Source organism: Aegilops tauschii, chromosome 3, assembly GCF_002575655.3.
Source record: "Aegilops tauschii subsp. strangulata cultivar AL8/78 chromosome 3, Aet v6.0, whole genome shotgun sequence".
NCBI lineage: Eukaryota > Viridiplantae > Streptophyta > Magnoliopsida > Poales > Poaceae > Aegilops > Aegilops tauschii.
Window position 1 is genome coordinate 43,294,963 of NC_053037.3, and position 70,243 is coordinate 43,365,205.

General features: G+C 47.7%; 5 protein-coding genes and 1 long non-coding RNA gene across 24 annotated transcripts; 3 read left to right on the forward strand and 3 right to left on the reverse strand.

Annotated features, from left to right (window-relative positions):
- The first annotated feature begins 8,148 nt into the window (after positions 1-8,148).
- On the forward strand, positions 8,149-12,273 carry LOC109777892 (disease resistance protein Pik-2). The gene is made up of 3 exons (XM_020336444.4): positions 8,149-9,112; positions 9,860-11,793; positions 11,930-12,273. The coding sequence occupies exons 1-2, from the start codon at positions 8,277-8,279 to the stop codon at positions 11,790-11,792; spliced, it is 2,769 nt and encodes a 922-aa protein (XP_020192033.1). The 5' UTR covers positions 8,149-8,276; the 3' UTR covers position 11,793; positions 11,930-12,273.
- Positions 12,274-13,389: 1,116 nt separating this feature from the next.
- Positions 13,390-18,619, reverse strand: LOC109777890 (DNA excision repair protein CSB). 2 transcript variants are annotated; one of them, XM_073509955.1, is made up of 7 exons: positions 18,311-18,619; positions 18,011-18,149; positions 17,284-17,874; positions 16,794-17,190; positions 15,177-16,651; positions 14,460-14,888; positions 13,390-14,371 (listed from the first exon to the last, which is right to left on the reverse strand). In XM_073509955.1, the coding sequence occupies exons 2-7, from the start codon at positions 18,101-18,103 to the stop codon at positions 13,691-13,693; spliced, it is 3,666 nt and encodes a 1,221-aa protein (XP_073366056.1). In that variant the 5' UTR covers positions 18,104-18,149; positions 18,311-18,619; the 3' UTR covers positions 13,390-13,690. The 2 variants fall into 2 exon arrangements, with proteins under 2 accessions (XP_073366056.1, XP_073366057.1); XM_073509956.1 differs by having other exon boundaries at positions 18,011-18,198; positions 18,311-18,598.
- Positions 18,620-26,258: 7,639 nt separating this feature from the next.
- On the forward strand, positions 26,259-27,777 carry LOC109777891 (tricetin 3',4',5'-O-trimethyltransferase-like). Its single transcript, XM_020336442.4, has 2 exons — positions 26,259-26,718; positions 26,882-27,777. The coding sequence occupies exons 1-2, from the start codon at positions 26,342-26,344 to the stop codon at positions 27,552-27,554; spliced, it is 1,050 nt and encodes a 349-aa protein (XP_020192031.1). The 5' UTR covers positions 26,259-26,341; the 3' UTR covers positions 27,555-27,777.
- A 3,682-nt stretch (positions 27,778-31,459) lies between these two features.
- Positions 31,460-38,548, reverse strand: LOC109777888 (uncharacterized). 18 transcript variants are annotated; one of them, XR_012204147.1, is made up of 17 exons: positions 37,940-38,548; positions 37,635-37,864; positions 37,486-37,562; positions 36,896-36,992; positions 36,660-36,821; positions 36,489-36,566; positions 36,364-36,408; positions 36,016-36,164; positions 34,455-34,808; positions 34,024-34,094; positions 33,598-33,811; positions 33,345-33,465; positions 33,114-33,187; positions 32,618-32,716; positions 32,180-32,337; positions 31,970-32,052; positions 31,460-31,814 (listed from the first exon to the last, which is right to left on the reverse strand). It is a non-coding gene; the product is annotated as an uncharacterized lncRNA (long non-coding RNA). The 18 variants fall into 18 exon arrangements; XR_012204146.1 differs by having other exon boundaries at positions 32,180-32,297; positions 33,598-33,823; XR_012204141.1 differs by having other exon boundaries at positions 33,598-33,823.
- Positions 38,549-59,946: 21,398 nt separating this feature from the next.
- On the forward strand, positions 59,947-60,966 carry LOC120975325 (uncharacterized). Its single transcript, XM_040401936.1, has one exon. It carries the CDS (start codon positions 60,096-60,098, stop codon positions 60,879-60,881), a length of 786 nt encoding a protein of 261 aa, XP_040257870.1. The 5' UTR covers positions 59,947-60,095; the 3' UTR covers positions 60,882-60,966.
- Positions 60,967-61,481: 515 nt separating this feature from the next.
- LOC109777493 (uncharacterized) lies at positions 61,482-63,761 on the reverse strand. Its single transcript, XM_020336119.4, has 6 exons — positions 63,473-63,761; positions 62,499-62,597; positions 62,290-62,398; positions 62,093-62,164; positions 61,963-61,968; positions 61,482-61,877 (listed from the first exon to the last, which is right to left on the reverse strand). The coding sequence occupies exons 1-6, from the start codon at positions 63,646-63,648 to the stop codon at positions 61,758-61,760; spliced, it is 582 nt and encodes a 193-aa protein (XP_020191708.1). The 5' UTR covers positions 63,649-63,761; the 3' UTR covers positions 61,482-61,757.
- Between the last annotated feature and the right edge of the window lie 6,482 nt (positions 63,762-70,243).

A 70,243-nucleotide genomic window follows, 5' to 3' on the forward strand; every position in this document is an offset into this window, starting at 1 on the left:
GAGCCGCACCCACGGTCGCACCAAGCAGAACAGGGGAGGTGAGCCAAGGTAAGACCGAAGCCCAAGACAGCCAGAGCAACGACAAGGCCAAGACCACAAAGAGCAGAGGGACGAAGAAGGTTCCCCCGACAAGGCCCTTGCCGGGGCAGCTCGCCCCGCACCAACAGAGCGAGCCACCCTTGAGCCCATGGTCCCCGACACCATCATCCACGTGGGGCTAGGGCTCGGGAAGGCACCTCTGTGGTGGCATACAGATCTTTGTGAAGACATATTCAAGATCAGATGAGGATTAGAAGACGACGATCCTCGGCAAGATCCTTGCCGAGGAAGGCCACCAGACCCCCGGCAAGGTCCTTGCCGGGGACGACAGCACGCCGCGGCAAGACCCTTGCCGGGCCACCCGGCAAGGCCCTCACCAAGGACGCCAGCAGGGCCACCGCCAGGCCTGCGCCAACCATGTTTCCGCCGTCGTTCGCATGTAGCTGCCAGCTCAACCAGCTGAGCAGGCACCTGCGTGGCAACACGCAGCTCCCGGGCCAACTCGTCAAGCGCCTGCGTGGCGGCATGCAGATCTTCGTGAAGGCTCCACCACCGCGCCACCCCAGCTGCCTGCCTGCCTACATGGCACCGCATGCCTCACTGGCTAGGGCGCGTGTCAAAGCGAGAACGAGGGGCGACGGACGGGACGGGCCTCGCCCCCGTCCCCGATAAAGCAAGGGGACACCTAAGCTACGCATAAAATGCATCTTGTCCTGTAATACGAGCGATAAGCTCATAGCGCTGTGCGCCTTTCCACCTCCTGTGTGCCACTGTGGCAACCCCTTTCGACTATAAAAGGAGGCCCATGGCATACTGGAGAGGGAGTCGGCTCTTTCGAACCACGCACTCACCACAGCTAGTTCGAGAGCTCAAGAACTCTCTGAAATACACCCACCAAAGCAAGACTAGGGTTTTACGCATCCTCGCGGCCCGAACCTGGGTAAACGATCCTTGTGCTGGTTACTAATCCTGCTCTTCTCGCAACCCCGTGCCCCGGCAACCGTAGTAGGGATTCTTGTGATCCCATAGGTGTCGTTTCCCCGACATCCTTGGCGCGCCAGGTAGGGGGCGCAATTGTGAGAATCTGGTCTAGTAGTTAGCCTAGCAGTTCTTCGTCGCCATGCCTCCCAAGAAGGAGACGGCCAGGAGAAAAGAGCGCCGCCTGCGAGCGTGAAGGACGCCAGCGCGGCGACAGAAAAGCTAAGTCATTCAGAACCTTGAGTTATTTCCTTTTATACATAAGGTTATCATCCTCGGAGATCTGGCCTGTGTATGGAAAACCTGCACGCGAAGGGGCCTTTCCGCAATTGGCAACGCTCTTGTTCTGTTTCGAGTCCGCTCAATAGCTCAAAGCGGTCGCGTCGAGAGTGGCGGGGTAGCCTTCCGCACCTGGCAACGCTCCCGACTCTGACTCGAGTCAAGCTCGACAGTTTGGGCGGCTGCGCTAAGGGCGGTAAGGTGGTTCGCCCGGCAGCAAGCACACCCGGCAGGCCAATGGGGATCCGTCTCCAAGACGCCGCCCTGGTTTTACGCGCCGGCAAACCTACCCAGTTGACGTAGGGTGGACATACAAAAGGAAAGTCGAACAGGAAAATAACATGCATGATACTAAAAGTGTTCCAGAGTTACATTACATCGAATTGTTGTTGTGGTTCTAACTAGAGATAGCGATTGTCTTGGTTGTGAACCTGCAGCGGCGATAAAAATCGGGGTGCCTAATCCCGGCGTTGGCCCTCCACCCTCTGAATTTCGCCGACTCGGCTGATGATGGGCTTGATGCGCTTCCTGAGCGGCGCGAGGTCAGTACCCTCCGGCAAGCTCTCCAGCGCGGCGTCGAAGTCGAGGTCGGGGTACCAGTGCGCCACCTTGGTGAGAACCTTGGTCATGGCACCCTGGCAAAGCCTCCGGGACTCGTCGGCCAGTGAGGCCGCCCGGTTGGCGTGAAGCCACTCCAGAGCGCCGACGACCTTCTCAAAGAACATGGTTAGGCTGCAATTGGCGCTCACGCTCCGCTCCGGGGCATACCTCATGTCCGGCATCCCCATGGTGGCCAGCTGCGCGGCGGCCTGGTTGGCAACGACGGCAAGGCGATCGAGCCAGCGGTTCTCGCCCTCCACGTGATCCATGAAGTTGAGGGCCTCGTTCTTCCGCAGCAGCTTCTCGTCCTCCAGGTTTTTGGTCAGGGTCTCCTCCCGGGCCCTGGCTCCGACAGCATCTTCTCGAGACCCTCCAGCTTCAGCTTGAGGTCCTGGATGGAGTTGTTAGCCTCAAAAAGCTCCCCGGCCTTGCTGATGACTGCGCCCTGCGCCTCTGTCAGGGCGTTGTTAAGCGTGTCCTTCTCCTGGGACAGCTTCAGGGCCTGCTCCTTCAGCCCGTCGCGCTCCGCCTCCAGCTCCTTCACCTTGCCGGCGTGAACCTGGGCCTGGGCATTGAGTGCCTCTTTGTGCCTCTGCTCCAGCTCACTGGTCCGCTGCAAGACAAGCTTCTCCACCTCTTCATCCTTGTCACGAAGCGTGGCAGCAAGCTTATCCTCAGCACGGCAAGGTCCTCCTCCTGGGAGTTCAACGCGGCCTCGTGCTGGGTCCGGGCGGCTTCGGCGGCCGCGATCAAGTTCCTCGCCGTCTCTTAGGCTTTCTCGAGTCGGCGAGCTTCATGGTGAGCTCCATGTCGCGCTTGGCCAGCTCGCCCTGGGCAGCCTTGAGCTCCCTGTGAGCCTCACGGAACCAGTCCTGCGTCTTGGCAACGCGCTTCTGGAGGTCCGCCCCCACCTTCTCCACCACCGCCGTCCTGGACTTAGCCTTGTCCAGGCGGGCGCGGTGGAGCGCCTGGAGCTTCTGGAAGCTGGCGCCCATGGCGTGGAGGAGCCGCTCTTCCTGCGAGCCGTCGCCACCAACGCTCGGCTCGTCGACGACCACAAGCCCGGCGGCGGCGAGCACTTCGTCGTCAAACACCTCTCCCTTGACGGGCGTCCTGGTGCTCGACGCGCCTGGAAGGTGGACGAACAAGTCGTCACTCACCCTCAGGTACTTGCCGGAGCCAGAAGCAGCGGAGGAGGAAGGCTGGTCATCAGCCACCTCCTCCTCCTCTTCGGCAGCGGCCTTGTCGGCCTCCCCGGCAGGCCCCGTGCCGGCCTCCTCGGCAGTGGCCTTGCCGGCCTCCCCGGCAGGCCCCTTGGCGGCCTCCTCGGTGGCGATCCTCTCGGCGTCCGCCTCGGCGGCCTTGGCAGCGTCCTCGGCAGCGCCCTTGGCGGCCTCCTCGGCGGCAATCTTCTCGGCGTCTCCGCGGCCTTGGCGACGTCCTCGATGACAGCGTCCACGTCCTCTGGGTTCACCGAGGAGGAATCTGGACGCCGAAGAAGGGGGTGAGGCAAGTCCAAGACCAAGGGTCAGCAAGAAAGAAAAAGGAACAGGGACGAACGGCGAACGACTTACCAGTGCCAGGCTGGGAAACGGAAGTCCCCTCCCCGCCAACGTTTGGCGTCGAGGCAAAGCCACCGGCGCCCAAGTTCTCCTCCTCCTCCTCCATGTGCGTGGGCTCAGCGCTTGGCGCCCTTGCCGGGGACGCCCCTCGGGGCGGCGTGGTCGATGGGGCAGTGTGTTGGGAGTAGCCCTCTACGGCTCCTCCTGCTGCAGCTCTCCTCCTGCATACCTGGCAAGGTCAGCACCAAAGTGTCGTGCCCCTGACGCATGTCGACGGGGGAAGAGTGATGAACTTATGCTGGGGGCTATGCCGGGGGCTGCTGTCCGGGCTGCTCAACGCCACCAGTGGCGCCCACGAAGTACCAGCCGGGGGCTGGCCACCCGCCGAGACATTGGCCCTCTTCACTCTCTGGGCCAGCGTCTCCACGTCCCTGCAAAGACGAAGACAAGTCAAGACGAGCGACACAGATTGAGGAGGCAGAGATAACGAAAAGGAACCAGATACATACTCGTCGTCCGCCTCCTCCTCTGCTGTCTTCCTCTTCCTCCTCGGGCTGAGGGATCCATAATCGAAAGTGACCTCCGTGTCAACATCCGCCGGAGGAGGGGAAGGAGGCGGTGTCTGGACACGCTTGGACGAAGAAGGGGCGGCTGTCTTCTTCTTCACCGCGGCCTTCGTCGGCTTCTTCGCCGCTCCGGCCCTCGTGTGGCGCCCGGACCCCTCCAAGGTCAGCTGCGGCCGCGCAGCCCTGCCAGGCCGGACCGGCTCGCCGGAACTAGCCCGTCGCAGGACTCGCCCTCTCCCCATAGCCGGCATCGGGCCTGCAGCCTCGGCCTCCTCCGACGACGACTCGCCGAGACCACATCTTCAACCAAAGGAGCCTCGGTGCCGGCGCTGCTGGCCTCCTCAGCGGCCGCCGCCCATCGGGCGAGCTCCTCCTCCTCTGCGGCCGTCGCGGCCTTGTCCTCCACACCGCCAGTGCTGTCTGCCTCCTCGGCAAGCTGTGCCTCCCTCGCCCTGGTGGCGATGTAGTCCAGTTCCGCCTGGGTGGTGTCCTGGACGAGCAGTCGCTCGGCGTCGGTGTTGACGTACCCCTCTTGCAGAGTATCAAAGAACTGCTGCACCTCGGCGTCCTCCGGCTCCTTCCAGCTCGGGTCAGGGCCATGCGCGTTGCAGTCCGGCATCATGGCGATGATATCGGACCGGCGCGAGTTATTACACAACGGGACCACCCCCGTCGGCAGCTTGAACAAAGGCCCCTTGAGGACCTTGCCGGCCTTCGCGGCAGCCCTCGCGACCTTGTCGGTCCGCTCGACCTTGCTGTCATGGCCCACGTCGAGCTGGAAGAGCCGCATGATATCGGCGGGGTTCGTGAAGAGCCAGGCTGGCCTCCCCTTGTTATGCAGTGGAGCGATCCGGTGGCGGATAAAGTCCGCCCCAATCATCTCAAGGGTGAGCCCGGCCTCGGTGAGCCGGAGGATCCTGGTGGTGGCGACCGTGAGCTTCTCGTCGTCAGCGTCGACGTCACTCCAATCACTTCGGCGGACCGGCGGTGCCCGGCGAACTTCGCAGAATGCCGGCGGGTCCTTCTCCTCAATCCAGCACCACCGGCCCCGCCATTCTTCCCACCTCTCCTTCATGGCGCCCTCCGGATACGCTCCCTTGGACCTTGAGACCCAGGCGATGCAACCGGAGATGGCGCCCCCTGGTTGGATCCGAGGGGAGAAGTAATGGCGAAAGAGCGCCGTGTTGGGGTGCACCCCAGCGAAGCCCTCGCAGAGATGCGCGAAAAGGGCCATGCACGCCACCGCATTCGGGGTAAAATCCAGGAGGCGGAAGCCAAAAGTGTGCATGATGTCGCTGAAGAAATCGGAGAAGGGAGGACAGAGCCCGCAGGAAAAATAATCAACAAAGAAGGGGTACCGATTGGGGGCAGCCTCGGCGCAGTCGGCGGGGATGATGCGCGTGGCTGGATGCCCCGAATTCCCCCCCCCCCCCCCCCCGTCGTCACCCCCACAGGGGCCTGAAGGATTCCCGAAGCTCGAACACGTCAACTGTCGAGGGGAAGAAGGCGGACTGCGTCCGCTGCACCGCCAACGCACTCTCAGGCGGCTCCACCGCTCCGGCGTCCTTGGCCACTCCCTTGCCCTTGGTGGATTTTGGCGCCATGGCGGCTGGGAGAAGGGGGCAAGACAGAGGACGACAGGAACGCAGCAGCGGCGAGCAAAGGCGAGGCTGAGGGAGGAGGAGGAAGACGAGCGGAGGCTTTCGAGATTGGGGTTGCGCGAAGGGTAAACGGAACAGTGCACCCACGGTTATCCTTTTTATGGGGAAAGTGCGGGTCGCGCTGCCCATTTACTGCGATGTGACGCATGCGTGCAGAAACCGCCCCGCACATGCCGCCCACGTCACGCACACCCCTCCATGCCACGCCGCGCCGCGCGCGGGTCATGGGAAGCGCAGCGCGTGAAAAGTTTTACCGCGGTAAAAACCGCCCCGCCTGCCCGCGCACCGTTTTGGGCCTGGCCCAACAACGTGTCGCGCTTATGTGTGGCCCAGGCCCGGGGGCTCCTGCCGGTGTACAAAAGAAGGGGCGCACCTTTGTACCCCTTTACCTGTGCACGGGCAGTCGAAGCCGCGCCCACGGTCGCACCAAGCAGAACAGGGGAGGTGAGCCAAGGTAAGACCGAAGCCCAAGACAGCCAGAGCAACGCCAAGGTCAAGACCACAAAGAGCAGAGGGACGAAGAAGGTTCCCCCGGCAAGGCCCTTGCCGGGGCAGCCTCAGCAGCCCCGGCAAGACCCTTGCCGAGGCAGCTCGCCCCGCACCAACAGAGCGAGCCACCCTTGAGCCCGCGGTCCCCAACACCATCATCCACGTGGGGCCAGGGCTCGGGAAGGCACCTCTGTGGTGGCATGCAGATCTTTGTGAAGACATATTCAAGATCAGATGAGGATTAGAAGACCCCCGGCAAGGTCCTTGCCGGGGATGACAGCGCGCCGCGGCAAGACCCTTGCCGGGCCACCCGGCAAGGCCCTCACCAAGGACGCCAGCAGGGCCACCGCCAGGCCCGCGCCAACCATGTTTCCGCCGTCGTTCGCATGCAGCTGCCAGCTCAACCAGCTGAGCAGGCACCTGCGTGGCAACATGCAGCTCCCGGGCCAACTCGTCAAGCGCTTGCGTGACGGCATGCAGATCTTCGTGAAGGCTCCACCACCGCGCCACCCCAGCTGCCTGCCTGCCTACATGGCACCGCATGCCTCACTGGCCAGGGCGCGTGTCGAAGCGAGAAGGAGCGGCGACGGACGGGACGGGCCTCGCCCCCGTCCCCGATAAAGCAAGGGGACACCTAAGCTACGCATTAAATGCATCTTGTCCTGTAATACGAGCGATAAGCTCATAGCACTGTGCGCCTTTCCACCTCCTGTGTGCCACTATGGCAGCCCCTTTCGACTATAAAAGGAGGCCCATGGCATACTGGAGAGGGATTCGGCTCTTTCGAACCACGCACTCACCACAGCTAGTTCGAGAGCTCAAGAACTCTCTGAAATACACCCACCAAAGCAGGACTAGGGTTTTACGCATCCTCGCGGCCCGAACCTGGGTAAACGATCCTTGTGCTGATTACTAATCCTGCTTTTCTCGCAACCCCGCGCCCCGGCAACCGTAGTAGGGATTCTTGTGATCTCATATGTGTCATTTCCCCGACACAGATTGAGAGGGCATGTAAAGTGGGGTCTAGTATATTGTCCTTGTACACGTATTTGTATACGTATGTAATTGTAATTATGATCATCTATATATTGAGACGTGAGACTGGATGTCAACCACCCACGCAAAACCCTAAACCCTGTGTTTCAACTAATTGTCCGTTCCTCAATAGCCCAACAGTTCATTGTGAGCTTAGCATTTCATGCCGGAGAGAGCAATTTTTACATTGTTTCAGCCGAGTACTTAAACTACGGGCTACTAGGCTGTCTTGTGAACAGTATTTTAGGTTTTCTTGCATCTCGTTCATGTCTGGTTCTTGAGTCTTGACACCACTTTTATCAGTACCAAGGCCAGATCTGAACCCACTCGCCGGCCAGTCAGTCTTTCGAGTAGTACTAATTAGTATTTTGAGCCATTCCACATCAGCTTGTGAGCCGGCCGGCAAGACTTAGGTTATTTTATTTCCCCGACATCGGCCCAGCGGTGCAAAGCAGTCAAGATACAGTCACATATATTTAGAGCATGATTAATAATGTAGCCATTGATGGCTATAAGAAGTCGTCATGTCATCTATAGCCATTATTTATATGCACTCATACAATAATGCAGGCTATAAGGTTGGCTGTTATACTAATACTTTTTCTATCTCTCTCTTTCTCTCTCTTCACATTTATTGCATTTGTCTTGAAATATGTATATAGCTAGGCTCTTGCATGAGAGCCCACCTTCCTTACTTTTTCTCATCTTTCTTTTTCGCATAAGCAAAAAAGCCATGTAAGCAGGCTATAAGCCCACTATTGTATTTGCTCTTATACTACATTCAGTACATAGTCCCAACGGGCAACTTCCATGTGCTGAGTGTCGACCTTTTTGTTGAAGAGTCTGCTAAAACCGCAAATTACGCTAGATCTATCCTCGGGGGTTGCATGGAATATACACTGCCTACCTACTACACAGTACACACAGCTGTTTCCATTAGCACACCCAGTCTATCTATGACTATGAGTACATAGATAGATAGATGCACACCCAGTTTCCATTAGCTCGCACTGGTCATACTCCCAACAAACTACGCACTTCCAGATCCACTCCTCCAACCTCCAGCTATGCAGGTGGTGACGGGGGCCATGGGCGCCCTCATCCCCAAGCTCTTCCAGCTCCTCAACGAGGAGTACAAGCTTCAGAAGGGTGTGAAGCAAGACGTGGAGTTCCTCACCAAAGAGCTTCCGAGCATGCACGAAGCACTCCGCAAGGTGGCGGATGTACCGCGGCACCAGCTTGACAGGCAGGTGAAGATCTGGGCCGACGAGGTCAGGGAGCTGTCATACGTCATGGAGGATGTTGTTGACAGCTTCCTGGCAAGCGTCGAAGGCTCCGAGCCCGCCGCCAACTCGAATAAGCTCAAGGAGCTCCTGAAGAAGATGGGGAACTTGCTCCCCAAGGGCAAGACTCGCCGTAAGATTGCGAAGAAGATTAAAGGCATCAGGCTCCAAGTCAGGGAGGTGGCCGATAGGCGTGACAGGTACGGGGTCAATGATGCGGTTGCTAATCTAGCTGCAGCCCCAACTACCGTTGACCCTCGCCTGGTGGCTCTGTTCAAAAAGGAGACAGAGCTTGTTGGCATCGATGCGGCAAGGGACGAGATAATTAAGAAGCTCATGGATGGGGATGGGGATGTGCCTGAGCAACAATTGAAGATTCTCTCCATTTATGGAATTGGAGGACTTGGCAAAACAACTGTTGCCAAAGTTGTGCATCAGGGACTTCAAGAAAAATTCATGCTCAAGGCTTTTGTTTCGGTGGGTCAGAAACCTGATGTGAAGAAAGTTCTCAGGGACATTTTCCTTGATCTTGACAAGGAAGTATACAAGAAATCCAATGCACAAATGTTGGATGAAAAGCAGCTCATAGTAGAACTCCAAGAATTACTTGAGAATAAGAGGTACGCACCAACCACCTATGACTGGAGTTTATTTTATCTCAGATAATAACTTCAAGTTTGTATGCATTGACATTCAGGAAATATAGCTCAATGCCATCACTAATAACTGTATTGAGCACCCAAAATATGATCAAATTATGGAAATAAGTGATCACGTGTTGACATGGATGTCACCCAAATTAAATACAAAAGAATTGTCATTCATCTTTTTGTTATTAGTGCATATGTATCATCAATTCCGCATACATAGCTTTGTCTTGAGTATATTGAAGACACGAATTAGGAGCAACTGGATTATTGTCTTTGAGTTGTGTCTTGAGTACAATTTGGATAGTAAGTATTGATTCTAATGTATTTTTAGATTACAAAATACCTTCTGTTTTAATCTTTTCATGTCTGTATCATATGGGTCATGAAAATTATGTAGACTAAACATGAGTTTAAACTTAGATTTTGAAACTAAATTTGATATCACAAGAGAAATTATTTATTTTGAAATGAAATTAACCAGAACTAGAGTTCCAACCAGTAAGATAACATTGGTAAACTAACACATGTCAATATATATTTATCTTGCAGTAGTAGCCATATTCCTTTGATTTATTTGCTTATATGTTAATTGTTGTAGAAAGAATAGTACTGCAATTTTTGGATGGCCTTCCATATAGCTACCATATTTTTTAATACATGTATTCTGCACAAGTCCTAATTACTAATTTCATGCCTATGGTGATCTGATGTGGATAGGTACTTTATTGTTATTGATGATATATGGGACGCAGAAGCATGGGAAATAATCAGTTGTGCTTTCAAGGATAGTAACTGTGGAAGTAAAATAATCACAACTACCCGTAGTTTCGAAGTAGCCAGAAAGTCCGGTGAGGCTTACCAGCTAAAGCCACTTTCTCCCGGCAACTCTGAAAAATTATTGTATATGAGATTATATGGTGGTAGAAGCAAATGCCCTTTTGATCATCCGGTTGAGATATCTGAAAAGATTATACAGAGATGCGGTGGTGTACCATTAGCTATCCTTACAATAGCTAGTTTATTAGATGGTAAAGAGAAAGAGGATTGGTCTAAGGTCTATGACTCAATTGGTTTTGGGCACGGAAAAAACCAAGTTGTAGACAATACAAGAAAGATACTGCTATTTAGCTATTATGATCTACCCTATTACCTGAGACCTTGTTTGTTGTATCTAAGCATGTATCCAGAAGACTACACAATCAAAAAAGAAACTTTGATCTGGAAGTGGTCAGCAGAAGGTTTTATCAAGGAGGAACCGGGGATAAGGCAATATGAGCTTGGAGAGAGATACTTCAGTGAGCTGGTGAATAGAAGTATGATACAACCCATCTGGGGCGGTTATGGCTCATGTTTCGTGACTGGTTGTCGTGTCCATGATCTTGTGCTTGATATGATATGTCTATTGTCAAATGAAGAGAATTTTGTTAGGGTATGGGATGTTAATGATCAAAGGATATCTTGCCAAAGTAATGCTCGTAGGTTAGCCATCCAAAAGATAGTCTTGGAGCAGGATGACTCTCTGGCTAACATGTGCACCCCACAATTGAGGTCATTCAGTGCCATCGGATGTGATGTTCATGTGATGCCATCACTTACAAGTTTTGGAGCTTTACGTGTCCTAGATATGGAAGATTGTAGTTCTAGTGGAGATGGCAGTTATCATTTGGACCATCTTGGGAGTTTACTCCATTTGAGGTACCTAGGATTGTGGAGAATAGATAAGGTACCTGAAAAAATAGGGAATCTGAAGTTTTTGCAGACACTGGACTTGGAGGATACTAGGATAAAAGAATTGCCACAAAGTTTTGCTCTGTTAAGGCAACTCAAGCGCTTGCATTTTGTAGTCGCTGAAGGAATAGTTGGGATGCATTTGCTGGGGAACCTAACATCATTGGAAGATCTACAGTTGAGATTTGACACTTGGTCTCCTGAGTTTGTAGTAGAGCTGCGCAAGCTGACGATGCTGAGGAATCTCGACCTTAGCGTTGGGCCTTACAAAGGCTCGGATGATAGCCAGGTGAAAGCTCTGGTGAAGTCTCTTGGCAAACTGAAAGAGATCCAAATTCTGGACATTTACTTTGGGGGTTATGTGAGTATTGGACCCCAAGGGTGGGAAGGTTATGTGCCACCTCGACAGCTCCGTGAATTCAGGCTAAGAACGGAGAAGGACATGTTGCCGGTGTGGATAAACCCGTCACTTGTTCAGAACCTCACCAGTTTATGGTTCAATCTGAAGGAAGTGAAGGCGCGGGATATGGAGATCCTTGGGAGTTTCCCAGAGCTCGTTACTCTACGGTTGACTGATATGTTTCTGGGGTTGAGCGAGTCGCAGGACTTTCTCCCAGACGTCATGGGGGGGTTATTCCCCAAGTTGAGGTACTTCAGTACACCTGCACCGCTGAGGTTTCTGGAGGGAGCGATGCCGAGCCTTGAATCCCTTGATTACTGTTATCTCGAAGTGGATCAGTTGAAGCGTGACAGCAGCTTTGTGTTTGAGTTCGGTAGCTGGGAAAACCTCCATTCACTCCACAAAGTGAAAGCTCACTTCCGTCCAGGTGCACCTCAAGAGAATGAGGACGAAGCTGTGGTTGCGCTGGAGCTCGCAGCCAACCAACATCCCAACCGTCCTAACCTTGAAGTCCTGAGATAGGGTAAGTACATGCATGCTTCTAGCTGAGTTTTACATACATCCTGTCTCTCTCACCAAACAAAACTGGGAGATGTATGTGCCCAATATCTCCAATATATCATTTTTTTTACACTTATATGTATGAGCTCTATTTGCAGGAAGCAGAAGCAAATTAACTAATTGTCGTCAAGACAATTAGTGGAGTACCTACTACACTTCCTTTTCAAGCAACCTCCTCCTCCATCGATCTTCGCTTCAACTATTATCTGTCTGCACCCTGCAGCTGATGAATGGCGGCCACTAAGAGCTTCTACCACTGCTTAATTTGTGCACCTGAATTCTTATCTTTTTTTCCTCCCAAGCTCTGGAATTGTAATAAGCTATTACCTTTCATTCTTTACGCTACGATGCTATCAGGTTTTCGTCCCATGGTTCAGCAAAAACAGATGCGAGCAGTGGGTTTCCTGATAGTGCGCAAAACTCATTAACCCTTTTCCCTTTTGCTGCTTGACACTTTGTTGTTTTTGCAATGGATCTGAGTAGGAAAAATTTACTTGCCATTCCCATGAGTACACTTTGATATTTCTTCCGAGCTGATTTCACCATGCTATATATTTATCCAATACCTGTTGATGCAACTAGAGTACAGCTATTGAAGTTATCACAATGGTGAGAGCGCCACAAATGTTTGAAGTACCTCTTTGCTAATGTGTATACATGTTTCAGGTGCGTTTAGTTCGTTTCCCAGCATTAATTCTACTGCATTTTTAGGATTGTTTTCTTCCCCACACAGCCATCAAATTGTTTTGCTTTTTTTCAAGAAGGGGGTCACCTCGACCTCTGCATCACCGTGATGCAGACCCATAGAATTGTTTGCTTCTGGAATGAAAGTTTCACTCCTCTATTCAATGTTTTGCTTGTGGATGAAACTGAAACAGTCCTAGGATATCAATTAGAGTTCAGCAACTTGCGAAAATGACTTAACAAGTAGCTCTGCCTCTGCACAACCAGAAACTGCAAATTCAGTTTGATCTCAAGATACACCACCTCCACCAACCAGAATTTCAGAGATAGTACACCAGAGTATTACTTTCATCATAAGAACCCTGTAGTTTCAACTCAAAATGCATATCATCTTCCAGAAATCTGAAAAACGAAAATCCTGAAGGCATACTACGAGGGAAATATATATACAGATGAGGGGGAAAAGAGAGCGCGAAAATAATTATTCACAACAATCATTTACCACAACCCAGAATTCAGAGATACGCCAGAGTAATACTTTCATAATAAGAACCAGAACTAGTCTAGTTTCAGCTCAAAATCGACATCGTCTTCTAGAAATCTGGAGAGAAAAAATCCTGAAAGCAATACTACAAGGGAAATATATTAACAGACGACTGGAAAAAGAGAGTGCAAAAATAAATATTCACAACAATTGTTTGCTTGAATAAAGCCCCCGCATAATCGATGCCTAGCAATTGCATCTGGAGTAATGTATGATACATAAAAGTATATTTGAAACCACCATAAATGCAAGAAAAGTGACCACACCGCGCCCAAACAGAAACAGAACGACGCATACAAATATTATAAGAAAAGTAGAAGCACGGAGACAGAAAGCAATATTTGTAAATTCAGATTGCAGTCTGTTTCCCAGTAAACATGTACACCAAAACAGGATAAAAGGCAAGGGCTTCTGAAAACCACTAATTTAACTGGGGAGAAAAAGAACCCGTGACCTAATTAATATTTCTGTGCCATCTCTTCCATGCAAAAGAAAAGTACTGTATCTGTCAGCCAAACGAAGGATTTAAGAGAAAACTATCAATCTCTGTATCAACATCCTATCTAAATGAATTTTATGAGAGAATCTACTCCTAATCAAAAATTTGCGCCCATGAACTACAGCTGCAAATTTACCCGTACTCGGGTTTCAGCACCCACGTCGCGCCGCCTGCGCCCCTTTGCAAGGTTGCTATCTCCTTCAGCAGGTTCTTGAACACCAGCATATCCTTGGGCTGTATGCGGTTCTTGAAATGTTCCGTCAAGCTCGTCGAGCTGGCGGAGCCACCATTCTGTTGTATGAAGGTGCACAACTGGCGGATCAGGACCTCAGGCTGCACAATCATGTTCCTGCTAGAAGAAGAGTTAGATGTGCGTCCGTTCTCTGTCGAGCCTGGTCTCTGGTTGGAAGTGGAGCCCAGGCTGAGTTGATGTTCCAGTGCATCTGAAGCTGCCCCCTCTCGCGTTCCACACATCTTAGCCAAAAGCTCGGCGGAGGACAGTGCTTTGCCATGTAGAGCGCCCACCTGAAGACTTTGAACCCTGCTGCTGCTGCTTGAACCTTCTGATGGCTGCGAAGAACTGACCAGCTGGGTGTTGAGTGTTGACCCAAATTTCCTGCGGACAGAGGTCGGTGCCCCGGCAGCACCAGCTCTTCCTGTCCATGTGGGAACAGCAAAATCATCACGGCTTCTGAGCATCCGTGATTGGCGTAAAGCCTCGGCTGCCCTTTGTGCCACCTGTGAAGCCTCTGCTTCTAGCCGCAGCTTCTGATCGTCGTTAGCACTCATTATGGCATCATGATTTATAGCACTCTGTGCAAGTACAAAATTGAGGGTTATTTACAAAATATTGAACAGAAAAACTAAAGAACAGAGGGCGGGATCAGCACAAATTACTTACATGAACGCCCTGGCCATCAAAAAGACTCTTCAAAATGTTGGATTCTTCATCCGCTTGGTCAGATCTAAGGTCTGATTTCCCATCTCCATCAACAGATGGTTCAGCCTCTGCGCTGGTCGGTAAAGCTGAAGGTCGCTCGCCTCGCTCCTCGCCATCTGGAGCACCGATGTTCACATCTTCAGACAGTTGGCCAAAAATGTTTGATGTTTCAGTTGAACCATTCTTGTCATCATCTTGCAATGTGAATAAATCTTTCATGTCTCTGGCTTTAAAGAACCTCCTTTGCTGAGGGTTTTTCAGTACTTTGTTTGTGAGAAAATGCTTGTATATCTGTCGATGGTAGACTTTCTCCTCTATCGTCCCACGTGTGATCAACCTGTAAACTGTCACATCTCTTTTTTGCCCAATTCGCCATGCTCGTTCCCTGGCCTAGTCCACCGAAAGTTTAATCAGGTTAGCGTGATCACTTGTCCTAGGACATAAAACAACAGGAGAATATCTTTGCTGCTATTTCAACAGAGGACGCCTTAAAATTATTTTATCTACCATGTACTCATCGGCATCCATTTTTGGATGTCAACCATCTCTTCCAAATCCAAAAGGTAAGATAATGAAACCTTAATGTAATTTTATCAAATGACAATGCATCTGCAAAGGTTAAAAGGTGGTAGGTGCAGAATTATATACAGGGCAGGCAAAATTTCACATGGACTATACCTGCATGTCTGTCGAAGGGTTCCAGTCAGGATCGAATATTATAACCCTGTTTGCACCAGTCAAATTCGTACCCAATCCACCAACTTTTGTTGTCAGAATGAAAATGAAAATTTCATCTGTATTATTGAACTCATCAATGAGTGCCATTCTTTGCTTTGGAGGTGTAAGTCCATCCATTCTACGATATTGGTAGTCGCGGGCAGTCAAGAAGTTTTCCAAAATGTCAAGCATCTGTTGGGTCTGAGCAAAAAGAAGAACACGATGGCCTTGATCTTTCCAGACTTTAAGTACTTGCTCAACCACTTTCATCTTCCCACTTCTTTCAATATTCCCATAGTCAGGATTCTGAGCGGCTTGTTCTCTCTCAAGAAGATCAGGATGATTACATATCTTCCTTAGGACATCTATCCCGTAAAGGGAGTTTCTGTTACCATCAAATATTTGCTCCACCTCTGAACTAGCAAGGAATGCACGATAAGTAGCACGTTGCTCTTGAGTTAAACTACAGAAAAGAACCTGCTCTGTTTTCTTGGGAAGCTGTGCATTGACATCAGCTTTCATTCTCCTAAGAAGATATGGCATGATCAAGTCACGCAGGACAACAGCACATCTGTACGCTGTGGACACTTGCAATGGTGTTGCATTAGCATACCCACCGACAGTAATTGGAACTGAGAACTCGGTCTCAAACACTGGAAGGACTCCTAATTTCCCAGGGAACACAAAATCAAAGAGAGACCACAGTTCCGAAAGTTTATTCTGGATAGGCGCCCCTGTCATAATTATCCTGTGCACAGTCTGCAATTGCTTGCACACGAGAGTTACTTCGGCATTAGGATTCCTTATGCGGTGACCCTCATCCAATACAGCATATCCCCATTCTACATCAAGCAACTTCTCCCGTATGATTCTTAGCTGCTCGTATGTAGTCAGAAGCAAACCTGACCCTGAATTTACAACACGTGAAATCAAGTCATCCCACTTTTGTGCAGGCTTCATACGTGTAACCTCTTCCTGGTCGCTATCCCAAGAAACATCACTCTCAGAATCACTGTATCTCTTGCCCTTTTTACTTGAACTGTTTGCAGAATCATGTAAGATCTCAACTTTGAATTTTGGATACCACTTACTGGCCTCCCTTCGCCACTGTTGCAAAAGGGTCACAGGACAGATAACAATACTAGGCTTGTACATACCACTGTCATGCAAAGCACCAAGAAATGATAAGACCTGCACGGTCTTTCCTAAGCCCATTTCATCGCCAATTATTCCACCAGCCCTTTGACAATGTAACTCCCATAACCACTGCACTCCCACTTTTTGGTAGTCAAACAGCTGTGTGTAAACTGAGCCAGGAATTCTTAAACCACCTTCAAGGATGACTGGAGGTAACCCATCAGAACCTTCTATTACCTCATCTTCATTCTCAGACACAGAAGCTGATGCGGCTGCATCTCCCACATCCTCATCTGCAACTGCAGAAACCAGACATGGTAAGTTCACTGAGGTATCTTGGTACAAAGTAGTAGCAAATAAAGAAACCTGACTGCATTTTCAATGTGCATAGAATAACACTAAAGCAAAAAAGCTCTGAAGGCTGAAGAAGCCTTGGCATACCATCCAATAATGTCTCCTTCTTTGAATTGGCTTTCATCCATTTCTTGCCAGGCAACGGTCTCTTGGTCTTACTCTTTAGCCTTTTGTTTTTCCGCTCATCTGAACTGGGAAGGCCAGGGCGTTTTAGAGGTACTCCAAGCCTTTGAAACGGAGCAGTCGGTGCTTCCAGCTTAGGCAAGAACTCCGCATCAAGCAATTTGGTAGTTGGGCGGCTTTGTGCCATGTTCTGCATTGCCTGAGCAACTTTAGCAATGCTGGAAGCTTCAATGGTTTCCTCGGCTTGTTCTGCAGAGCCATTTTGCCTGCTAGAAGTTCCAGGGCGTTCAACGCGCTTCTCAAAGCCCTTCAACTTGTGAAACGGTGTCAGCAAACCCTTCCTTATCAGCTCTTCCCTTTCCTACAAAACAGAATGTAGCATCAGGAGGCAGAGTAACACAACAATAAGTACAGAATATGAGAGCCCCTAGTGCTAGTTAGGCTAATAACTCACAGTCTCCATGAACCCCGCAGAAGCTCCATCGAGCACTGTGTCGAAGTCGTCGTCATCATCGTAGGTGACGGTTTTCAACCGACGCGTCGGCGACTTCTTCTTAGGCCCACCAGGCGGCTTCAGTGACTTCTTCCGCCTCGGCTCGTCTTCGACCAGCATTGCCAGCATCTTGTCTTTTTGGTTGCCCGACCCGGACGGGCCAGGTCCCGACTGCAATATCTCTCGCTGAATCTGCACCTTAGCCCTCTTGAGGCTCCTGAGCCGCTCAGCGGCAAGCGCCTGCTGGAGGGCTCCTCCACGAGGGGCGTCTTCATCAGCATTCTCCTCCTCCTTCACCTTCTCCTTCTTCTTCTTCTTATTATCCTCAGCATCAGCGCTACCCGAGCCACCGCCGCCGCTTTTCTTTCCAGCAGCTTGTTTAGCCCCTCCGAGCGTGGAAGCCACAGCGTCGATCTCAAGCTGCACGGAGCGCAGTTTCTGGTGCAGTTTGGCCTGAGCATCATCTTGAGGCGTTGTCAGGCTACTCTCCTGGTCACCGGTGGCGGTCGGCCCCGGCGTCTCGGCGTCGCCCTTCTTCGGGTCGGTTTTCGCCTGCAAAAGGAAATGAAACGCGGCAGGCATGAGAAGGCGTACGAACAGGCTCTCCCTGTGAGAAACTGCTACTGGTTTTGTTGTGCACGGGAAGAAAAGGAATGGATGGATGGACGGATGAGGGATGGATTCTTGCCTGCGACAGGATCTTCCTCTCGATGTCGTCGATGTTGGCGGAGGTGACGCCGAGGCTGTGCAGCAGGCGCTGGTCGTCGTCCTCCTCCGCCATTGTGAATCAGTACGGAAGAATCCGCCTTGGCAGTCGATCAATTCACCTAGGCGCGGGCACGGAAGAGGGTTAACCAACCTGGTGGGTGGGTTCAGCTGAATTCGAACCCCAAAAGAAAAGAAAAGAAAGGGCTTCTTCTTCAGGCGGATCTAGGCGGCGTGCCGGGAAGGCAAAGCAAGAACTCGCGTATGTCAGGCCAGCTCGTACCTCAAACCCAGCGGGGGAAGAGTCGGCGGCGGGGAGGAAGGGGAACGGCGCCGCCGGCGGGAGGCGGGGGGTCCGAGGCGGCGGCGAGGGGTCTAGGGCACGGGCGCGCGGGCGGGGCGTTGGGCGCGGGTTGGTGGGTCAGGGGAGAGGAAGAGGAGGGGACGGGGACGGGGACGGGGCGGCGGGATCGATGGATTGGATGAGTGCGGCCGAATTTGGGGGAGGAGTCGGAGTCGGAGGCGGAGGGGAGGAAGCAGAAGACCCTCTCTCCCTCTCCCCGAGTCGGTTCATCAGCTCGGCTTTTGGGGCAGGAATAAAACCTTTTGTTGTATGTACCCCAACAAAATCTTGAGAAAATGAGACGCGTGCGTGTGTACGGTCATCAGGCTGTACACGTATGACACGTTATATTCGGTCCTCTAATGTCAAATCTGCGTAGTTGGTCTATTTATTGTTTTCTTGACTACCCCTATGTTTTTTCTTTCTTTCTTTCTTTAGGATTTGACTACCCCTATGTTAGTCGAATATTATCTGCTCCGCAAACATGTTGCGCGCCCAAAAAAAGAACATCATTCGCGAATCGCAGGTCGAGATCCACGTACCAGAGTGCACAAACTATCTGAAACATAATCAAGAGGTTTGTTAAATCTTGTATTTGGTTGTGTTGTGGATTCTGAAAAAGGTATAGTGAGCCGTGAGCTATGAGAAAATTGATGTGAACTTCTGCTTGGTTGAGACAATTGTAAAACAGTAGATTTGGTTGTTACTTGCGTGTGATGCCCTTGGAGTCTGAGTGGATTTATCCTATGCTAATTGCATGAAACAATAATATGTGTATTAGTAGGCAATTTAACGGCCATTTCACAAAGAAAATTATGACAACGTAAACAATTCATGGCTAATACATAGGGAACTCAACTATTTTTTTTATGCTGCATATGTATAAATAGATAGTGATCCTGTAATTATTTTTTTCAAGCCACTTGCTTCACGCTCAAACCCTTTGCACTTACTTCAAAACAAAACTTTGCACTGAAAATTCAAATTTAACTTGTTAATTGTGTGATCGTGTTGGTAATTGTAGACCTGACTTTAACGTTTGTATTGTTTTGTCATACACAAACTATAACATGTACAACTATTACAAAAGTTAGGTACATAATATAATTTTATGTGAGACTTAATATAATGTTTTTTGTAGTTATTGTTTTTCCCTGTGAGTACCAATCAATTATGGATATGCGCAAGCATCCTGGTGTATATAGGCATGTGTTTGATATTGCCGTGCCAAAGACAATTATCGTACTAACGGTCAAGATGAGGCGTCGGCGGCAGGTTAAGGCGCACACGCGGAGCGGCATTGGGTATGAAATCGGTGGGTCTGGGAAGAGGAAGAGGAGGGGATACAACGGCGGAATTGATTCAACAGACGCATCTGAAAGTGCTAGTTATCGACTAGAGGGGGGTGAATAGGCGATTTTTATGAACGTCTTCAAAACATGGGAGTTTCGAAGACAAACAATAGAAATGAACCTATTGACATGCAGCGGAAGGTAGACTACACTAGGCCAGCCATAGTCAAGTATTCAATGAAGTGAAAGCACGAAGACTAATAGCAGCTAGGTAGTAAAGATCAGGATGGAAGATAGTATGAAGCCAATCAACGATAGAAGTCACACAGTGAAGTCAAAACAGGTAACACAGGCAGGCAATGACTTCACAAAGACAAACTGTAAGTAAAGAGAGGGAGAAGATAGAACCAGTCACTTGATGAGGACAAGGATTTGTTGGATCGGTTCCAGTTGCTGTGACAACTGTACGTCTGGTTAGGGAGGCTGAGATTTAACTCAGAAGACCGTGTCTTCACCTTATTCCCTTTGAGCTAAGGACACCCAGTCCTCGCCCAATCACTCTGGTAAGTCTTCAAAGTAGACTTCCAAACCTTTACAGACTTCGTTCACAGGCGATCCACAATGACTCTTGGATGCTCAGAACGTGACGCCTAACCGGATGGAGGATTCACAGTCCTCAAGTGTAACAAGTCTTCAGGTCACGCGGACAGAAAGACTTCAGTGATGCCTAACACTCTTTGGCTCTGGGTGTTTGGGCTTTGTCCTCGCAAGGATTTCTCTCTCTCAAAAGCTTCGGAGGTGGGTTGCTCCGTGCACTAACTCTGAGCAGCCACCAATTTATGGTGTAGGGGGTGGGCTATTTATAGCCATTAGGCAACCCGACCTGATTTGTCCGAAATGACCCTGGGTCATTAAGGAACTGACACGTGTTCCAACGGTCAGATTTCAAACACACGCGGCAGCTTGACTTGGGCTACAAGTAAAACTGACTCATCCAACTCTGGATAAGATTTGCTCTCATTGTCTTCGCTCGAAGACATAGGTTTTGGTTGAGCGTCACTTCAGTCACTCTGACTTTGTTCATTGGGACCCCACTTAACAATACGGTGGTTCCAATGACTCAACAAAGAAGAAAAGGAAGCAACGAAACAACTAAGTCTTCGCGCTCCAAAGTCTTCACGCGATGTCTTCTCTTGTCATAGTCTTCAATGTGAATATCTTCACATACCACCATTGTCTTCAATGTCTTCATACATTTTTAGGGGTCATATCCAGTAGGTAAACCGAATCAATGAGGGACTACTACCTGTGTTATCCTGCAATTCTCACAAACCTCAACCAGGTTTGTCGTCAATACTCCAAAACCAACTAGGGATGGCACTAGATGCACTTACAGCATCTAGCCGAATTTGGGGAGAGAGAAGAAGACTCTCTCTTTGCCCTCCCTATAGTCAATTCATCGGGTTAGTTCTGTGAAAAGAAAAGAAAAAATATTTCATTGTACCTAGAAAAATCACGAGAAAACAATATGTGTATGTATGGTTATTTGACGATACATGTATGACATGTTGTGTATGTATGGTTATTTGGCAGTACACGTATGACATGTTATGTGCTCATATAATGTCAATCCACACAGTTGGTCCATTTATCATTTTTGACCACCATTACATATGGACCCCAATAATGCACCGACATTTTCTTAGGAAGATCAGCCGGGCGAACTATCGATCTTCCAACAAGGCAAGAATGAATGAACATTTTCATTCGCTCAAAAAACAACTCTTAGTGAATGCTTCAAAATTGCCATGCAAAAATAGACAAATTTATCATGATCTTTTATATGGATTTACCATGTTTTAAAGTAAAATTTATCATGTTGTATTAAAAAATGTCAGAAAATTGTGATGCTGCAGCAGAGTACTTGCCCTGCGTATTCCATCGATTTGCCATGATTATAGCATGAAGAATTGACAGCTTACAAAAAAAGAAAAAGGAAATTTTTGATCTGGGAGATCTCCTAGTGCAAGTTTCATTACCCTAACCAGGTAGAATTAAACAAACGCTTTGGTTTGCCAAAAAAGAAACCATCCAACGAATTTTCTAGAATTGCCGTGCGAAAACAGATGAATTTTGCCATGTTGTTGTGATGGATTTGCCATGTTCTAAAGTAAAACTTGTCATGTTGTATAAAAGACTGTTAGAAATTGTTCATCCTGCAACGGTGTACTTGCGATGCATTTTCGGGGATTTGCCATGAGTAGCATGAAAAATGTCAGCCTAAAAAAGGAAAATGGTGAGAATTGCCATGCTCAGGATTTGTCATGTTGCTGGAGGAAATTGCCATGCCACATCGACGTAAAATGTGACGATTGTCATATCCCAAGAACATAATTTGTCATCCCGAAAAGTGTTCGCTCAGATTGCCATGCAGAGCGAACCGTGTACTATCGCGAACTCATAGTTCGCTCGGAGGGGTGTCTAGAAGCGTACACTTTGGGATTCATGCAGTGGATCCAATGGCGTAGAGGACGTTCGTTGCGAGCCGCGTAGTTTCTAATATCAATACAATAGCATTTAGGATTAAAGTTTAATGTATTTATAGTTATGCTAAAACCAGGCTGGTCGGTGCAACTTTAACTAGGTAGCCCAACTGGAGCTGAACTGCAAGACGAACATCGGGCAGGCGTATTTGCAGAGAAACGGAATAACGAAGAAAGCCAGTTTTTTTGGTGCTCTCACATATGGGACCTGGCTTGACGTAGCGATCACACAAAGTTTACATAAATTTGTACCGTAACGTACATGTATCTGGGTTGCAGGATGAAATTTTGTTTGGATCTGGACCGAACACCATCCTATGAACACCAAAGACCGAATAGAATAATGGACAACCTAGAAGATCGAATAATTTCAATTGTCAATCAGTTATATAAAAAGCCTAATTCATAGAACACTTTAGCTACATTTCATTCAGCTGAAATTTCACTTATGGGTCAGTCCATTTTGTGGCCATTGGATTTTTCTTTGAGATTCATGTTACGTCTTTTCCCTGATCTGTGTTGTTTGTTGTGTGGGCTTTTTATTGACTAACCCGTTATTTGGGCCAGTCGATTTCCTTCTGGGCCGAATCCCATATATGTGTGATCCAGCCCTCCTCTCTCTCCCTACTTTTTTTGATGTTTTTTTGTTTTTCTTTGTTAGTTGGTTTTATTTTTATTTTGTGGATTCTTTTTGGGATGTTGGGTGAGTGTAATGTAAACGAATAAATAATTTGCAATATGTGCGAAAATTACACTGCTATATGATTATTGTTTGCGTACTAAAAATGTTCGATTTAAGAGCGAAGTTGTGTGCAAGTTTTGCAAACTTTTTTTCTTATTTTTAATGGGTAATAATAATGCTACTAATTCATTATTCATTATTTTAATTTATTTTTGTTTCTTGTTAAAAGGTACTCCCTCCGTCTCAAAATTCTTGTCTTCGATTTGTCTAAATACGGATGTATCGAGTCACGTTTTAGTATTAGATACATCCATATCTACACAAATCTAAGACAAGAATTTTGACGTAGTAACTTTGATCCTCCTCGAGTTTGTCCCTTTGGACATAGTCGACGGAGTTTTGACGTAGATTTCGTGTCATCTCCTTGAGATGGTGAGGTTAGGGTCTCGTCGTGCATGCACGATGACGAGATTTGGTGTTTGGTGTTTCAGATGTATTCAAGGGTTTAACGGCGACGACTGCGTCTCCAGGGCATTGGTCTTTCGGGACACGTGCAAGATGACTTTTGGTTGTCATCGAGAAGAGCAAGCCGGCTTTGATAGGGGAGTGACGACAACGGCGCGTCGTTCTGACGTCGATAGTGATCGTTCGGTGGCCTAGAGACCTTGATGTAATTTTTATTATGTTTTTTTATAAAGGGCACTTTTATTAACGAAAAGTAATCTCTACCGTGTTAGAGATACTTCCGATGAATGTTTATTATAGATCTTAATCCTTTTTGGTGGGGGGGTGGGGGGGACTCGGCACTACATGGTGGCATTCGAGGGTTTCCTTCGTTGCGGCTCTCGGTCCCGTTTCCGAAATCTTGGAGCTCTATCGGATCAAACTCAACCTTGTAGATCCTTGGGCTTTTACGGCGCTCGTCGCATTCACCCATCTCAACGCGGGACGAGACTTGCCTGCTCCCTTCCATGCTCCCATCCGTGCTCCCGCATACGTGGCTTGATTTGATTGGAAGAAAATAAGGCCCGGCCCCATCCCCTGAAAATCAGGGGGGAGATGATTAGATTAGAAAAGAAAAAGGGAAAAGAACAGCCGTAGGATGAAGTGGGAGCACGGATGGGAGCATGGAGAGGGAGCAGGCAAGCCGGATCCCTCAACGCGAGGCCGGACTTGGCGGGACCCACAAGCTTGACCTTTGACGGAAAATCCTATACGACCGGGTCGTATAGTTCTATTCGGTAGGCCCACTTAATCGAGCGACATCTGGCAGTGCGCATCTCAACGCAACGAGCTACCTTCTTCTCGAATTCCCTCCATGGAACCAACCACTGTTGTCGTTCTCTTTATGGTTCAGATCTCAGACCTGCCGCTGGTGCTCCACCACCGACGACCGGCGGAGCCACACTTCTTGCCGTCGGCGCGATTTCCCCCGCTAACAACGTCTGTCCAGGCTGTTTGCCCCGTCGGTCGTGGCCAAACTCCTCGACACCGGCACAATCATCTTGCTCGCCCCCGCCAGTCGAGGCCAGATTCCTTGACGTCGGGCAAGTCTGCTGTTTGCCGCCGGCGTAACTCCAATGCTTGCCGCTGTCGTGAGCCCTCTTGGTTGTCTCGGCACTAGAGCAGTCTAAGAAAATCCATCTACTCGGGCAGACTTACGGCAATGGAGTTGGCTGGCTGGCTGCCTCCGTCTTGCCGTGTCACCATCGTCTTGCCGCGATGCCGTCGTCGTCAGGAACGAGCACACCGGGCATGGAATCGAGATTTGGCAAAGGAAATCAGGAAACAAGGTAAATTGTTGCGCCGAGATTCACGCTGCCACGTGTTGCTAATCCAAATGGGTCTCCAGATCAGAAGTATACGACCTAGTCGCATAGGATTTTTTTCCTGCGAAATGCTGATAGAGGAGATCTTGGAAGGTTGGAGTAAAATGCATGCATTGTCCTTAAACTTGGTGACCATCTCCACAATGATCCTTAAACTCATAAATTGCTTCAATACGATCCCAGAATTTGAGAATACCGTTTTAGTACGATCCTTAAACTTGACGAATCTGTCCTGTGATACGTCTCACATTCACATACGTTTCATGTACCCTGCGAAGTTTTTTTTAGAAAAAATTCTCCGATTTTATTTAATTACATAAAAAATAGGAAATCGTGCTCTACGCAGAGGACACTGGCTAGCTAGCTAGCCGCTAAATGAGAAAAGACGCCATGCTCTAGAGAGCTGGTGGTACAGTACAGGGATAAGTTAAGGTGGCCGATGCATCGATCTTCCAAGGGGTTCGGTTCAACGGTTGATGGCTTTCGAAGTCGAGGAAGGATTTTCAACTTTCAAGGGTTGTTTTCCGGTCAGACTGTTTGTCAATTATCCAAAGAACCAATGCTTTGACGGTTAATCGGTTATCAGTGGGACTCATCACTGCTGATATCAAGGAATTAACATCGTTCTTTTCGTCTGTTCATTTTAGACATATAAATCGTTTGTCGAGTGCCGCAGCACATATTCTATCTTGGTCTTGTGAGTCCTCTAGTAACTCTATTTTTCATGTAACCCCGGATTGTATCCGGGAGGCACTCTCCCTCGATTATACTTGATCAATAAAACGCGATATTCCTAAAAAAAAAGTCGATATATAGGAGCCGCGGGAATTTTACAGAACTACTAGACGCCTTCCTTTCGCGAATACACAGCGCGACCGACAGATAACATGTGTTTGCTACCCGAATTACTTAAGCTAAACGGCAACCATTTCTTTAATACAGTATACCGGGCCGGAGACTCTCACAGATTAGCGTATGGAGCCATCCAGTGAATTAAACCTTGCCTTTGCATGATTCTCGGCCGTGCGCTCTCTCTCCCTATCTCGATCTCAGCAGGAACATGACCGATCGATATAATAAGAGATGGGATCAGGGAGACCGATATCAACGTTGCTATACAATAACATGCACGAGAAAGCCACGAGGATTGCAAGGCAAAGAAAAGTACTATTATTTTATACTAACTTTATGCTAAAATCAATACAAAATTAAGTCATCTATTTTGAAACAAAAGGAATACTCGTGAGTTGTGGCTGCGAAGAGAGCGCAGAGTGCATGCAGTTGGACACGGCATGGGACACGCGTCTTACAGCGCCACAAGTGGCCAAAGCGAACACTCCTGCAGACAAGACACGATGGGCCAATTGCACGAATCACGGCGTAAGCGAACTGTGTGGATAGAGCGTACGTACAGTAGCTGCAGACGCGCTCAGATCTACTCCCTCCGTTAAGACGCTTTTTTTACACTTACTAGCTAGCTAGACGCGGAGACCGGACTGAGGAAGCTCGTTGTAGTACGTACTACGTTGTAGTAGTATAACCATACGTCCATACCCCCATTGCAATTGCAAGCGCACGTAGGTAGCCACCGAACACCAGCTAGCTAGCAAGGCGGCGGCGGCGACATGGCCGACGAGGAGGCGTGCATGTTCGCGCTGCAGCTGGCGAACTCGGCGGTCCTGCCGATGGCGCTCAGGACTGCCATCGAGCTGGGCCTGCTCGAGACCCTCGTGGGCGCCGGCGGGAAGGCGCTCGCCCCGGAGGAGGTGGCCGCGAAGCTGCCGTCCGCCAACCCGGACGCGGCGTCCATGGTGGATCGCATCCTGCGGCTGCTGGCCTCGTACAATGCCGTGTCGTGCGTGCTGGAGGAGGGCGAGGACGGCAGCCTCTCCCGTCGGTACGGCGCCGCGCCGGTGTGCAAGTGGCTTACCATCAGCGAGGACGGCGCCTCTCTGGCCCCGTTCGCCCTCCTTGCAACGGACAAGATGCTCATGGAGTCATGGTGAGCTAGCGTTTACTTACTTTGATACTACTACTCTAGCGTCTAGCCTAGCCAGCTCTACTCTTCATCTTCTTCCTTGAGATTACCAAATCCAACTAGAGTAGTACGCACGTAGTGAAAATACTCTCGATCTGAAACTAATTTGCGCGCGTGTCATTGGCAGGTGCTACAAGAAGGACGCAGTCCTTGACGGAGGCAACCCGTTCGTCAAGGCCTTCGGGATGACGGCGCGTGAGTGCAACGGCAAGGACATGCGCCTGAACCGCGTCTTCAAAGAGGCCATGACGCACCACTCCGGCATCATCACCAGCAAGTTCCTCGAGCTGTACACCGGTTTTGATGGCATCGGCACCCTCGTCGACGTCGGCGGCAGCGTCGGCACCCTCATGCACGCCATCGTCTCCAAGTACCCGAGCATCAGGGGGATCAACTTCGACCTCCCCTTCGTCATCTCGCACGCGCCGGACTACCCCGGCGTGCAGCACGTGGCCGGCGACATGTTCGAGAAGGTGCCCTCCGGCGACGCCATCGTCATCAAGTGGGTCCTCAACGGCCTGAGTGACCAGCAGTGCGCGACGCTGCTCAAGAACTGCTACGACGCGCTGCCGGCGCACGGCAAGGTGGTCAACCTGCAGTGCATCCTGCCGGTGCACCCGGACGCGACGCACAGCGCGCAGGAGGTCATCAGCGTCGACGTGAGCATGCTCGCCTACAGCGTCGGTGGCAAGGAGAGATACCTGAGGGACTTCGAGAAGCTCGCCAGGGGCGCCGGGTTCGCCGGCGTCGAGGCCACCTACATCTACGCCAACTTCTGGGCCATCGAGTACACCAAGTAGCTAGCGGGATCCGTCTCTTGCTTGCTTCCGCTGCTGCTGTGTTTTCCGTGCTAATTAATTTCGTCCGTTTTGTTCGTGTCATGCATGCCACTGTGGCAAAAGTGTTAACAAGAGTTTGTTTTGTACTCCCTCCGTAAACTAATATAAGAGCGTTTGGATCACTAGTTATGATCTATGTTTGTTGGAATAAAAAGAATAAAGAGCAACAGCGCAAATTAAATTACAGTGTTCCATCGTCTCCGGGCAGAGCCAGCGCTACTGAAAATTTCGTATACGCCAGGTATCAGGGTCTTTGCCGCAATGTTCAAGAAATCGTTAACTGGTAGCTGCTCGGTCCTGGGTGTCAGGGTCTTCGCCGCAATATTCAAGAAATCGTTAACTGGTAGCTGCTCGGTCCTGGGTGTCAGGGTCTTCACCGCAATGTTCAAGAAATCGTTAACTGGTAGCTGCTCGGTCCTGGGTGTCAGGGTCTTCGCCACATGTTTAATAAATTGTTAACCGGTAGCTGCTCGGTCGGTTTAGGAGTAGCGATTAATTGATGAATCGGCCTATTAACTGGATTATTCGGTTGATCATTAATCGGTAGATTGAATAAGAACTTGCCAACATATATCTATATTTTTTTATGTATTATACCATACTCTCATGCTCCCAGCTATATCAAAACATGATGGCGTACACATATGAAAAGCATAGAGGATGTAACATTATTGATCCTAGCCATTAAGGAGTGGGATGAGGCTAGAAGGGGTTCCGGGCCAAAATTTTGGGCTTTGTTTGTCCACCCATTACTGGACCAGCAGGGATTAATCAGCCTAACAACTGATTAATTCGTCTAACTAGCCAATTAATCGGCCTGACAAGTTAACGCGGCAAATATGTGCTATTCGATTCAACCATGCTATGAATAGCGATTAACTAGCCCGTTAACTAATTAATCGGGTGAATTCTTAAACAGTGCTTCGCCGAGAGTCAAAATACGGGCACTCGACAAAGTAAGCAACGCCGAGAGCAACACTCGGCAAACCTGGCTTCACGACAACTATCTGACATTGCCAAGCTTTCTATTTGCCTGAGAGGTGTACACCGGGTGGCCTTTGCCGAGTGCAACTCTCGGCAAAGGCTTTGCCGACGGTTATTGGCCCTTTGCCGAGTGTCCGTGGCACTCGACGTATAGGGTGATTCCAGTAGTGCAATGTCACTGCTTACATCTTTCCTTTATTTTTCTTTGAGTGTGTCTAAGGCTTATCTCGATACGGCATAGCTAGATCTTTACCTAATAGTAAAGCAAATTGGGTTTCTTTCGTCCGTCATGGTATTTTTCAGAAAAGTCCCTCTATTTCAGAGAATTCAACCCGCAGTCCTGTTTTAAATTAAAACGAATCGTTATTTTCGTATTTTACATAACAGTCCCTGTCTTTTCTTGAAATCAACCCACCGTCCGAATTTAAGTAACACCCGAACCGTTATTTTTACATTTTTCAAAAAAAAACCTGATGTTTTAGGTAATTCATCCGCGGATCATATTTAAGTCAAACAAATGCTTTTTAAAATCATCCATATCTTTTAAACCGTAACTCCGATTTGAACATGTTATATATGAAATTTGATTAGAAAAATATGTAGGATATGAATATGAGATTATTTTTACCTGTTAAGTATTTTTAAAATATTATTATGGAAGCAAACTTATAATTTATAGCACAAGATCCGGGTTTTTTTCATACCGACGGCGATCCGGATTGCAAATAAACACCCCACTATAACCATATACGAAAAAGAAAACATCGATAACTACACGGGCATACCTCTGAATAATGTCGCAAGGGAAAACAACAGATTTCTCATCGCGAGAGTGAGAGAAAGCGAGCGAGCGAGAGAGAGAGAGAGAGAGGGAGAGAGAGAGGGAGAGGGAGGAGAGAGGGAGAGAGACGCCTTAGGATTGACCATATTCAACACACGTTTTTTGTTGTTTTGTGTGAACACCGAGGCCATCGCCGGCGAGGGTGAGAAGGAGGATAAGCAGCAACACGAATATGATGCCTCGCAAAAATAAAGGAGATGGACCTATTGTGGTCTTGAGTGATGGTTGTTGAGTTAAGAGTGTGTGTTATGTTTTCTCTCCCGTTGCAACGCACGGGCTCTTTTACTAGTCATATCTAAATATAACACCAGCGATACCTCATTTCAGAACAATTCCAATGCTTCATGCAGTTTTTTTTTATCTAAAACAAGTCAATTGTGCTTGTTCATCTATCAAACTTTTGTCCGGTTAAAGAAAAACATCCCTTAGTGTGTTGGATTGCTCTCTGACGTCTTTTATCAAGCTTTGATTACCAGCCCCATTTGGATTGGGCTTAAAGCATCTTCAACAGGAGCGCAACGCATGACACGCTAAAACAAGTTTTACAGCATTGAAATAGCATATTTTTACGCGTAACAAAGCGCTGGCTTCAGCGGCAGCTGTAAAATGCTTGTGCGAGCCAATCCAACAAGCTTGAAAAAAACGGCGCGCACGAGCAACCAGAGCACATACGAATAATATTTGAGAAACAACATATGGATAAAATTCAACGATACACATAGTATAGTTCAACCCAGCACCACAAACTAGTCTTACGATACAAATATAAAATAGGTAAACTATGATGCAAATAACTAGAAATTACTCCAAGTCGCCCTCCTCCTCGGTGGTGTTGTCCGACGTCGACAGAAACGCGTCATCCCCCCAAGGATCGTTGTCATCAAAGAACGACGCCTATCCCAGTTCGCATTGCGATATCGCCTATGCCTTCCGCCGATGACTGTCTGCCCGGTCCGCGCGGCGCTTTGCTGTCCTCTCCGCCCAGAATACGTTCTCATTGGCGACGTCCTGCGGGTAGCGCTGGCGCCACTCCACCATGGCTAGCTCGTCCGCCTCGGCGATGAGGAGGCGGCGCTGCCGTCTGCGGTGTTCATGACGGTTCTCGTCGGCTACTAGCCGCGGCGGAGGCGCGAGGTCCTACGCCTGCTGGCACGTGTGCGCGTCGTCGAAATTCATCTGCGAGTGTGGCCTGACAAGGCACCACGCCGCCGCGTCGTACGCACAGGCGGCCTCGTGCGCGGTCTCGAACGTCCCGAGACCGAGACACACGTCACCGGAGCGGATCTCCGCGTAGAATGCACCGAAAGGTCGGACGCGGACGCCACGGTAGCCAGAGCTCCCGCGACGCGGCGGCATGTCGACGACGGGGGAGAAGGCATCGGGAGAAGGGCGTGACGGCGGCGGCGCGGCGCCGGATGCAAGGAAGAAGGGAGGAGGGGGGGAGAAGCGGGCAGCGGGACGCTTGAGTGTGCGGTTGGCCGGCTCGGGAGCGCGCGTTTTATAGAGCACGACGGACGCCGCGCGGCAAAATTGCCACGCGTCGGGCCGCTTTTTCGCGCACGCACGCACTTTTTTGATGCGTGCCAGAATCTCCCACATTCGCTGGAGCACACGAAACCGCTCCACACGCGCTAAAATACAGGTTTCCCGCGCACGAGATATTTACTGCCGCTTTTGGAGATGCACTTAAGTGTGTTCACTTGTTTCGTAGGTTGTTCCTTCCCCCGCTCCTATATACTAGATAGGAAACGCGCCAAGGCGCGTGGTGCCTGGCTCAACCCATTATCCAAGCATATAAACAAAGTATATATTATTGCAAGAAAAGTTATCGAGAATGGATCAGTTTAATGCATAAAAGCGGAAAATTGCCTTTATAGATAACATGGTTGTGTCCAATACATAGCATATGTCCGGACAACACTAAATGGGCAGTGCAATCAGTCACACCAAATGCCCAGCAGCGTTTTGGCACCAAAAATAAACCAACACGACAGGGCACACATAATATATCTTTCAGAGGTAACAAATAGCACACATAATATAGACAACTGAACCATCATATGAATTTCTAAAAGTAAGATGCTTGTGATAGTAATGGTTCAGTTATGATAGACGATTCGGATGGCATGTCTTCCAAATGCCGAGGTCACAGAAATGGTAACATGATTTACCAAAATCAAGTCCTAATGCTTGTGAAGAGAAACGATATTTACTGTTCATCTACAACAGATGTCGATAGCAGTGTATCATATAACTTTGTCTGAACATCTTGCTCGCTCGGGTGTTGTGACGAAGGACGTGCTGATGGTGATCACGTGCTCACCCTGTCTCGCCGATGTGGTAGGCCATGGCGAGCAAGCCTTGCCAGACTCGCTCGGGTGTTGTGATGTGAGGACCTGACAACGGACATATCATGTCAGCAAAAGAATTCAGTGTGTTTTATTTATAGCGAGAATATAATTTACGCATCGATCTTCTCATAGCTTATTAGTACAGCTCCACATGCCAGCCTAACAATCATCCTCGCCCATCATAAATAAGTGAATCTCACCATTGCACTATGTCCAGCATCAAGGATCTATTTTTTTGAAACATCTTAATGTACACCTAGCATCAATTGGCCCAACAGTAGTGCTGCAAATAAAATGTGCAACTGTTAGAGCATGCCCTTATTTTTTACTATAGCCAACAAATGAGAAAATATGGTAGTTTATGTAGTCTTAGAGCTTAGATTAAAGCAGATTTTATTTTGGTACATAACCATAATATGGTAGTTCAATGCTTAGGCCATCTCGATGGTGTGCTCCTCTGCGGAGCAGCGACACAGAACCCTGCCACACGCTTGCCCTATCCAACCCCATGGTTCAACGCTTAGGCCACTGCGCAGCATAGCCAGAGCAAGATATTGATTTGCATCACCTAAATAATAGTAACAGAAAACATTACCATAATTAACCAACTCAACTGCGTTAATCCTGAAACTAAAATTCCAGAAAGAACTTGATCTTTAAATCTACTTCATCTATGCCACATCTTCTACATGATTTCTCATCTAGTGATTGTGAGTAGAAAATAGAGCATTAAACCTAGACCCATCCTCTGATTATGTACATGTGATGCCAGATTACTACACTTGAAACCTTTATATATATGGAGATAGAGTGGGGAGGGTAGGGAGGGATCACAGTCGACGAGGTACCCCGGAGGACATGAAGGAGGCAGTAGAGGCATTCCAAAAAATATTTTCCATGATATAGCTCACGAACACCATCCTTTCACGCGCATACAGCAAGACGACCTGAAATAAGAAGCTGGTAAGCGGATTAAGAAACAATCTTATTTTGGAGAATAGCTTATTTGCCAGTTATCACCCGCAGTTGAGGTACTGACATGGAGTAATTATCTTGATGTCAAGTGCTTATGAGGCAACCTTTTACAAACTCCAATGTATCATGAAATTCTGAAGGTTTATTAACTAAAAGAGCACACAAAATATAAATTTTATGATTCCTGGATATAATTCACATCTTCTGGATCAAAAAACATTAACAAACATTTTGGATCAATTTGTGCATAGTGTAACCACATGAGATCTCAATAGCCATGAAACTGGAGGAGTAGCGCATGTTTCAGAAAAATGACCGAGGCTCCCTAATCCCTACCACAATGTGATGAAGCTTTGAAACTACACATACCAAGATCTTCATCGGACCATTCAAGACTGACAAAAGATACAAAAATTGCATACAGCTCCTCCTTCTAAGGCTTCCTTAATAATGAAACAATACTTCAAAATAGAATAATCCCAAAATCATATACAAGAAGTTAAGAACAATGCAAATCAATCTTGCAGCACCTCCTAAAATCTTAAAAGGTATGGTGGCCTTTTTTCTACAAAATATTAAATCACAGTTCAAGCATCAAACCTTAAAATTGTATTGGCTATTAAAAAAAAGATGTGCAACAATCCAAGCTGACCAAAAATACATAGGTCAACCATGCTTGCTGAAACACAAATACATAGACATTCCAGTTCCTTCATGGCACCTATGGATGATGCAAAGCAATGGGTTATGATTAGCATTTAATACTAAAGTAGTGACCCAAAATGTTTTATATTTGTTTACAGAGGGAGTAATAATTTAACAAAGAACGGTAGAAGATAAAAAAATTGCTTACGTGTAAGAGTAAAATTTTAACTCTGGAGGCATGGACAATTTAGCATCATTATCAGTACAGTGTCTTCTAGTTCAGCTAGTCATTTGCACCCCTTATAAGCTAGCACAGGCAATGGATCACCATGCACCATCCGGCCAAACACTTCATCATGCTCCTTTATTCCCAATCATTCATCATGGGCCGTCATCTTTATCCGCCTTGCCATGGGCCTTCCCTAAAAAATCATCTATGGAGTGTTGGAGTGTTTGGTCATTGTTAACAACGACATGGCATAGCATTATTAATGAAAAAAAAAGAGCAGCAGGGAAAGCAAAAATGTAGCAGAAATAATTATAACGTGTTTGTGAGTCTGTCTCTCCTAGCTGGAACATCATTAAAATCGTCGTCCCAAAATAAATCAAAGATGCTCAAAAGAATCATCGTCACCTGGCTCTTATGTTTGCAAGTTTGTCTTCTCCTAGCTAGAACATCATTACAGTTAGAAAGCCCTCTCATCCCTGCAGAACAGTGAACATAAACAAACTGGACGATTATATAAAAGACATATTTCTTAGACCCACTATATACGGAGAAGCATCGACAGGCAATCATAATAATTATATTCAGATACAAAATAGACAGAGCAACAGATATGGATATTTCCATGAAGCTGGAAAGAGATGTGTACAAATGTTATGTGTACACTACCAACTTGAGTATCAGAACCAAATCTGGATCCGAACCCACTGCAAACAGACAACTTTCACATTCTAATCTGCACAACAATCCAGTCACTCAAATCTATGCTATAGTTGCAGGCTACGACATAACTACAACCACTGAAGAAAACTGGAGTAGGGCTCCAAGATGTGGGTTACCTGAAGCGGAAAAGCTAGGAGGAGGGAGCACGACCATGCCAACCCGAAGTCTGCCTCTGCAAGCTGCACACTGCCATGTTGTGGAGCAGCAGGATGAGCATCTCGTTGTGGACGGTGGCGACAGCACCGCGGATGGCTGGACCTCCTCTTCTCTCTCTGTTGCCGGCGCACCTTCTACCGCGTCCAAAGGAACGGCGACGGCGCCACAATAAGCTCGGTCACCATGTCGTCTCTGTGGCCCGCGCTCCTCCTCCCCCTGCCTGGTCCCGATGGGGAGGAGGAGGGAGGCGCAGACATGCGTGCGAGGAGCACCAGAGGGAGTGGATTTTAAAGCTTAAATCAACAATTCCGTAACTGTACAAATCCAACATGAATAAATATCCGCCGCCGCTTCTCCAGTATGATAGTTGACTGAAATTTGGAATACTAAATAGCTCTGTTGGAAAAGGCAGTGCCTAGGAGGCGCTTAGGCACGCCTAGGCGCTAGGCGATGGCCAAACGCCTCACCTAGGGCATAAATGGAAGTCTAGGCAGGGTAAGCAACAAATTGTTTACCCAAGCGAGAAATCATGTCATATTGCACTAAATGCCAAATATGACACATTCAAATGGTAGTAGCTGGTAGTTAACTTATTTATCTGCCCTAAATTAACATCAATACACATATAATACCCCCAATAACCCTGATAGTAGAAGCTATATTACCGCCTAGGCCACGCCTAGTGCGCTTAAGCACTGCCTGGGCACTAGGCAAAGGCCAACCGCCTCGCTTACGCCTACCGCTTTTTCCAACCTTGCTAAATAGGCAATTTGCAGAGAGAGCCGCATATGGGTCTTGTAAATTGGCAGAACCCTTTCAAGCATAGAAAGCTCTGTTTTATCAGTAAGCTGCAGTTCAGGAGAATCCACAGGATCAAGCTCTACTGAAATGCCGCCTATTGACCTTTGTGCCACCTCAAGCTTCTACATAAAGAACACTCTCAGATTTTCCCAACAGGTAATCATACAAATAATCCAGTAGATTGCGTTTGATACAAAGGACATTCATGTTAGCAAAAAAGTAGCAACACCTATGGTATTAAAAAAAGTCAGCTCCATTGAAGGTAATAACTACCGCAGGCAAGATCGGAAGCGCGCCTTGACACGTGGTACCTATCTCAGATACTGATCAAGCTTTTGGTATTTCAAAAGAAGTACAGGAAGCTAAACAATTGCTTGCATCCAACGCATATACACGGACTTTAGTTTTTACTTCGTGAGAAACAATATGATGTATTAGTCACTACTCTGACGTAAAAGAGTCAAGAGAGTCCATCTTGCTGAAAAAATGGAATAGTCAGGAACACACTGAAAACCTCCCTCCCTCCCTCCCTCTCTTTCTCTCTCTCACTCAACTGTGGCCTCGAAGCAACCATAAGATGATATTAAAAACCTTAGGGTCCTCTTTTCCCTTTCTAATTTTATCCTTTCTCAACATGTACCAGAGAGATACATATTCAAGCAAAGAACCTTTTTTTATTCAGGTAATAAATTGTTGGTGCCCTCAAATATGAAGTTTTACCTTTACTTGAGGATGCCTAAAATCAGGTTGAAGATGGTCCTTGGCTTCTGAACTTCTTTGTTATTCCTCCTCCTTATGGTTGATGGTCTCCTAACCTCCTGAGCCGAGCAAAGGAACCAAGCAAACGAACTGAGCGATGCAGCGTTGAACTACACAGGAAGAGCAAGTCAGGGGAGGAAATCTAAACCAAATTGAAGCACGAACTCAGTAAATAAGGCACCCACCAAAGGGAAATGCAGCTACTCTAACACTAACATGAGAACAAAAAGAAGGGTTCGTCCATCACTGCAAATGCAAGTGAATTTGCTTGGTATTGTATGGCAAAAAGCACTGGACAAATTATCTTACCCAAAGATGCAGAACTGCAGCTTAAGATAAAATTAGCAAGGGAACCTGCAAACAAACCACAGTCAACATGCCAGTTTTATATCCTCTCATATTTTTCATCTTTGTCATCTCAAGCTTTGATTTACCTTAAACAACACCTCCATGATATAGTTGTTCCAGATTAATAATCCAAACTGCATCTTATACAATGGGCCATATAAAACCTGGAGCATATGACAACACCTAGATCAGTTAACACCTAGATCAGTTAAGAAAAATATGCCTTCATGGGCTAGCACAGAGAGAAAGGGACGAACCTAGGAACCCGTAGATACAGCAGACTCCGAGCGCGGAGGCATCCATGCCAATCCGAAGGAGCACCAGTCGCATGCCCAAACCCCACCACCGGACAGCGAGCATAGCAGTGTTCCCCAACAGCTACAACTGTGAGGAACCTAGCAGTAAAGCCTAACCACAACCTGCACAGCACAAGAGAATCAACATATACGGCACACGGTGAGCAGAAAAGGGGAAAAGGGGAGAGGGCACTCACCATTGCCTTGCCGGCGATGCCCCACTGCTCCTGGAGGTGTCAGTGGTGGTGTCGAGGCTGAGGGCGAGGAAGGGCTGGTCGCCGGTTCCAGTTGCATCTGAAAAAAAAAACAAGAACTAAACATCAACCACATGATGTGCAGTGAAGACTATACCTGGTTGAATGAGTTTGTATCAGGAAACATGTCAGCCTAGATGAGCACCCGCACAAGAAAAATGACCTCGGTGACAGTGTTTGTTTATCACTACAGATAAAACTGATTATGTACTGTGGTCCTTTGATTATGTACATGCCATGCCAGACTTAACACAATGAAATTAATACGGAGACAAGATTGCTAATCTTTCTAGTTTATATATTCAGTTGACTTTCTAAATTAATTACACCAATTCACATATACGCATGTACATTGAATCTGACAATCACTCAAGTCTACAGTATATGGCTCTTGCGGGTGCACTATTTGCTGATCTTTTTTTTATTGATCAGTTCACCACAAAACAATACATTTGTTCAGTTATTCTAACTATCACAAAATTCATCTCTTGAATAGGTGAAGAATTTATGACAAAAAAGGACAGCATACTTACATTCCACATCAAGCAACAACCATGAAATTCAGAGCATCCCTAGCTGAGCTCCAAATCAGCAACCTCCATGAAGTTTTCTTCAATCAAAAGTGCAACAATTATTAAGGAAAGAGAAAGACACTGGATAAAACCTCATGGAGGGATGGTACCTGACACTGAATTCTAAAGCAAAACAGAACTATGTATGTATGTTCATATGTGCATTCATCGGCATTCCATCGATGGAGAGCCACGTAAACCAAATCTCCCATGACTGAAATGGTTAATGGAAACAAAATCCTGACGGGCGAGAGGACGTGAGTGGTATGCCTGGCGTGCCATTCGTTCAGATGCTGAGGCACATTCAACACCGTGGACACATCCGACAGCTCCAACTCATCTGTGCAAACAAAATCATGTCATCAGTCAATCCAGCGCTCCGAGTCCCCAAAACTGAACCACGAGTAAACAGTACCTTGCAAGGGGGAAGTCACGGAAGATGATTACGGTCATGCCGTTGACGAACTCGCGGAGGTCCTCGCTAATGCCGTAGCGCTCGAGCTCGCCCGCGGAGAGAGTGATAGCCCATGTCCGCTCAACGTCCTCGTCCTCCTTCTGCCGAGCGCGAGGACGATGAGAGGCGGCTAGAGAGGGCGTGCAGCAGCAACGGACTTGGGCGCCGACTTCTTCTTCCCCGACGTGGTTCCCTTGTGCGGGCGCTTGGTGACCGTGGCCTCCTGGTCAGCCTCGGGCGCGGCCTTGGCGGAGGTCGTGCGCTTGCCCGAGGAGCCCCGCGGTCGGCCTCGGGCGCGGCCTTGGCGGAGGTCCTGCGCTTGCGCGAGGAGACCCGCGACGGCGCGACGGAAACGGAGGATGGTGGCGGGGGCGAAGGACAGGGAGGATGGGGCGGCGGCGGCGGCGGACGGGGAGGATGGGGCGGCGGCGGCGGACGAGGAGGATGGGGGCGGCGGCGGAGGACGGGGAGGATGGGGGCGGCGGCGGAGGACAGGGAGGATGGGGCGGCGGCGGCGGACGGGGAGGATGGCAGGCGACGGCGGCTCGAGCGAGAGAGAGAGATGTGGGCGAGAGAGAGGTGAGGAGAGCCGAACCCTAGCACTGATTGGGGGAGGAGTCAGCGAATCGGAAAACGACACGTGTTGACATCAGATGCGAAATGACGGAAATGCCCCCGGCGGGGCAGCGTAATTACGCGCGGTGGCACGAACGAGACGGTAACTATTCATTATAGCAGTAGCTTTTTTTTTATCCAACGGCCCAGTTCCTCCCACCGCTCGATCCGACGGCCAACATTCGCTAAGCTTTGAGAACGCTCATGTTCTCCCTTATTCCTGGATTCAGCTTGATCGCCCACGCGTTGCTTGCTTTATGCTTTAGTTCATTTGGTTTTTTCTCGCTTGTCTTTTGCTGGAGTGTTTGTCTACTGTCTCGGTAAAAAATGTTTTCTTGTTAATTTTTTATTTTTGGTGAAATAAAATATTGTTTGCAAATTTTTAAAAAGTTCATGAATTAGAAAGGAATTAGCAAATTCGAAGGGAAAAAACATGAATTAAAAAAATTAAAGGAACACAGAAATTGTTAGTGAAAATTTAAAAATGTCCACTAATTAGAAAAAATCATATTTTTTATAAAAATAAAAAACGAATTTGGAAAAATCATGATTTCTTAAAGAAACATAATTTTAATAAAATGTTCAAGACTTTTTATAAAAAAGATGGAAATGAAAAAACACATCATAAAAATATTAAATATAAAGATGCAATTGGCCGACAATCCTCCTTCCACCCTGATTATAGTATCGTTTCAGTTGCGTGTTGCAGGCATGTTGTAGTTGTGTGTCAATATTATACAAATCACAAGCAGCATCTTTCATATATTTTAAAACGAAAATCAGGTTAGGTTGTTTTCCAAATTATGTTACAAGGACAAACTTTGATGCTCACGATTTTTTTCTACTTATAAACTTTGAAATGACGTGAGTTCACTCCTTCCACTCCACTCTTGTTAGCAGCACATGGGATCTTGAGAACAACATGGTAGAGGCATGAAGGCTACCAAACACACTCTAATCACAGCCCATCCTATCCCAAAGCCCAAAAATGTATCATAATGAAGCCCGAGTCCGGCTAATGAAAAACCTGAAGCCCGAAATAATTAATCTCTAGCGGCTTAAACTAGTAATATTTAAAGAGGGGTTGGTGGGCCTACCCACCCAAAACCATGTTTCGCATTAACTCAATCAAATAAAATTCAATCTTACCAAAACCTCAACTAAATCAAAACTTTCCTTGCCTTTACTACCCATACCCAAATCAAATCAAATCTTAATAAAACTTCAAATAAATCAAAACTTTGTTTGCCTTCCACTACACATACACAAATCAAATCATATTTACCAAAATATATAATATAGTGGGTCTAAGGCATATGTTAGACATGATTAGTGTTGAACAGTAGACTATGCATGCCCCCGTTGCAATGCATGGGCAACTAGTCCTTCAGGTCACTAAGCTCCCTTGGGGTGGAAGCTCTCTCAATCAACGGAGGTCTCCAATTTGATATTTGGTCTATGATTTTGACTTGGTCAACGTGTTGTGTTTTTTGGAGTGATCTGCTGATGTGTGGGCCCATTGGTAAATGGATCTGTGGTGGAGCGATATGAGTCGATTCAGGGCAACAATTTTGAGGGCCCAGAACAATCCAAAGTTTGTTTTGATTCTTTCCCCACTAGTCAGCCGGTGTTGACCATGTCTCGCATGCCTCGGTCCAGGTGTCGTCAACCGTACCATGTGTTCCCATCGTGTTCCATCTCTAGGGGAACGAGGTTCTTTTACTATTGCGTTGGCTGTGTGGACATAGAGAACACCGCATGGAGGCGAAGTGGGGAAAATTAGAGGTGGTTTGTGCGTAGAGGTGGCTTGACAAGATCTCGATGGCTGGGAGTAGGCGGCCTAAGGTCGACATCTTTCCCGGTTGGGCGCCCGACGGCTGTGAGCACGCGGCTAGGAGCAACGCCTTTCCCAACAGGTCATTTGGCGACTGGACATTCGGCGATTGCAACCTCGCCAGTTGGGAGTGGTCTTTTCTGGTTGGGTGTTCGGTGGTTCAGACCTCTTGGGACTGGTATCGCTTCCTTTCCTTTGTTCGCTGTCTTCCCATGGGGTCAGTGGTGAATCTATAGGGTAAATGGAAGGTAGGCCCAAACTCTAATTGTGCCATTGAGATGGGCTGGGAAGCAGCCGATTTGCTGCGCTGGGCCTGATCGTTGGTAGTAAAAAAGGGAAATTACCCTAGTTGGAGGGCAGGCTCAAGCCTGTTAAAGCATGTCTAGTAGATTCGCCCCTGCACGGGGTTGCCTGTTCTACTCACTTCCTTTGAGTATCTAGATTTTCCGTGTTGCCTTCCTCCCGCATTTGATTGTATGGTTGTTATCAGTTGTTGCTTTAGAGTGTGCTGGCACAATAGAGTGGCTTGTTGTCGGCAGGCTTCACGAGTTTGGCCTCAACTGATGTTGGGTGTTTTCTTTAATTGGTTGTTGGGAGTTTTTTCTCATCGTGAAACGTCGACGCTTGCTGTTATGATGGCCGTGTTGAAAATATGCCCTAGAGGTAATAATAAAATGGTTATTATTACATTTCCTTGTTCATGATAATTGTCTATTGTTCATGCTATAATTGTGTTATCCGGAAATCGTAATACATGTGTGAATACATAGACCACAACATGTTCCTAGTGAGCCTCTAGTTGACTAGCTCGTTGATCAATAGATGGTTACGGTTTCCTGACCATGGACATTGGATGTCGTTGATAACGGGATCACGTCATTGGGAGAATGATGTGATGGACAAGACCCAATCCTAAGCATAGCACAAGATCGTGTAGTTCGTTTGCTAGAACTTTTCTAATGTCAAGTATCATTTCCTTAGACCATGAGATTGTGCAACTCTCGGATACCGTAGGAATGCTTTGGGTGTGCCAAACGTCACAACGTAACTGGGTGGCCATAAAGGCACACTACGGGTATCTCCGAAAGTGTCTGTTGAGTTGGCACGAATCGAGACTGGGATTTGTCACTCCGTGTGACGGAGAGGTATCTCTGGGCCCACTCGGAAAGACTCATCATAATGAGCTCAATGTGACCAAGGAGTTGATCACGGGATGATGTGTTACGGAACGAGTAAAGAGACTTGCCGGTAACGAGATTGAACAAGGTATAGGGATACCGACGATCGAATCTCGAGCAAGTATCATACCGGGAGACAAAGGGAATTGTGTACGGGATTGATTGAATCCCCGATATCGTGGTTCATCCGATGAGATCATCGTGGAACATGTGGGAGCCAACATGGGTATCCAGATCCCGCTGTTGGTTATTGGCCGGAGAGATGTCTCGGTCATGTCTGCATGATTCCCGAACCCGTAGTGTCTACACACTTAAGGTTCGGCGACGCTAGAGTTGTTATGGGAAATAGTATGCAGTTACCGAATGTTGTTCAGAGTCCCGGATGAGGTCCCGGACATCACGAGGAGTTCCGGAATGGTCCGGAGGTGAAGATTTATATATGGGAAGTCATCATATGGTCACCGGAAGTGTTCGGGGGTTTATCGGTATTGAACCGGGACCACCGAAGGGGTTCCGGGGGTCCAACGGGAGGGTCCACCTGCCCCGGAGGACCCTATGGGTTGTATGTGGAAGGGAACTAGCCCCTATGTGGGTTGGGCGCCATCCCCCCTAGGGCCCATGCGCCTAGGGTTGGGGGGACCCTAAAGGGGGCGCCCCCTCCCCTTGGCTGCCCCCCCTCTAGATCTCATCTAGAGGGGTCAGCCCCCTTCCCCCTTCGCCCTATAAATAGAGGGGTGGAGGGAGGGTAGCAGCACCACATCCAAGGCGCAACCCTCCCCCTCTCCAACACCCCACTCCTCCGTTGAGCTTGGCGAAGCCCTGCCGGAGAACTGCAAGCTCCACCACCACGCTGTCGTGCTGCCGGAGTTCTTCCCCAACTTCTCCTTCCCCCTTGCTGGATCAAGAAGGAGGAGACGTCCCCGAGCTGTATGTGTGTTGAACGCGGAGGCGCCGTTGTTCAGCGCTTAGATCGGAATCAACCGCGAGTACGACTCCTTCATCCGCGTTCTGGTAACGCTTCCGCATCGCGATCTTCAAGGGTATGAAGATGCACTCCCCTCTCTCTCGTTGCTAGTCTCTCCATAGATGGATCTTGGTGATGCGTAGATTTTTTTTTTAATTTCTTCAACGATCCCCAACAGTGGCATCATGAGCTAGGTCTATGCGTAGTTTCTATACACGAGTAGAACACAAGTTGTTGTGGGCGTCGATTTTGTCAATTTACTTGCCGTTACTAGTCTTATCTTGATTCGGCGGCATCGTGGGATGAAGCGGCCCGGACCGACCTTACACGTACGCTTACGTGAGACGGGTTCCACCGACTGACATGCACTAGTTGCATAAGGTGGCTAGCGGGTGTCTGTCTCTCCCACTTTAGTCGAATCGGATTCAATGAAAAGGGTCCTTATGAAGGGTAAATAGAAATTGGCATATCACGTTGTGGTTTTGGCATAGGTAAGAAACGTTCTTGCTAGAAACCTATAGCGGCCACGTAAAAAAACTTGCAACAACAATTAGAGGACGTCTAACTTGTTCTTGCAGCATATGTCGTGTGATGTGATATGGCCAAAAGGATGTGATGTATGAGATTGATCATGTTCTTGTAATAGGAATCACGACTTGCATGTCGATGAGTATGACAACCGGCAGGAGCCATAGGAATTGTCTTAATTTATTGTGTGACCTGCATGTCACTGAAAACGCCATGTAATTACTTTACTTTATTGCTAACTGTTAGCCATAGTAGTAGAAGTAACAGTTGGCGAGACAACTTCATGAAGACACGATGATGGAGATCATGGTGTCATGCCGGTGACAATGATGATCATGGCGCCCCGAAGATGGAGATCAAAAGGAGCAAAATGATATTGGCCATATCATGTCACTATTTGATTGCATGTGATGTTTATCATGTTTTTACATCTTATTTGTTTAGAACGACGGTAGCTTAAATAAGATGATCCCTCGCAATAATTTCAAGAAAGTGTTCCCCCTAGCTGCGCAACGTTGCTAAGGTCTGTTGTTCCGAAGCACCACGTGATGATCGGGTGTGATAGGTTCTAACGTTCGCATACAACGGGTGTAAGCCAGATTTACACACGCAATACACTTAGGTTGACTTGACGAGCCTAGCATGTACAGACATGGCCTCGGAACACGGAAGACCGAAAGGTCGAACATTAGTCGTATAGAAGATACGATCAACATGAAGATGTTCACCGATGATGACTAGTCCGTCTCACGTGATGATCGGACATGGCCTAGTTGACTCAGATCATGTATCACTTAGATGACTAGAGGGATGTCTATCTGAGTGGGAGTTCATTAAATAATTTGATTAGATGAACTTAATTATCATGAACATAGTCTAAAAATCTTTGCAATATGTCTTGTAGATCAAATGGCCCACGCTAATGTTGCCCTCAACTTCAACGCGTTCCTAGAGAAAACCAAGCTGAAAGACGATGGTAGCAACTACACGGACTGGGTCCGTAACCTGAGGATTATCCTCATAGCTGTCAAGAAAGCATATGTCCTTGAAGCACCACTAGGTGAAGCACCTGTTTTCCTAGCAACTCAAGACGTTATGAACGCCTGGCAGTCGCGTAGTGATGATTACTCCCTGGTTCAGTGCGGCATGCTTTACAGCTTAGAACCAGGGCTCCAAAAGCGTTTTGAGCAGCACGGAGCATATGTCCTTGAAGCACCACTAGGTGAAGCACCTGTTTTCCTAGCAACTCAAGACGTTATGAACGCCTGGCAGTCGCGTAGTGATGATTACTCCATGGTTCAGTGCGGCATGCTTTACAGCTTAGAACCAGGGCTCCAAAAGCGTTTTGAGCAGCACGGAGCATATGAGATGTTCCAAGAGCTGAAAATGGTTTTCCAAGCTCATGCCCGGGTCGAGAGATATGAAGTCTCCGACAAGTTCTACAGTTGTAAGATGGAGGAGAATAGTTCTGTCAGCGAGCACATAATCAAAATGTCTGGGTTGCACAACCGCTTGTCTCAGCTGGGAGTTAATCTCCCGGATGACGCGGTCGTTGACAGAATCCTTCAGTCGCTCCCACCTAGCTACAAGAGCTTTGTGATGAATTTCAATATGCAGGGGATGGAGAAAACCATTCCTGAGGTATATTCAATGCTGAAATCAGCGGAGGTGGAGATCAAAAAGGAACATCAAGTGTTGATAGTCAATAAAACCACTAGTTTCAAGAAAGGCAAGGGTAAGAAGAACTTCAAGAAGGACGACAAGGGAGTTACCGCGCCCGGTAAGCCAGTTGCCGGGAAGAAGCCAAAGCATGGACCCAAGCCTGAGACTGAGTGCTTTTATTGCAAGGGAAACGGTCACTAGAAGCGGAACTGCCGCAAGTACTTAGCGGATAAGAAGGCCGGCAATACCAAAGGTATATATGATATACATGTTATTGATGTGTACCTTACCAGCACTCGTAGTAGCTCCTGGGTATTTAATACCGGTGCGGTTGCTCATATTTGTAACTCAAAACAGGAGCTGTGGAATAAGCGGAGACTGGCGAAGGACGAGGTGACGATGCGCGTCGGGAATGGTTCCAAGGTCGATGTGATCGCCGTCGGAATGCTACCTCTACATTTACCTACGGGATTAGTTTTAAACCTCAATAATCGTTATTTAGTGCCAGCTTTGAGCATGAACATTGTATCTGGATCTCGCTTAATGCGAGATGGCTACTCATTTAAATCTGAGAATAATGGTTGTTCTATTTATATGAGAGACATGTTTTATGGTCATGCCCCGCTAGTCAATGGTTTATTCTTATTTAATCTCGAACGTGATGTTACACATATTCATAGTGTGAATGCCAAAAGATGTAAGGTTGATAATGATAGTCCCACATACTTGTGGCACTGCCGCCTTGGTCACATTGGTGTCAAACACATGAAGAAACTTCATGCAGATGGACTTTTGGAGTCTCTTGATTATGAATCTTTTGACACGTGCGAACCATGCCTCATGGGCAAAATGACCAAGACTCCGTTCTCCGGAACAATGGAGTGAGCAACCAACTTATTGGAAATCATACATACTCATGTGTGCGGTCCAATGAGCGTTAAGGCTCGCGGTGGTTATCATTATGTTCTCACCCTCACTGATGACTTAAGTAGATATGGGTATGTCTACTTAATGAAACACAAGTCTGAGACCTTTAAAAAGTTCAAGGAATTTTAGAGTGAGGTTGAGAATCAACGTGACAGGAAAATAAAGTTCTTACGATCAGATCATGGAGGGGAATATTTGAGTCACGAATTTGGCACGCACTTAAGGAAATGTGGAATTGTTTCACAACTCACGCCGCCTCGAACACCTCAGCGTAATGGTGTGTCCGAACGTCGTAATCGCACTCTATTAGATATGGTGTGATCTATGATGTCTCTTACCGATCTACCGCTATCATTTTGGGGTTATGCTTTAGAGACTGCCGCATTCACTTTAAATAGGGCTCCGTCGAAATCCGTTGAGACGAAACCGTATGAATTATGGTTTGGGAAGAAACCTAAGCTGTCATTTCTGAAAGTTTGGGGATGCGATGCTTATGTCAAGAAACTTCAACCTGAAAAACTCGAACCCAAGTCGGAAAAATGCGTCTTCATAGGATACCCTAAGGAAACTATTGGGTATACCTTCTACCTCATATCCGAAGGCAAGACCTTTGTTGCCAAGAATGGGTCCTTTATAGAGAAAGAGTTTCTCTCGAAAGAAGTAAGTGGGAGGAAAGTAGAACTTGATGAAGTACTGCCTCTTGAACCAGAAAGTAGCGCAGCTCAAGAAAATGTTTTTGTGGTGCCTGCATCGACTAGAGAGGAAGTTGATGATGATGATGATCAAGGAACTTCAGATCAAGTTACTACTGAACTTCGTAGGTCCACAAAGACACGTTTCACGCCAGAATGGTATGGCAACCCTGTCCTAGAAATAATGTTGTTAGACAACGGTGAACCTTCGAACTATGAAGAAGCGATGGCAGGCCCAGATTCCAACAAATGGCTTGAAGCCATGAAATCCGAGATAGGATCCATGTATGAAAACAAAGTATGGACTTTGAAAGACTTGCCCGATGATCGGCGAGCCATAGAAAATAAATGGATCTTTAAGAAGAAGACGGACGCGGATGGCAATGTGACCATCTTTAAAGCTCGGCTTGTTGCTAAGGGTTATCGACAAGTTCAAGGGGTTGACTACGATGAGACCTTCTCACCCGTAGCGAAGCTGAAGTCCGTCCGAATCATGTTAGCAATTGCCGCATTCTATGATTATGAGATATGGCAAATGGACGTCAAAACGGCATTCCTTAATGGTTTCCTTAAGGAAGAATTGTATATAATGCAACCGGAAGGTTTTGTCGATCCTAAGAATGCTGACAAGGTATGCAAGCTCCAACGCTCAATCTATGGGCTGGTGCAAGCATCTCGGAGTTGGAACATTCGCTTTGATGAGATGATCAAAGTGTTTGGGTTTACGCAGATTTATGGAGAAGCCTGTGTTTACAAGAAAGTGAGTGGGAGCTCTGTAGCATTTCTCATATTATATGTTGATGACATACTATTGATGGGAAAAGATATAGAACTCTTGGAAAGCATAAAGGCCTACTTGAATAAGTGTTTTTCAATGAAGGACCTTGGAGAAGCTGCTTATATATTAGGCATCAAGATCTATAGAGATAGATCGAGACGCCTCATTGGTCTTTCACAAAGCACGTACCTTGACAAGATATTGAAGAAGTTCAATATGGATCAGTCCAAGAAGGGGTTCTTGCCTGTATTGCAAGGTGTGAGATTGAGCACGGCTCAATGCCCGACCACGGCAGAAGATAGAGAAAAGATGAGTGTCATCCCCTATGCCTCGGCCATAGGGTCTATTATGTATGCCATGCTGTGTACCAGACCTGATGTAAACCTTGCCGTAAGTTTGGTAGGAAGGTACCAAAGTAATCCCGGCATGGAACACTGGACAACGGTCAAGAAGATCCTGAAGTACCTGAAAAGGACTAAGGATATGTTTCTCGTTTATGGAGGTGACGAAGAGCTCGTCGTAAAGGGTTACGTCGATGCTAGCTTCGACACAGATCTGGATGACTCCAAGTCACAAACCAGATATGTGTATATTTTGAATGGGGGGCAGTCAGCTGGTGCAGTTGCAAGCAAAGCATCGTGGCGGGATCTACATGTGAAGCGGAGTACATGGCAGCCTCGGAGGAGCACATGAAGCAATCTGGATGAAGGATTTCATTGCCGACCTAGGAGTTATTCCCAATGCGTCGGGCCCGATGGCACTCTTCTGTGACAACACTGGAGCTATTGCCCTGGCCAAGGAGCCCAGGTTTCACAAGAAGACCAGGCATATCAAACGTTGCTTCAACTCCATTCGTGAAAATGTTCAAGATGGAGACATAGATATTTGTAAAGTGCATACGGACCTGAATGTCGCAGGTCCGTTGAATAAACCTCTTCCACGAGCAAAACATGATCAACACCAGAACTCTATGGGTGTTTGATTCATCACAATGTAACTAGATTATTGACTATAGTGCAAGTGGGAGACTGTTGGAAATATGCCCTAGAGGCAATAATATGGTTATTATTATATTTCCTTGTTCATGATAATTGTCTATTGTTCATGCTATAATTGTGTTATCCGGAAATCGTAATACATGTGTGAACACATAGACCATAACATGTCCCTAGTGAGCCTCTAGTTGACTAGCTCGTTGATCAATAGATGGTTACAGTTTCCTCACCATGGACATTGGATGTGGTTGATAACGGGATCACATCATTGGGAGAATGATGTGATGGACAAGACCCAATCCTAAGCATAGCACTAGATCATGTAGTTCGTTTGCTAAAGCTTTTCTAATGTCAAGTATCATTTCCTTAGACCATGAGATCGTGCAACTCCCGGATACCGTAGGAATGCTTTGGGTGTACCAAACGTCACAACGTAACTGGGTGGCTATAAAGGTGCACTACAGGTATCTCCGAAAGTGTCTGTTGGGTTGGCTCGGATCGAGACTGGGATTTGTCACTCCGTATGACGAAGAGGTATCTCTGGGCCCACTCGGTATTGCATCATCATAATGAGCTCAATGTGACCAAGGAGTTGATCACGGGATGATGTGTTACGGAACGAGTAAAGAGACTTGCCGGTAACGAGATTGAACAAGGTATAGGGATACCGACGATCGAATCTTGGGCAAGTATCATACCGGTAGACAAAGGGAATTGTGTACGAGATTGATTGAATCCCCGACATCGTGGTTCATCCGATGAGATCATCGTGGAACATGTGGCAGCCAACATGGGTATCCAGATCCCGCTGTTGGTTATTGGCCTGAGAGATGTCTCGGTCATGTCTGCATGATTCCCGAACCCGTAGGGTCTACACACTTAAGGTTCGGTGACGCTAGAGTTGTTATGGGAAACAGTATGCAGTTACCGAATGTTGTTCGGAGTCCTGGATGAGGTCCTGGACGTCACGAGGAGTTCCGGAATGGTCCGGAGGTGAAGATTTATATATGGGAAGTCATCATACGGTCACCGAAAGTGTTCGGGGGTTTATCGGTATTGAACCGGGACCACCGAAGGGGTTCCGGGGGTCCAACGGGAGGGTCCACCTGCCCCGGAGGGCCCTATGGGATGTATGTGGAAGGGAACTAGCCCCTATGTGGGCTGGGCGCCATCCCCCCTAGGGCCCATGCGCCTAGGGTTGGGGGGGGCCCTAAAGGGGGCGCCCCCCTTGGCTTGGGGGGCAAGCCCCCTCCCCTTGGCCGCCGCCCCCCCTCTAGATCTCATCTAGAGGGGCCGGCCCCCTTCCCCCTTCACCCTATAAATAGAGGGGTGGAGGGAGGGCAGTAGCACCACATCCAAGGCGCAGCCCTCCCCCTCTCCAACACCCCCCTCCTCCGCTGAGCTTGGCGAAGCCCTGCCGGAGAACTGCAAGCTCCACCACCACGCCGTCGTGCTGCCGGAGTTCTTCCCCAACTTCTCCTCCCCCCTTGCTGGATCAAGGAGGAGACCTCCCCGAGCTGTACGTGTGTTGAACGCGGAGGCGCCGTTGTTCGGTGCTTAGATCGGAATCAACCGCGGTCCGAATCGCTGCGAGTACGACTCCTGCATCCGCGTTCTTGGAACGCTTCCGCATCGCGATCTTCAAGGGTATGAAGATGCACTCCCCTCTCTCTCGTTGCTAGTGTTAGGGATCGTAGCAGAAATTAAAATTTTCTACGCATCACCAAGATCAATCTATGGAGTTTACTAGCAACGAGAGGGGACGAGTGCATCTACATACCCTTGTAGATCGCGAGCGGAAGCGTTCAAGAGAACGGGGTTGATGGAGTCGTACTCGTCGTGATCCAAATCACCGATGATCCAAGCGCCGAACGGACGGCACCTCCGAGTTCAACACACGTACGGAGCGGTGATGTCTCCCACGCCTTGATCTAGCAAGGAGGAGGGAGAGGTTGAGGAAGAAGGCTCCAACAGCAGCACGACGGCGTGGTGGTGGTGGAGTGACAGTTCTCCGGCAGGGCTTCGCCAAGCACACGCGGAGGAGGAGAGGTGTTGGGGAGGGGAGGGGCTGCGCCTTGGATGTGGTACTGCAGCCCTCCCCTCACCCCTCTATTTATAGGGAGAAGGGGGGAGGGGGGCCGGCCCCACTAGATGAGATCTAGAGGGGGGCGGCGGCCAAGGGGGAGGGAGCTTGCCCCCCAAGCAAGGGGGGCGCCCCCCTTTAGGGTTCCCCCCAAACCCTAGGCGCATGGGCCCTAGGGGTGTTGGCGCCCAGCCCACTTAGGGCTGGTTCCCTTCCACCTACAACCCATAAGGCCCTCCGGGGCAGGTGGACCCTCCCGGTGGACCCCCGGAACCCCTCCGGTGGTCCCGATACAATACCGGTATACCCCCGAATATTTCCGGTGACTGTATGATGACTTCCCATATATAAATCTTCACCTCCGGACCATTCCGGAACTCCTCATGATGTCCGGGATCTCATCCGGGACTCCGAACAACATTCGGTAATCACATACAAACCTTCCTTATAACCCTAGCTTCATCGAACCTTAAGTGTGTAGACCCTACGGGTTCGGGAATCATGCAGACATGACCGAGACACCTCTCTAGCCAATAACCAATAGCGGGATCTGGATACCCATGTTGGCTCCCACATGTTCCACGATGATCTCATCGGATGAACCACGATGTCGAGGATTCAAGCAATCCCGTATACAATTCCCTTTGTCAATCGGTACGTTACTTGCCCGAGATTCAATCGTCGGTATCCCAATACCTCGTTCAATCTCGTTACCGGCAAGTCACTTTACTCGTTCCGTAATGCATGATCCCGTGACTACCTACTTAGTCACATTGAGCTCATTATGATGATGTCTTACCGAGTGGGCCCAGAGATACTTCTCCGTCATACGGAGTGACAAATCCCAGTCTCGATTCGTGTTAACTCAACAGACACTTTCGGAGATACCCGTAGTGTGCCTTTATAGCCACCCAGTTACGTTGTGACGTTTGGCACACCCAAAGCATTCCTACGGTATCCGGGAGTTGCACCATCTCATGGTCTAAGGAAATGATACTTGACATTAGAAAAGCTCTAGCAGACGAACTACACGATCTAGTGCTATGCTTAGGATTGGGTCTTGTCCATCACATCATTCTCCTAATGATGTGATCCCGTTATCAATGACATCCAATGTCCATGGTCAGGAAACCGTAACCATCTATTGATCAACGAGCTAGTCAACTAGAGGCTCACTAGGGACATGTTATGGTCTATGTGTTCACACATGTATTACGATTTCCGGATAACACAATTATAGCATGAACAATAGACAATTATCATGAACAAGGAAATATAATAATAACCATTTTATTATTGCCTCTAGGGCATATTTCCAACAGTCTCCCACTTGCACTATAGTCAATAATCTAGTTACATTGTGATGAATCGTACACCCATAGAGTTCTGGTGTTGATCATGTTTCGCTCGTGGAAGAGGTTTAGTCAACGGATCTGCGACATTCAAATCCGTATGCACTTTACAAATATCTATGTCTCCATTTTGAACATTTTCACGAATGGAGTTGAAGCGACGCTTGATGTGCCTGGTCTTCTTGTGAAACCTGGGCTCCTTGGCAAGGGCAATAGCTCCAGTGTTGTCACAGAAGAGAATCATCGGCCCCGATGCATTGGGAATAACTCCTAGGTCAGCAATGAACTCCTTCATCCAGATTGCTTCATGTGCTGCCTCCGAGGCTGCCATGTACTCTGCTTCACATGTAGATCCCGCCACGACGCTTTGCTTGCAACTGCACCAGCTGACTGCCCCACCATTCAAAATGTACACGTATCCGGTTTGTGACTTAGAGTCATCCAGATCTGTGTCGAAGCTAGCATCAACATAACCCTTTACGACGAGCTCTTCGTCACCTCCATAAACGAGAAACATATCCTTAGTCCTTTTCAGGTACTTCAGGATGTTCTTGACCGCTGTCCAGTGTTCCATGCCGGGATTACTTTGGTACCTTCCTACCAAACTTACGACAAGGTTTACATCAGGTCTGGTACACAGCATGGCATACATAATAGACCCTATGGCCGAGGCATAGGGGACGACACTCATCTTTTCTCTATCTTCTGCCGTGGTCGGGCATTGAGCCGTGCTCAATCTCACACCTTGCAATACAGGCAAGAACCCCTTCTTGGACTGATCCATATTGAACTTCTTCAATATCTTGTCAAGGTATGTGCTTTGTGAAAGACCTATGAGGCGTCTCTATCTATCTCTATAGATCTTGATGCATAATATGTAAGCAGCTTCTCCAAGGTCCTTCATTGAAAAACACTTATTCAAGTAGGCCTTTATACTTTCCAAGAATTCTATATCATTTCCCATCAATAGTATGTCATCCACATATAATATGAGAAATGCTACAGAGCTCCCACTCACTTTCTTGTAAACACAGGCTTCTCCATAAGTCTGTGTAAACCCAAACGCTTTGATCATCTCATCAAAGCGAATGTTCCAACTCCGAGATGCCTGCACCAACCCATAGATTGAGCGCTGGAGCTTGCATACTTTGTCAGCATTCTTAGGATCAACAAAACCTTCCGGCTGCATCATATACAATTCTTCCTTAAGGAAGCCGTTAAGGAATGCCGTTTTGACGTCCATTTGCCATATTTCATAATCGTAGAATGCGGCAATTGCTAACATGATTCGGACAGACTTCAGCTTCGCTACGGGTGAGAAGGTCTCATCGTTGTCAACTCCTTGAACTTGTCGATAACCCTTAGCGACAAGTCGAGCTTTATAGATGGTAACATTTCCATCCGCGTCCGTCTTCTTCTTAAAGATCCATTTATTTTCTATCGCTCGCCGATCATCGGGCAAGTCTGTCAAAGTCCATACTTTGTTTTCATACATGGATCCTGTCTCCGATTGCATGGCTTCAAGCCATTTGTTGGAATCTGGGTCCGCCATTGCTTCTTCATAGTTCGAAGGTTCACCGTTGTCCAACAACATGATTTCCAGGACAGGGTTGCCGTATCACTCTGGTGTGGAACGTGTCCTTGTGGACCTACGAAGTTCAGTAGTAACTTGATCATGATCGTCATCATTAACTTCCTCTCAAGTCGGTGCAGGCACCACAGAAACATTTTCTTGTGCTGCGCTACTTTCTGGTTCGAGAGGGGTCATCTCATCAAGTTCCACTTTCCTCCCACTTACTTCTTTCGAGAGAAACTCTTTCTCCAGAAAGGACCCGTTCTTGGCAACGAAGATCTTGCCTTCGGATCTGAGGTAGAAGGTATAACCAATGGTTTCCTTAGGGTATCCTATGAAGACGCATTTTTCCGACTTGGGTTCGAGCTTTTCAGGTTGAAGTTTCTTGACATAAGCATCGCATCCCCAAACTTTAAGAAATGACAGCTTAGGTTTCTTTCCAAACCATAATTCATACGGTGTCGTCTCAACGGATTTCGACGGAGCCCTATTTAAAGTGAATGCGGCAGTCTCTAAAGCATAACCCCAGAATGATAGCGGTAGATCGGTAAGAGACATCATAGATCACACCATATCCAATAGAGTGCGATTACGATGTTCGGACACACCATTACGCTGAGGTGTTCCAGGCAGCGTGAGTTGTGAAACAATTCCACATTTCCTTAAGTGTGTGCCAAATTCGTGACTCAAATATTCCCCTCCACGATCTGATCGTAAGAAAAACTTTATTTTCCTGTCACGTTGATTCTCAACCTCACTCTGAAATTCCTTGAACTTTTCAAAGGTCTCAGACTTGTGTTTCATTAAGTAGACATACCCATGTGTACTCAAGTCATCAGTGAGGGTGAGAACATAATGATAGCCACCGCGAGCCTCAACGCTCATTGGACCGCACACATCAGTATGTATGATTTCCAATAAGTTGGTTGCTCGCTCCATTGTTCCGGAGAACGGAGTCTTGGTCATTTTGCCCATGAGGCATGGTTCGCACGTGTCAAATGATTCATAATCAAGAGACTCCAAAAGTCCATCTGCATGGAGTTTCTTCATGCGTTTGACACCAATGTGACCAAGACGGCAGTGCCACAAGTATGTGGGACTATCATTATCAACCTTACATTTCTTGGCATTCACACTATGAATATGTGTAACATCACGTTCGAGATTCATTAAGAATAAACCATTGACCAGCGGGGCATGACCATAAAACATATCTCTCATATAAATAGAACAACCATTATTCTCGGATTTAAATGAGTAGCCATCTCGCATTGAACGAGATCCAGATACAATGTTCATGCTCAAAGCTGGCACTAAATAACAATTATTGAGGTTTAAAACTAATCCCGTAGGTAAATGTAGAGGTAGCGTGCCGACGGCGATCACATCGACCTTGGAACCATTCCCGACGCGCATCGTCACCTCGTCCTTTGCCAGTCTCCGCTTATTCCGCAGCTCCTGCTTTGAGTTACAAATATGAGCAACCGCACCGGTATCAAATACCCAGGAGCTACTACGAGCGCTGCTTAGGTACACATCAATAACATGTATATCACATATACCTTTGGTGTTGCCGGCCTTCTTATCCGCTAAGTACTTGGGGCAGTTCCGCTTCCAGTGACCGTTTCCCTTGCAATAAAAGCACTCAGTCTCAGGCTTGGGTCCATTCTTTGTCTTCTTCCCGGCAGCTTGCTTACCAGGCGCGGCAACTCCCTTGCCGTCTTTCTTGAAGTTCTTCTTACCCTTGCCTTTCTTGAACTTAGTGGTCTTATTCACCATCAACACTTGATGTTCCTTTTTGATCTCCACCTCCGCTGATTTCAGCATTGAATATACCTCAAGAATGGTCTTTTCCATCCCCTGCATATTGAAGTTCATCACAAAGCTCTTGTAGCTAGGTGGGAGCGACTGAAGGATTCTGTCAACGACCGCGTCATCTGGGAGATTAACTCCCAGCTGAGACAAGCGGTTGTGCAACCTAGACATTTTGAGTATGTGTTCGCTGACGGAACTATTCTCCTCCATCTTACAACTGTAGAACTTGTCGGAGACTTCATATCTCTCGACCAGGGCATGAGCTTGGAAAATCATTTTCAGCTCTCGGAACATCTCATATGCTCCGTGCTGCTCGAAACGCTTTTGGAGCCCCGGTTCTAAGCTGTAAAGCATGCCGCACTGAACCAGGGACTAATCATCAACACGTGTTTGCCAGGCGTTCATACCGTCTTGGTTTGCTGGGACAGGTGCTTCACTTAGCGGTGCTTCAAGGACATATGCTTTCTTGGGAGCTATGAGGATGATCCTCAAGTTCCGGACCCAGTCCGTATAGTTGCTACCATCGTCTTTCAGCTTGGTTTTCTCTAGGAACGCGTTGAAGTTGAGGTTGACATTAGCGTGGGCCATTTGATCTACAAGACATATTGTAAAGCTTTTAGACTAAGTTCATGATAATTAAGTTCATCTAATCAAATTATTAATGAACTCCCACTCAGACAGACATCCCTCTAGTCATCTAAGTGATACATGATCCGAGTCAACTAGGCCGTGTCCGATCATCACGTGAGACGGACTAGTCATCATCGGTGAACATCTTCATGTTGATCGTATCTGCTATACGACTCATGCTCGACCTTTTGGTCTCTTGTGTTCCGAGGCCATGTCTGTACATGTTAGGCTCGTTAAGTCAACCTAAGTGTATTGCGTGTGTAAATCTGGCTTACACCCGTTGTATGCGAACGTTAGAACCTATCACACCTGATCATCATGTGATGCTTCGGAACAACGAACCTTCGCAACGGTGCACAGTTAGGGGGAACACTTTCTTGAAATTTTAGCGAGGGATCATCTTATTTATGCTACCGTCGTTCTAAGCAAATAAGATATAAAACATGATAAACATCACATGCAATCAAATAGTGACATGATATGGCCAATATCATTTTGCTCCTTTTGATCTCCATCTTCGGGGCGCCATGTTCATCATCGTCACTGGCATGACACCATGATCTCCATCATCGTGTCTTCATGAAGTTGTCTCACCAACTATTACTTCTACTACTATGGCTAACGGTTAGCAATAAAGTAAAGTAATTACATGACGTTTCAGTTGACACGCAGGTCATAAATAAATTAAGACAACCCCTATGGCTCCTGCCGGTTGTCATATTCATCGACATGCAAGTCGTGATTCCTATTACAAGAACATGATCAATCTCATACATCACATATATCATACATCACATCCTTCTGGCCATATCACATCACATGACACTTGCTGCAAAAACAAGTTAGACGTCCTCTAATTGTTGTTGCAATTTTTACGTGGCTGCTATAGGTTTCTAGCAATAACGTTTCTTACCTACGCCAAAACCACAACGTGATATGCCAATTTCTATTTACCCTTCATAAGGACCCTTTTCATCGAATCCGGTCCGACTAAAGTGGGAGAGACAGACACCCGCTAGCCACCTTATGCAACTAGTGCATGTCAGTCGGTGGAACCTGTCTCACGTAAGCGTACGTGTAAGGTCGGTCCGGGCCGCTTCATCCCCCGATGCCGCCGAATCAAGATAAGACTAGTAACGGCAAGTAAATTGACAAAATCGGCGCCCACAACAACTTGTGTTCTACTCGTGCATAGAAACTACGCATAGACCTAGCTCATGATGCCACTGTTGGGGATCGTAGCAGAAATTAAAATTTTCTACGCATCACCAAGATCAATCTATGGAGTTTACTAGCAACGAGAGGGGAGGAGTGCATCTACATACCCTTGTAGATCGCGAGCGGAAGCGTTCAAGAGAACGGGGTTGATGGAGTCGTACTCGTCGTGATCCAAATCACCGATGATCCAAGCGCCGAACGGACGGCACCTCCGCGTTCAACACACGTACGGAGCAGTGACGTCTCCCACGCCTTGATCCAGCAAGGAGGAGGGAGAGGTTAAGGAAGAAGGCTCCAACAGCAGCACGACGGCGTGGTGGTGGTGGAGTGACAGTTCTCCGGCAGGGCTTCGCCAAGCACACGCGGAGGAGGAAAGGTGTTGGGGAGGGGAGGGGCTGCGCCTTGGATGTGGTACTGCAGCCCTTCCCTCACCCCTCATTTATAGGGAGAAGGGGGAAGGGGGCCGGACCCTCTAGATGAGATCTAGAGGGGGGGGGGGGGCGGCCAAGGGGGAGGGAGCTTGCCCCCCAAGCAAGGGGGGCGCCCCCCTTTAGGGTTCCCCCCAAACCCTAGGCGCATGGGCCCTAGGGGGGTTGGCGCCCAGCCCACTTAGGGCTGGTTCCCTTCCACCTACAGCCCATAAGGCCCTCCGGGGCAGGTGGACCCTCCCGGTGGACCCCCGGAACCCCTCCGGTGGTCCCGGTACAATACCGGTATACCCCTGAATATTTCCGGTGACTGTATGATGACTTCCCATATATAAATCTTCACCTCCGGACCATTCCGGAACTCCTCGTGATGTCCGGGATCTCATCCGGGACTCCGAACAACATTCGGTAATCACATACAAACCTTCCTTATAACCCTAGCGTCATCGAACCTTAAGTGTGTAGACCCTACGGGTTCGGGAATCATGCAGACATGACCGAGACACCTCTCTAGCCAATAACCAACAGCGGGATCTGGATACCCATGTTGGCTCCCACATGTTCCACGATGATCTCATCGGATGAACCACGATGTCGAGGATTCAAGCAATCCCGTATACAATTCCCTTTGTCAATCGGTACGTTACTTGCCCGAGATTCGATCGTCGGTATCCCAATACCTCGTTCAATCTCGTTACCGGCAAGTCACTTTACTCGTTCCGTAATGCATGATCCCGTGACTACCTACTTAGTCACATTGAGCTCATTATGATGATGCAATACCGAGTGGGCCCAGAGATACCTCTCCGTCATACGGAGTGACAAATCCCAGTCTCGATCCGAGCCAACCCAACAGATACTTTCGGAGATACCTGTAGTGCACCTTTATAGCCACCCAGTTACGTTGTGACGTTTGGTACACCCAAAGCATTCCTACGGTATCCGGGAGTTGCACGATCTCATGGTCTAAGGAAATGATACTTGACATTAGAAAAGCTTTAGCAAACGAACTACACGATCTAGTGCTATGCTTAGGATTGGGTCTTGTCCATCACATCATTCTCCTAATGATGTGATCCCGTTATCAATGACATCCAATGTCCATGGTCAGGAAACCGTAACCATCTATTGATCAACGAGCTAGTCAACTAGAGGCTCACTAGGGACATGTTATGGTCTATGTGTTCACACATGTAGTACGATTTTCGGATAACACAATTATAGCATGAACAATAGACAGTTATCATGAACAAGGAAATATAATAATAACCATTTTATTATTGCCTCTAGGGCATATTTCCAACAGCTAGTCTCTCCATAGATGGATCTTGGTGATGCGTAGAATTTTTTTAATTTCTGCAACGATCCCCAACAGGCCGTTCGCTTGTAGGCAACCTTTTTGAGGGAAATGCCATCATGGCGGTTTATATTTCATGTGCAAACATCGATACATCGTTTGTCAAGACATCTACTAGAAAAACCGGAGGCTCCGATTTCCAGACAATAGTTCTAGAGACCTTCGAATTTCTAGCCAACAAATATGCCGCCATATTGGCCTCCCTAGGACAATGAGAAACATATATGGAAATAAAATTATGAGCTAAAAACGAGCATTCTTCATATATTGCCGCAGCCAGACCAAGTGAGTTTCCTTCCTTCTGCATGATCTCAATAACTTCCATCGCTTGTAGGCAACCTTTGGTTGTGTGCATGGATTGGTGGTCTGTTTTTTGTTGTTGTTTTGACATGGCGTGGAGAGAAATCCTTTTTTTTGTGTCTAGGGCACATCTAGATGTGCTCTAGTTATTGCACACCTAAGTGAGTGAATTAAGCATAAAGAGGAAGAGAAAAAAAAAATATTCACGCGAATCTCAACGTAAGATCAATGACATAGGACTTAGATGTGCAATACTTATGGCACATCTAGATATGCTTTAGCAAGCCATTTTTTTCTTTCTGATTTTGGGTTAGTGTGTAGTATTTTGTTGTGGTGATGTGTGGTAATGATCAGCTGTACTTTCTCCACCGTAGTACGGTGAAGCTATTACCACTGATACTATCACAGTAATGGGCTGCCAAACCATGTTTACATGTTGTTGATGTTTATCTGAGCAGGCTAAGATTGACCCGGCGTACGAGGATGCTGCGGCGCAGCGTAATTGTTATGCTTCCTAGATGCGCAGATTGATTTGATAGAACAGAATAGTTTCATGTACAGATAAGATAGCAAGCCATGCCTCATCAATAACCGAAGGGAATCAGGCAAACATGCCTGTTTCGATAATCAGTTGTATGAAGAGCGATACCCCCTTTTTCGGTAAAAACCCCTTTTTCGGTAAGAGCGATGCCGTAAACAGTCAGAATTAATCAGCCAGTGTGATGTGATGTCCACGTACGTGTGTGCTTGAATTAGCCATGCATGTTTGCCTAATGCTCTTAGCTACAATCGAAGTATGATATACTCTCTCCGTTCCTAAATATAAGTCTTTTTAGAGATTGCACTACAAACTACATACGGATGTATATAGATATATTTTAAAGTGTAGATTCACTCATTTTGCTCCGTATGTAGTCCATAGTGGAATCTTTAAAAAGACTTATATTTAGGAACGGAGGGAGTATAATCTGAGACACAAGCAAGCTGATGTACTGGCAATGCCATGGCGCCATGAATATTCAGTTCATGGACGGGAAGGCGAATCCGATTTGGGAGAGAAGCGCGTCGCGTCGCGTGGCGTGCCACACCATATAATCCCAGCCCACCCAGCTAGCCCCAGAGAGGCACCGAGATCCCTCCTCGGCCAGAGCCAGGCACAAGCCGGAATCTCTGCTGCGATCCCATCCCATGGCACTCACGGAAGCCAAGAAACCGACTTCTGCCGACTCTGCCGGTGAAGACAGCAGCAGCTCCTCCATGGCTCTGGCAGAGCCCGGCGGCGCGAGCGAAGCTGAGCCGCTGGGCCCGTCCGTCTACTTCAGCCCGACGCGGGAGGAGTGCCTGTTGCTCCTCGACCGGTGGATCGGCGGCGACGACGACATGGCCGACGCGCGGGGGCTCGTCTCCCAGACCAACTTCTACAGCGTCAGCCCCGACGCGCTGCGGCGGCTGCACCCGCCGGCGACCGCCCGCGACGACCAGCGCGCCTGGTGGTTCCTGAGCGAGACCAAGCCCCAGACCACGCGCGCGGGCGGGGGCGCCAAGCGCGCCGACCGCAGGGTCGACACCGGCGGGCACTGGCGGCCGGAGGAGCGCCGCAAGGAGGAGCAGGGCGACGCCGGGAACTGCTTCGCCTTCTACTCCGGCCCGTCCAAGAAGGGGAGGACGCCGTGGCGCGTGCAGGAGCTCACCAGCGACAAGGGCAAGAAGAAGGGCGCGTACGCGCTCTACAGGCTCTACCTGTCGCGGCGCGCCAGCGAGGAGGAGCTGAGGGCAGTCTACGGGGACGACGGCGTGCCGGCTGGGAGCGAGAGGCCTGCCCGAGCCACCGTGCCGGCTGAGTGCTTCGACGCCGTCGCCGCGCTGCTGCCGCCGGGGAGTGTTCGTGGTGGTCTCGGGCCACAGGCGTCGCAGCAGCCTGATGAGCTCGCGGTTGAAGAAGGGTGCTTGATTACGTTGACAGGATTAGACTGAGCTGAGAGATCGATTGATCTGCTAGAGAGACGATTCTTTGGTTAATTTCATTATTTGTTTGGGGCGATTCTTGCATTTAGCTTAACCGGTTGCTTCCCAGACTGTTTGTTGGAGGGCACATTAGTTATTGCACATCTAAATCTAAGTGACACAATCAAGTATGGCAAAAAAGAAATTCGCACATGAATTTTCGCGTAAGATCAATGACATAAGACTTAGATGAATACTTACGGCACATCTAAATGTGCTTTAGCAAAACTGTATTTGAATTACGCGGAAATAAATGTTGACTTTACTACTCTGTTTTCAAATCAACCCTGCTCGATCGTGTACGAACATGGCAGTGCAACTTTGTCTTGCAATATCCACGTTTGCAAATTCGAAAATCGTCAAAATTTCAGGTATTTGTTTTGATGTTAGTTATAGCAGGTTTATCATTCAAAAACACAATGTTCTTGCTGAGTTGCTGTTTGGTACACCCAGGAGTTGCATCAATGTAGCCAAGACGTGCTCTACTGGCTCAGTTTACATTTGCATCAATGTATCCGAAACACCTCGGAAATCTGATTTACGGTTTCATTTGGGGCGACAACGATACGATACCAGGGGCTAAGATTGGATGCACAACCACATGGTCCTCCACACAGTACAGAATCAAAAGGGTTTCTATGTTTCACCAAATCTACTCCTCCGGGTTAAGTCGCTGACAACACAAAATGGAAATAACCAAAATTATAGTGTCACTTTGCTGCTAGTCGCTCCATTACATTACAGTCCATGGGGTGTTGTAACTTCAGAGATTCTCTTCCTCTGCTACCAAGAGTCTCTCTCCAGGCAAACGGCCAGCTACAAAAACGGTGAACCATGGATGATAGATCAGCGCCTCTTCTTGCCAGACTTTGAGCCGGCAGATTTCGATGGGCTCGCGACCAGGTAGATGAACCCCAGAACGAAGGAAACGACAGACACCAGTGCTCCGTACTTTGCAACAAGTTTCTGCACATGGACAGTTTCTTAGAATCTCACACCAGGGAATATCATGGCAGCTTATTTATATGGAGGAGAAATGAAATGAAATTACCTTAGCCTGAACAACGAATGAGAGTGAATCCAGAATTCCAGAGCAAGAGTATCAGCCCCACAAAATAGCATGGAAAAAATTAGAATCACCAAGGAGATATACCAGAATGAAAATGCACACAATCACTTACCCATTCAAACTTCTTCACTGGAGGTCTTTCAGCAAGAATGTCCAGGGGGAGGATGGGAGTTGAGTAGGCCTCCTACGGCGTACAAAATTATCAGTTTAGCAAGAGGAGTTGACACTGGTGAATGAATGAGCAAACAAGCGAATGTATATCATTTGAGGCACTAGTGAATAATATACAGAACGGGTTGAGGATCATACCTGCAGTGCAGCCTTTGTAGCAACACGGTACTTGATAACAGCAGGTGAAGCTTGGAACCTGCCCTGTGTTTTGCTCTCCAATACAAACGCGTGCGAAGCAGTGGCGCCACTAAAAGTGCAAATGATAAAAGTTTATTTTTCTATAACACCATAGTGGAGTGGAGTCACCAAAAGCAGAGAGATGCATTACAAAATGAAAATGTACTCACGGTTCAAGCCTTTCCAAAGTCTTTGAGACCTCTCCAGAGACAAGTTCAAATGCTTCCTTTGGCCACGAGTCATCATTAATGGCCACATCATATGCAGTTCTGCAGAAAAACAAAATACCTTATTACATATGACTATTCAAAATACATGGATATTCACTGGCTATCACATGATAGAAACAGGTATGTAAGGCGAACAAGAAAAAGGAATCAAACTTTTGTCCATGCAAATAGGATGTGCACTTTGAGGAGCAAACAAGATATTACCATAACTCAGTTTAGAACGTCAAGGACCGATCTGGTAAGTTTTTAGAACTTTATTACTGTACATGATGCAACATCTAACAAGCTGGAACCAATCTATCTGTAAAAGTGCTTGGCATATACTAGTTCTAACCAGTAAGAGCAGTAAAACCATGAGATTACAAGATGCATCAAAATAAGAAAGATAAAATTATATTCTAGGTAATCAACTAAGAACATTTTATGACATCACAGACGGATGATGACTATTAAACACCACACAGATGCTTCAACTTCCCAAATGCAAAACCCAGCGTTATTATTGACAGATTTGCTCAATAACAACGGGACGCCTGGAAGCTCTAGTAAAAGCTCACCAATTGGCTGCGGCTACTCGACCTTCCTAGCTGTTTGCCTAGACAAATTAAATCAGGCGCATGGTCAGGCAATAGAACGAAGGATCGGGTCGCCATTTTGTACGGATAAAAATCTATAAACTCTAGATCTAGCAGTTACTAGTCAGGATCCACGAGATGGTGCCGAATTTCACCGCCGAATTGTGAACTTTAGGAGCTAAAACCATCATTAACCGAGCCGATCCCCTCAGCTGCCGGCCGAGGCCGCCGCAGATCCCATCGATCCGGCGGAGAGAGCAAGCCCCATCGTCGTCGCGAAGTGAGGAGGAACCCGGGGACGGATAGCAGGCAGGTAGGGTAAGACATGGGAGCACTCACGCGGATCCCTGGTTGTAGAGGTCGAGGGAGACGGCGAGGCGCTCGACGCCGGGCTTGGGGCGGGAGAGGGCCACCTTCTTGTGCGCGACGAGGAAGGGCGCGTCGGCGGCGAAGGTGCAGGAGAGGGCGGCGAGGAGGAGGGCGGCACAGAGGAGGAGCGGGCGCGTCGTCGCCATAGCGGTGGACCTGGCTAGGGTTCCGGCTCCGGGGTGGATCGGATCGGATCGGATCTCGTGCCTCTCGCCCAGCTGGAAGAAGACGACTATGGGTATGGACTGGGAGGGATGGGCTGTGCATACTAGTAGCCCAGCCCAGGGGTGGTGCGTGGCAAGTGAGGCTGCACATGGGACCCGCCGTACACAAACAAACAAAAGTGAATGTATGGATAAAACTGAACTTTTCTTTTTGCAATTGTTTGTTGGTAGCTTACTACCAAACTGAACTTATAATGCTTTTAATAGTATTTTTTTAGTTGCTTTTAATATTATTATCTTAGTTGCTTTTAATTTTTTTTAGGAATGCCATTTTGGCGAGCTTTATCACTCAAATAACACTTACACTCACCAATTACATAGCAACAATACAACTCAGCGGTTCATCAGCCCAAAACATCTGATCGAGGATCATACACCTTAGCTAGAGTATGAACTAGTAACCCTAAGGCAAAAATGATAAGGTACTCTCGCAAAAGAAGAAGCTTTTATGCAAATGTCGTCAGAGATTGGAGCATTCACAGCTGCCGAAAATCCATTGTCCTTCAAAGTATTTGATTGATGACCTCCTTGCAATCCGATCGAATGGATAGCCTTTGGCAATCCATCGACAAGGTAGGGACCATCGAGCACTGACGAAGTTTTCCACGGTGGTTGCAATGTTCAAAGTCAGCTCTAGTATGTGTTTGCTAACAACAATAAATTTGCCCCAATCATCTCGGATTACGTCTCTCGCCCCGCTACCGCTATCGGGATCAAATCTAACATTCATATTTGGGGTGACAAAGCCCACTGTTGCTTCGATCCATTTGCTCTTTCTTTTTTTATATGTGGCTCTCACAAAATTCACTACTAAGCACCTAGATAGAGAATAGAGATAACCACCTATGGTATGAACTAAACTTTTTCACCATCAACTCTTTTGTCGCCTCATTGGTCAAGTGCACCATCCATAGTGAGGATAACTTCTCGCAGGCAGATGGTCTCACAACCGGTCTTGATAAATTACATGTAATCAAGAATTGCATTGTCAGTACAATTGCACTTCCCTCAAACCAATGTTCCCTCCAGACCTCCCAGGCTTCCATGCTGAAATTTGAGATGGGCTCTAGGCCCATATAGCAATTTCTGAAAAATCTCTAAGGGCCCATGTGGGTTATATGGCACTAGATGTAGTGGAAAGTTTAGTCCCACCCCGGAAGTGGAAGAGGAGTTGAACCTCCTTATAAGGGTTTCTCTTCTACATGCTATTGGAGCTTGAGAAGAGAAGAGGCCCTCGCGCACTCCTCCTCCGCCGCCCGCCACGCCACGGGATTGAGCCGAGCCGAGCTCACACCTACGCGCTTATTTTTGCCAGTCACTAACGGAGAGTTCTCTGACAGCTGGGCCACGATCTGAGACGTCGGATCGTGGGCTGTCACGGATTCGGACGTGGGTCGAGCCCACGTCTCTCCACGCGGCTGCGCCTATATAAGTGTGCGGTGTCTCCTAACCCTAGCCGCCACGAACAGATCACATCTGCTCCACGCGCACGCCCACCGTCGTTCCCTTGCTGCTGCTGCTGCCGCCGGTGACTCCATCCCGTCCGCCGCGTACACGGTCGACGGGAGAGCAGGTCTCCGAAACCATGCCCTTCTGGTTCCTGTACGGGGTGAGGGGCGAATAGGTTTTTGGGCAGCGATTACGCGACTGCTCACTTCCGATCGTCTACTTCCTCTACGTCCGCGTCGCCTTCATCATCACCATGTCCACCGACGCCGAACGCGCCGCCGCCGAGAAAGCTGAAGCTGACAAGAAGGCCGCCGAGGACGCCGCTGCTGCCACCAAAGCCGCGGCCTCTGCATGGCCTACTGGAGGGTATAACTCGTTTATCCCGCTCCTATTGTTTTCTGTTTTAGCCATGCTAGCGTTATATTTGATCTTTCTGCAATTAGCGTAGTATGTGCTAGTTTGACTGAATATCAGTATGCGATTATATGTGTCAATGCCATGCTAGTGATTTACTCGTGGATTAATTTAATCGAGAAATTGCCTATTTACTCAACAATCCAAAAACCTATTATGTGTAGGAATTTTTCGGCAAGTGGCTTTGCCGCTGCACTGAAACCGGATAAGTTTACCGGTACATACTTTAAGCGTTGGCAGACTAAGACCACGTTATGGCTCACGGCTATGAACGTGTTCTGGGTCACCGGTGTCTCCACGGGAACGATTGCTCCTGAACAGGAGAAGGCGTTCAAGGAGGCAACCGTTGTGTTTCTCGGAGCAGTTCTTAGCGTGATCGTAGATAAACTGGTCGACGCATATTTACATGTGCATGTCGCCAAGGACTTGTGGGAGGCGCTCGAATCTAAGTTCGGGGCAGCCGATGCCGGAAGCGAGATGTATATTATAGAGCAGTTCCATGATTACAAGATGGTTGAAAACCGTCCTGTATTGGAGCAGGCTCATGAGATAATATGCATTGTTAAGGAGCTTGAACTTCTTAAGTGCGAGTTACCGGGCAAGTTTGTCGCGGGCTGCATAATCGCTAAGCTCCCTAATTCCTGGAGGAACATTGCCACCACTCTGAAACATCAGAGGCGTGAATTCTCTGTGGAGGATGCCATTGGCCATTTGAGTGTTGAGCAGAATTCAATGGCAAAGGACTCGCACGGAAAAGGGGCCGAAGGGACTTCTGTCGCCAACATGGTGAACCAGAAGAACTTCAACTCCCACAAGCCCAAGGGAAAGAACGGTGTCCAACACAATACCGACTTTAAGAAGAAGGGTAAGAAGACCTTCAAGAAGAACAAGAAGGACGAGGGCTGCTTTACTTGTGGTTCGGTTGAACATTGGGCCAACAAGTGCCCAAACAAGTACAAGAAGTCAGGACAGGACTCCAAGTCCGTCAACATGATTGTGGACAACAATGAGAATGGTGCACCTGGGTACGGTAATTTATTTGCTGTTTTTTCAGTGTTTCAGCCCACCGATTGGTGGGTGGACACAGGTGCAGGTGTACATGTGTGTGCTGACATGTCATTGTTCACTTCTTACCAGGTCACAGGCCACGGGTCCGTATTGATGGGGAATGGCGCGAGTGCTTCTGTTCATGGTGTTGGCACGGTCGATCTGAAGTTTACTTCGGGAAGGATCGTGCAGCTGAAGAACGTGCAGCATGTCCCTGCCATCAAGAAGAACCTCGTTAGTGGCTCCCTTCTATGTAGAGAAGGGTTTAAGTTGGTTTTCGAGTCTAATAAATTAGTTGTTACGAAATATGGACTCTTTGTTGGAAAAGGTTATGAGAGCGGAGGGATGTTCCGCCTTTCCCTCGCAGATTTTTGTAATAAAGTCGTGAACCATGTTCATTCGAATGTTAATGAATCTGAAGTTTGGCATTCACGTCTTTGTCACATTAGTTTCGGTGTTATGACGCGGCTAGCCAAGTTGGATTTAATCCTGAGTTTATTTTAGCCAAAGGCTCTAAGTCCCTTTCATGTGTGCAAGCTAAGCAACCTCGCAAGCCTCACAAGGCCGTGGAGGAGAGACACTTGGCACCATTAGAACTCATACATTCTGATCTTTGTGAGATGAATGATGTGTTGACTAAAGGTGGAAAGAAATACTTCATGACATTGATAGATGATTCCACTAGATATTGCTATGTGTACCTGTTAAATACTAAAGATGAGGCTCTACACTACTTTAAAATCTATAAGGCAGAAGTTGAGAATCAACTTGAAAAGAAAATTAAACGAGTCCAGTCAGATCGTGGTGGAGAGTACTTCTCGAGTGAGTTTGATTCCTTCTGTGCGGAACACGGCATATTCATGAGAGGACGCCTCCCTATTCACCCCAGTCAAACGGGGTTGCTGAGCGGAAAAACCGTACTCTAACTGATTTGGTTAACGCCATGTTAGATACATCGGGTTTATCCAAGGCATGGTGGGGGGAGGCTATATTGACGGCATGTCATGTCCTGAATAAAGTTCCGACAAAGGATAATGAGATCACTCCCTATGAGAAATGGGCAAAGAGAAGGACAACACTCTCGTACTTGCGCACTTGGGGCTGTCTGGCGAAAGTCAATGTGCCAATCCCCAAAAAGCGTAAGCTTGGACCCAAGACTGTGGACTGCGTTAATTTGGGCTACGCTAAGAACAGCGTTGGCTATAGATTTCTAGTAGTGAAATCTGAGGTACCTGACCAGAAGGTCGGTACAATTATGGAGTCTAAGGATGCTACATTCTTCGAGGATATTTTTCCTATGAGAGATATGCAAAGCACTTCTAGACAGGAATCTGAGGAGACTCCTGAACCTGCCATCCCTATGGAATATTATGAACAAACACATGATGAAAATCCTGAGGAGGATGACGAGGAAACCCTTGGTAGGGGCAAGAGACAAAGGACTGCAAAGACCTTTGGTGATGATTTTCTTCGTGTACCTCGTGGATGATACTCCCACTTCTATTTCAGAAGCGTATGCCTCTTCAGAAGCTGACTACTGGAAGGATGCGGTCCGTAATGAGATGGATTCCATCATGGCTAACGGGGCATGGGAGATCACTGAACGTCCCTATGGTTGCAAATTATTAGGATGTAAGTGGGTGTTCAAGAAGAAGCTTAGGCCCGATGGTACGATTGAAAAGTACAAGGCTAGGCTTGTGGCCAAGGGCTATGACCAGAAAGAAGAGGAAGATTTCTTCAACACTTATTCACCTGTGGCTAGACTGACCACCATTCGAGTATTACTCTCGTTGGCAGCCTCGCATGGTCTTCTCGTCCACCAGATGGATGTTAAGACGGCTTTTCTGAATGGAGAGCTAAACGAGGAAATCTACATGCAACAGCCAGATGGCTTTGTGATAGATGGTCAGGAAAGAAAGGTGTGTAGGTTGCTGAAATCTTTGTATGGCCTGAAGCAAGCACCTAAGCAATGGCATGATAAGTTTAATACAACTCTGACATCTGTTGGTTTCGTTGTTAATGAGGCTGACAAATGTGTATACTATCGCCATGGTGGGGGCGAAGGAGTTATACTGTGCTTGTATGTTGATGACATACTGATATTCGGAACCAACCTCAAAGTCATTGAGGAGGTCAAGTCGTTTTTGTCTCAGAACTTTGAGATGAAAGACCTTGGTGTGGCTGATGTTATCTTGAACATCAAGCTACTGAGAGATAATGAGGGTGGGATTACACTTCTGCAATCCCACTGTGTTGAGAAGGTGTTGAGTCGTTTTGGATATTCGGATTGCACACCATCTCAAACACCATATGATCCTAGCGTGTTGATTCGAAAGTCCAAAGGCACGGCTATAGATCAGTTGAGATACTCTCAAATCATTGGTTCACTGATGTACCTAGCGAGCGCAACGAGGCCCGACATCGCGTTTGCTGTGAGCAAACTGAGCCGGTTTGTTTCCAAACCGGGTGATGTACATTGGCATGCTGTTGAACGAGTTATGCGCTATCTGAAAGGTACTATGAACTATGGACTTCACTATACCGGAGACCCGTCGGTACTTGAAGGGTATAGTGATGCAAATTGGATCTCTGATGCTGATGAGATGAAGGCCACAACTGGGTATATGTTTAGTCTTGGAGGTGGCGCTGTTTCCTGGAAGTCTTGCAAGCAAACGATCTTAACGAGATCGAAAATGGAAGCAGAATTAACGGCATTAGACACATCTGGTGTTGAAGCGAGATGGCTTCGAGATCTTTTGATGGACTTGCCATTGGTTGATAAACCGGTTCCGGCTATCCTTCTGAACTGTGACAATCAGACTGTCATCACCAAGGTGAAGAGTTCAAAGGACAACATGAAGTCCACCAAACACATAAGAATGAGATTAAAAGCTGTCAGAAAATTAAGAAACTCCGGAGTGATAGCGTTGGACTATGTCCATATGGCTAAGAATCTGGCAGATCCCTTTACGAAAGGGCTATCACGTGTTGTGATAGATAATGCATCGAGGGAGATGGGTATGAGACCCACATGAGTTGCCATGGTAGTAACCCAACCTATGTGATCGGAGATCCCGTGAATTAGGACCTGGGAAAACAAGCCAGTGGTGAACTGAGGAGAGTAACTATACTAACCCACTCCGTTGGAGATGCAATACTCTCGATACTGTATGGTACGATGACTACTGTCTTAATGTGTTCCGAAGCTTATATAAGCAAGATGCTATCCTATAGAGCGATCTTTGGAGGAACACACCTATATGAGTCAGACTGCTGGTCATAGTCTATGAGATTGGGGTGATCTCTAGTAAGCTCATGAATAGGCCAGGAGTGTGACTTATATGCTCCACCCGAGGGGTCAGCCTTCGGCAGCCCAGTACTAGTGAGACATGTGGTGAAACTTCTTTACGCCAAACTGACAATTCAAGGCATAGTCCATTGTTCAGTTGTGAAGGAGTGTAGCTACTTGCTCTAGGTGAAGCTCAACCTTAACAGGTCTTCACTGAAACACTGGTATATCGAAACAGTAATTGGAACAGAGGACACAATGGGCCCTCGAGATCTGGTGGGGGATTGCTGAAATTTGAGATGGGCTCTAGGCCCATAT

What these genes read in the sequence shown, in the direction of transcription:
- LOC109777892 (XM_020336444.4), top strand. Translation starts at nt 8,277, where the DNA reads ATGCAGGTGGTGACGGGGGCCATGGGCGCCCTCATCCCCAAGCTCTTC. An exon ending in GAATTACTTGAGAATAAGAG is followed by an intron (nt 9,113 to 9,859) that starts GTACGCACCAAC and finishes TGATGTGGATAG; the next exon opens with GTACTTTATTGTTATTGATG.
- LOC109777891 (XM_020336442.4), top strand. Translation starts at nt 26,342, where the DNA reads ATGGCCGACGAGGAGGCGTGCATGTTCGCGCTGCAGCTGGCGAACTCG. An exon ending in AAGATGCTCATGGAGTCATG is followed by an intron (nt 26,719 to 26,881) that starts GTGAGCTAGCGT and finishes TGTCATTGGCAG; the next exon opens with GTGCTACAAGAAGGACGCAG.
- LOC109777890 (XM_073509955.1), bottom strand. Translation starts at nt 18,103, where the DNA reads ATGGCGGAGGAGGACGACGACCAGCGCCTGCTGCACAGCCTCGGCGTC. An exon ending in CTGCGGGGTTCATGGAGACT is followed by an intron (nt 17,191 to 17,283) that starts GTGAGTTATTAG and finishes TCTGTTTTGTAG; the next exon opens with GAAAGGGAAGAGCTGATAAG. An exon ending in GAAGGAGACATTATTGGATG is followed by an intron (nt 16,652 to 16,793) that starts GTATGCCAAGGC and finishes TGGTTTCTGCAG; the next exon opens with TTGCAGATGAGGATGTGGGA.
- LOC109777493 (XM_020336119.4), bottom strand. Translation starts at nt 63,648, where the DNA reads ATGGCGACGACGCGCCCGCTCCTCCTCTGTGCCGCCCTCCTCCTCGCC. An exon ending in ACTTTGGAAAGGCTTGAACC is followed by an intron (nt 62,399 to 62,498) that starts GTGAGTACATTT and finishes TTGCACTTTTAG; the next exon opens with TGGCGCCACTGCTTCGCACG. An exon ending in CTACAAAGGCTGCACTGCAG is followed by an intron (nt 62,165 to 62,289) that starts GTATGATCCTCA and finishes TGTACGCCGTAG; the next exon opens with GAGGCCTACTCAACTCCCAT.
- LOC120975325 (XM_040401936.1), top strand. Translation starts at nt 60,096, where the DNA reads ATGGCACTCACGGAAGCCAAGAAACCGACTTCTGCCGACTCTGCCGGT.